The sequence below is a fragment of the Gossypium arboreum genome, chromosome 12 (genome assembly GCF_025698485.1).
Source record: "Gossypium arboreum isolate Shixiya-1 chromosome 12, ASM2569848v2, whole genome shotgun sequence".
Lineage (NCBI taxonomy): Eukaryota > Viridiplantae > Streptophyta > Magnoliopsida > Malvales > Malvaceae > Gossypium > Gossypium arboreum.
This window is the reverse complement of record NC_069081.1, coordinates 85,213,900-85,285,988: the sequence shown is the minus strand read 5'-3', so window position 1 is coordinate 85,285,988 and position 72,089 is coordinate 85,213,900. Positions and strand designations below refer to the sequence as shown.

The 72,089-nt window shown below is 37.8% G+C and overlaps 1 protein-coding gene and 1 non-coding gene across 2 annotated transcripts; both read left to right on the top strand.

The window, feature by feature from the left end:
- Positions 1 to 43,728: 43,728 nt before the first annotated feature.
- Positions 43,729 to 43,834, top strand: LOC128286258 (small nucleolar RNA R71). The gene has a single exon (XR_008276801.1). It is a non-coding gene; the product is annotated as a small nucleolar RNA R71 (small nucleolar RNA).
- Positions 43,835 to 49,491: 5,657 nt separating this feature from the next.
- Positions 49,492 to 49,985, top strand: LOC108477995 (protein M7-like). Its single transcript, XM_053022724.1, has 2 exons — positions 49,492 to 49,798; positions 49,920 to 49,985. The coding sequence occupies exons 1-2, from the start codon at positions 49,492 to 49,494 to the stop codon at positions 49,934 to 49,936; spliced, it is 324 nt and encodes a 107-aa protein (XP_052878684.1). The 3' UTR covers positions 49,937 to 49,985.
- The last annotated feature ends 22,104 nt before the right edge of the window (positions 49,986 to 72,089 follow it).

Sequence of the window (72,089 nt, the reverse complement as noted above, 5' to 3'; positions counted from 1 at the left end):
GCTGTCAGATAGCGAAATAGAGGAGACTTTAAAGAATAAACTGTACTTATTGGCAAAACCAAAAATTATTGAAATTTTATGGTAAAAATATATATGAGTCTAGTTTCAGGTAAAATTTACGGATCTTAATTTAGAGTCCCGTAGCTCCAGATATAAATAAATTAGTAACTACGACTCTAGAAAATAACATAACCAGAAAATCAGCAAAAGTGTATTTATGATTATATTTCCATGAAATCATGTTGATAATTTGCTTATTATTTTCATATGGACTTATCAAGCGTAAAGCTTATTCCCCCCTTTCCATTTCTTTTAGTGTTGTCAGGTCAGTTCGGGGTTGGAGGACGTCGGAGGCAACATCACACTACCAAGCTATCACCTTGGGATATTGATACATAGGTTGAGAAGTTTCAAGTGAGTGGCATGTATAGGAGCTTAGTTATTGATATGTATTCTTATGACTTAGCCAAACGTAATGGCTTATACCGATTTATTGTATATAGCCATGAGATGTGGCTTATAATGATTTGGCTTGTAAGCCTATTTATCCATGGTATGTGTTAATGTCTTGTGATGTGGCTATGTGATTATGCTTGTTCAATATGTATGAGAAGTATATGGCACATGTACATGATGAATGCCCCAGGACCATTCGAAATGGTCGTGGCCATGGAGTGAAAGTGTGGCATGGTAGTAAGATGATAGTGATTGAACATGGACAATTGTAGAATGTGTAGAGATAAAGTGTTGGGCAATAAACACATGTATGACAACATGCAAACTATTTAATTGAATTTCACTAAAGGTTGATTAAACATTAAATGGATGTTATAATTTGAGTCTATGGCGTGTATAAGTATGGTAGAGAATTAAGGGAAACATAAGGCTTGGAAAATAGCCTAAGTGTTGGCTACACAAGCAGAGACACGGCCATGTGTCTCACCCGTGTGGAAGACACGGCCTAGCACACGAGCGTGGCTTGGCCGTGTGGATCAATTTGTTTTGCTGACGTCATAGTCAGAGAGTTACACGGGCGTGTCCAGGGTACACGAGCGTGTCCCAGTTCCCAAACGAGCATGTGACTCTGTTTCTTGGAAAAGTTTTCTATGTTTACCTAAAACTTTCCAAAGTTCCCGGTTTAGTCCTGAACCCTCTCTAAAGTATGTTTTGGGCTTCATAGACCCAAATAAGGGACGATGTGTATGTGTATGATAAGTTTTGGATTAAAAGAAATTTTATGGCCTGGTTTTGCATGTTTGTTTATACTTAAGTCTGGTAATACCTCCTATCTTGTCCCGGCATCGGGCTTAGGTAAGGGGTGTTACATGTATATACTAGCTATCATGCTTTCGTTATACTCAATTTTACTTATCTGAATAACTGAGGAACCCTTCCAAAAGTGTCATAAGTCTATTGTCCCATAACAATCTTAACAAAACATGCTCTCAGAAATCACTTCCAACAATACATGCCTTAACCCATATTCTTATTTCAAACAGTTGTTCACTAAAATTTATCATGAGCGGATACATATATGTTTGGCGAATACTTACGCAAAATATAATACGATCAATTCATACTCAGACAAACCCTGATTCAGTACCACACATATCCATATCGAAAAATCATTACATAGACCACTCTGATGAATTCCATAACGTGATTTATCAGAATGATTCAAGATAATATTAACTCAGATTTAGAATAATTCTAGAAGAATATACAATACCCATCACTTTCCATATTTACAGATCATCAGAGTGAACACCCTTCTTAACATACATATACACATATCTTTTTCATGGAAACCCTTAAGACTTAGTCACTCAAAACTTAGAATGTTTCAATACCTCATCTTAGCTTTTCTTATTATAGAGCTAAAAGAATTTAATCATATATTACAATAATGACAAACATTCATAGTCAACTCTTACTAGACATTCCTGATAGTTCATGCCACATAGACATAACAGAACATGCCATACAAGCAATCATTTAAAGTCTCGTGTCTACTATCCTGACGGACTTTACAACACACATTGAAGATAAACAAATGATATACCTATTATAGAATACACCACAAAGGTGATCCATACAGAGCATGCCACAAAGGCTATATATATACAAAGTATGCCACGAAGGCGAATAGGATATGACATAGGCATCCCAAAACTGCCATGTTTGCGATATGAATTTACCTAAACTCACATTAAGTCAGGTTTGCCCATCATTTCCCTTGGACACGTAGAAAATCCTATTAGATAAAATTCCATTTAATAGATCTTTTTCAGAGTATGTCGTGGCCATGAAATTTTTCCTACAGAGTTTTATATTAGATTTCGCTTTTATAGTCTCGACGAACTTCTTTATTTGCTACTAAGGTGACTCGACTCACATTTCCAACTCTACGAACTAGACACATTCCAAACCTAAGTTTTCATAAGTTGTGACATCCCTAATTTGACCCTAGTCGAGAAGTGGTGTCGGGACCATTAAACCGAGTCTTATAAGTAATTAAAAGTTATATTCTATGTTTATGATGTTAGCAAATGCATGTGTGAAAGTTGCATGCATTAATTTGATCATTTCTATGTGAATTTATTAAGATGGACTTATATGAAACATTGTTGAAAGGTGATAGGCCAATCTTCAATGGTCTAATAGTATATGCATGCAAAAGAATGGTTTTGCATGTCAATTTACCCAAAAAGAAGGAAGTGGGCGCCATGGTGATGAAGATGGGCAAAAGAAAACATGTCTTAAACATGTTTTGCTAGTGGTGGATGTTAGAAATAATAAAATAAGAGCATGGGTAAAGAAATGAAAAAAATGAGTGTGGATGCTTCCCCCCTTGTGCCGTACATGAGAGAAACAAAAACAAAGAAAAAAAAAATTTTTGTTCATCTATTTTCACTCTCCTTTTGGCCGAAAATACTAAGGATAAGGAAGGAGTTTTGCTTCATACTTGGTTTGGAAGAGGATTAGGAAGAGGTTGGCTATACTTGCATCAAGAGTAAGGTATGTTTGAGGTTGTGCCATGAGATTCATGCATGTTTTTGGTTGCTAGATTGATGTTCTTGTTAGCCCATGGTTCAAATCTTTGTTATGTCATGGGAATGAAATTCGCCCAAGTGAATATGGTGATAAAGCCATTGCATGCTAAGTGTGAAGCTTGATGATGATGCATGCAAAGATGGATTGTTTACTCTTGAAATTTCTTTGTAGCCATCTTGAGTAAGACTTTGAGTTTTCTTTTTGTTTAACCATGATTGAAGTTGAAAGGGCATGATTGTGATGTATTCGCCATGATGCATTCATGAGCATGGTTCATGCTTCTTGCATGATAGTTAAAATTTGTGTTTTGGATGGCTATGGGCACCTTGAAATTGACCATGCACATATATGTATATATATGTTTGCACATGATGTTTTGGTTATGAAGTAAGTGATGAATATGTTTGTTTAAAGAAGAAAATGTTGAAGAATGTTTGTGAAATTGCAAGTATAATCGGCCATATGAGTGCTTGATGCTATATTATAAGTATTGAGCCACAATATGTAAAACATTAACTAGTAAAATGCATGCTGTTTTTTTGTGTGGTATTAAGTGGATAATTGGCCTCAAATTGGACATGTATATTCGGCCTTAGGTAGCCTATTGATGGCCTTAGCTTTTCCTTGATGCTTGAATGAATTGTATTGAATTGCTTGATGTAGTATAAAATGTGCATGACCATTGTGTATTCAAGCTAAAGGGTGGCCATATGACCATTTAAACTCCTTGTCATATTCGCCATAAGCTAGCATAATGAGGTTTTAATAAATTAAATTTGTTTGAATTAGCTCAAGAGCTTAGAGGGCCACAATTGGACAAGGGAAGGAAAAAGTGATCGAATAGCCGTAAAAGCCGTTCGACAACATCCGAGGTAAGTCCTCAAGAAGTGACCCTACTTGAATTATGTGAAATGAAATATGGATGTGTAATGATTATCGATTTATGTGTGTATGAGTATTTGAATGATACCCGGGCTAAGTCCCGAAGGCGATTATGCTAGTGATTACCTTTGTGTTTGAGCCTTAGTAACGAAAATGAAACATGAATGTCTAATGATTATTGATGTATGTGTGCATGAGCAATTGAATGATATCCGGGCTAAGTCCCGAAGACATTTATGCTGGAAATTATATCCGGGTTAAGACCCGAAGGCAATTGTGCTAGCGGCTACATCCGGGCTAAGACCCAAAGGCATTCGTGCAAGTCGTTCTATCCGGGCTAAGACCCGAAGGCATTCGTGCACGTGGTTATATCCGGTTGTATTCCGAAGAAGCTTGGGCTGGAGGTGAGTGTTGGTTGCTGTAATAAATTCAATTAGTACGCTCGAAAAGCCCAAAGAATAAGGTATGTTTATATGTGCATTGGAAAAGTCGACATGTTTGAGCAACATTCGCTCAATCGACTAACGAATATCAACTATTGAAGTGGTTGATACCTTGTGAAAGTATATAATGATGAAGTGTGAAGTAAGAATGATTATGTGAATGTGTATTAATGAAATGATGCATTTGGCTATGTGAATGTATTGCTTTAATTAAAGCTGATTTTATTCCTTGAGACTTACTAAGCATAAAAATGCTTACCCCGTTGCTTTGGCTCTCTGTTTTATAGATTTTGCTCGATAGCAATCGGATTCGGGATCATTAAAGTCAAGTCATCTACACTATCAAAGCCTCCATTTTGGTATAATTTTGGTTGAACTTTGAAATGGCATGTATAGGACTACCCTTGTCGGTTCAATTGTGTTGTGATGTATATGTGTACGGCCATGCGAAAATGGCTCGTAGAAGTCAAGTACTGAACTTAGACCATTTGTGATTTGTATATATATATATATATGGTTTCATGATGTAATTATGGATTGGAAATGGGAGTGTTGGTCACATGATCAGCCATTGGAATGGCTAAAATGGTCATAGGTGAACCTATGTATGGCAAGACTAGTTGGATCATGGAGACTACAAATAGATAAGACCTACCTTGAAAACAGATGCTGGCAGCAGCAGTGGAGTGGTTTTGAAAAATCACCAAAATTTGTAGGAATGGTATTAAATAGTGAATAAGTTATGTAAATGAACCTTGATGAGTCTATTTTCATATGGAAGAAACGAAACGGTCATAGGAGTTACATGTTAAGAGATATTAATGCTATTGTGAGGCAGGGCCAGAACGGTTTCTGGGTCCCCTGTCGCAACTTTAAAAATTTACTATAAATTATCCAGAAAGAATCAGGAGTCATGCCTTATATGTACAGATTCCATTTTGAGTCTAGTTTCATTAGAAACAAACGGCACCAGTATTAAAGCCCTGTACAGAGAGATATTCAAGTTGTAACGCGCAAAGGTCAGAGCAGTTGATCTCTGTAACATGGGTGACTTTAACTAATAAACTGTACCAATTGGCCCGACCAAAAATTCTAGAAATAAATCCATGGATGGATATATGAGTCTAAATTCAGGGAAAATTTACAAAAACAGTTTCCGAGTTTTGAAACTCGAGATATGATTTTGAAGGCGACAGTGACGCAGTTTTCCAGCCTGACTGGAAATGTCAAATTGATGGGCGAAACATGTGGATTTGGCTTGTTAACCCCTCGTGTCCGACACCGGTGATGGTCTCGGGTTCGGGGTGTTACAATTTTATTGGTATCAGAGCCACGGTTTAGTCGATTCTAGGACTACCGTGATGTGTTTGGGGTCTAACTATACATGCCATTAAATGATGAATCGATAGTGTGGTGATTTCTGACAATTTGACTTTGTGTTGTTTATAGTAATGGATCCCGATCCCAACCGAGCGATAGCTGATTATGTGGAGAGTGTGGCGCTGCTCCCACGCAAGGGACAGCCGCGGACTCTCAACCTATGGCCAACAATCCGAATGATGAGGCTAGGCAAGCCTTTTATAGTGTGATGAATGAATGGTTTAACCAATACATTCGAACTAACACTACTGTTCCACAACCTCCATTCCCAACAAATGCAACCCCGCAAGACCTACAATACCTCGATGAATCGACCAAATAAGGTCAAGTAAGCCCCAGTCGATAGGATTGAAAACATGGGGCCACTGAATTCAAAGCTATGGATGATGATGATGCCGAAGCGAGCTGAATTTTGGTTGGACAACACTATCCGGTGCTCGATGAGCTATCTTGTACACCGATGAGTGCCTAAAGTGTACCATCTCCTTGCTACGCGATTCCGCCTACTATTGGTGGAGTACTCGACTACGTGGTGCCTAGAGAGCAAGTGACTTGGGAATTCTTTCAAACCGAGTTCAAAAAGTATATCGATCGAGATTCATCGACCAAAAGCGAAGGGAATTTCTTGATCTTAAGCAATTTTCTATGTCGATTCGACTACGAACGAAAATTTGTGAGGCTTAGCCAAGACGCGAGAATGCATTTCATCCGAAGCTATTATGTAAACGCTTCGAGGATGGGCTGAATGATGATATAAGGATGTTCGTTGGCATTCTCGAAATACGAGAGTTCGTAGTACTTGTTGAGCGAGCTTGTAAAGTCAAGAGCTTAGAAAGGAGAAACAAAAAGTGATGTGGGAACTGGAGAATTCGAAAGAGGTCCTCGGAAAGTCTCTTCAACAGCATCAAAGAGATTTCGAGATGATGTGAGCCGGTCTAGAGGCGCCGGGCTTTTCTAGACGAGGACGCGATCGACCCCTGTGACCACACGAGTCACTTCGATCGCCATGGTGGAAATGATCGTAGAGAGAGGGCGGAGTGTCGCATTGTGGCAAATGGCATTCGGGAGCTGTTGGTTCCGTGATCGCTCTCGCTATAAGTGTGGATCGGCCGACCACTTTATGAAGGATTGCCGAGGATGCTTGAACAAAATGTAAGTCAAAGTGGAAACCCGGTGCTACCAACGCCGAGGTAGGCCACCTAGAAATATGGGCAATGTCGGTGGCGGTCGAGAGGATCTAGAGATGCTACCATCAGATCCGAGGCTCGATTACGCTAGGACTTATGCCATACGCCGCACGCCGAGGATCTTGCCTCTCGGATGTCATTACCGATACTTTCACTCTTTTCAATACTAATGTGATTGCTTTGATTGACCCCGGTTCTACTCATTCTTATATATGTGAAACCTTAGCATCCAAAGAAGACTTTGCCTATTGAGTCTCTGAGTTTGTAATTCGGTGTCAAACCCTTGGATCATTACGTGCTTGTCAACAAAGTGTGCAAGAAAAGTCCCCTAGTGTTCCGAGGTTCTTGTTTTCCGCGGACTTGATGCTTTTGCCGTTCGATGAATTCGATGTTATTCTTGGTTTGGATTGGTTGACCATGCACGATGCGGTTGTAAATTGCAAAAGCAAGACTATTGATTTGAGGTGCGAATAATGAGATAATTCGGGTTGAGTCTACGGACTTAAAGGGGTTGCCACCGTAATATCGCAATGTTGGCCCGGAAATATGTAAGAAAAGGTGTGAAGCGTACCTGCGCGACGTGCTTTCGATGACAAGGAATCGAAAAGAAACCGAATCTGTGCGTGGTTTGTGAATACCGGATGTTTTCCACGAAGAATTGCCGGGTTTACCACTGTTCGGGAAATAGATTTTGGCATCGAATTGGTACCTGGTACCACTCCAATTTCGATAGCTCCGTATCGTATGGCACCAACGAAATTAAAGGAGTTGAAAGCTCAGTTGCAAGAATTGGTGGATAGAGGTTTTGCTTGCCCGAGTTGTTCGCCTTGGGGTGCGCCAGTGTTGTTTGTGAAAAAGAAGGATGGAACCATGAGGCTGTGCATCGACTATCTTCAGCTTAATAAAGCGACGATAAAGAACAAATATCCGTTACCACATATCGATGACTTGTTCGATCAACTGAAGGGAGCCTCAGTGTTCTCGAAAATAGATTTGAGATCGTGCTATTATCAATTGCGAATCCGAGATTCGGACGTACCCAAGACCGCCTTCAGAACGAGATATGGTCACTATGAGTTCCTAGTGATGCCGTTTGGGCTTACTAATGCCCCTGCGGTATTTATGGATTTAATGAATCGGATCTTCAGACCATATTTGGATCGATTCGTAGTCGTATTCATTGATGACATCTTGGTCTATTCAAGGAATGAGACCGAACATCTTGAACACCGAGGTTAGTCTGCAAATTTTACGGGATAAGCAATTCTATGCTAAGTTCAGCAAGTGTGAGTTCGGTTAGAGAGGTTAGCTTCTTGGGTCATGTGGTATTCGATCGGGTATTCGAGTGGGCCGAATAAAATTTCAGCCATACTTAATTGGAAGCCTCAGAAATATTCCGAGGTTCGGAGCTTTTTGGGGCTTCTTAGGTTATTACCGACGATTTGTAAAGGTTTCTCAACGATAGCCACGCCGATGACGGCTACTCCAAAAGGATGTTAAGTTCAAATGGACGGAGAAATGTCGGAAAAGTTTCGATCAACGAAAACTTATTTGGTGAAGCCCCAATTCTAGTGCAACCGAATCGGCAAAGAGTTTGTCATCTATAGTGACGCCTCCTACTTGGGTTAGGTTGTGTATTGATGCAAGAAGGTCGAGTTGTGGCCTGCGCGTCGAGGCAATTAAAGCCACATAAGAAAAATTATCCGACCCATGATCTCGAATTGGCCGCCATCGTATTCGCCTTAAAGATTTGGTGACATTACTTATTTGGTGAGAGGTGCCATGTGTACTCGGATCACAAAAGTCTCAAATATTTGATGACCCAAAGAGACTTAAATCTGCGACAAAGACGTTGGCTCGAGTGTTAAAGGATTATGAGCTGGTCATTGACTATCACCGGGAAAGGCGAATGTGGTTGCGGATGCCTTGAGTCGTAAATCATTATTCGCTTCTGAGCGATGAATGTGCACTATGTCATTCGATCCGATAGTGTGTTAGTAGCTGAATTGAAAGCCAAACCATTATTGATACATCAAATTCGAGAAGCTCGGAAAGTCGACGACGAGTTGGGCGCAAAACGGCGAAATTTGAGTGTGTTCGAACAAGGACTCGGAGTTTCAAATCGATGATGACGATTGTTTGAGGTTCAAAAGTCGTCAGTGTGTTCCAAAGAATTGAACTCATTTCGATAATTTCAATGAAGCCCATTGTAGCCGAATGGCAATCCACCCGGGAGTACGAAGATGTACAACGATTTGAAACGTCGGTTTTGGTGGCATGGTATGAAACGAGACATCTCCGACTTTGTTTGAGATGTTTAATATGTCAACAAGTGAAAGCGGAACATCAAGTGCCTTGAGATTACTTCACCAATCATGATACCCGAGTGGAAATGGGATCGAGTCACAATGGACTTTGTATCCGGACCGCCATTGTCGTGAGTAAGAAGGATGCGGTTTGGGTCGTGGTAGATAGATTGACTAAGTCGGCTCACTTTGTCCCCGACGCACGGATTTTTCAATGGACAAATTAGCCGAATTGTACGTTCTCGATTGTGAGATTACACGGGTGCCTATTTCCATCGTGTCGGATAGAGATCCGAGATTTACCTCGCGATTTTGGAAAAAGTTGCAAGAAGCTTTGGGTACCAAGTTGCATTTCAGACCGCCTTTCACCCCAAACCGATGGTCAATCCGAGCGGATAATTCGGATACTTGAGGATATGTTGAGATGTTGCGTCCTCGAGTTTAGTGGTTCATGGGAGCGGTATTTGCCGTTGATTGAATTCGCCACAACAACAACTTTCAATCAAGTATTAAGATGGCACCCTACGAGGCTTTGTACGGTCGTAAATGCCGTACACCATTGTTTTGGACCGAGCTCGGTGAAAGCAAGATTTTCGTGGTGGATTTCATTAGAGATGCTGAATGAAAGTGAAAGTAATCCGTGAAAGTTTGAAGATAGCCTCCGATCGTCGAAGTCGACGCGGATCTCAAGCGTAAGGATATCGAGTATCGTGGGTGATAAAGTGTTTCTCAAGGTATCGCCTTGGAAAAAGATACTCGATTCTACCGTAAGGGCAAGTTGAGCCCGAGGTTCATTAGGCCATATGAGATATCCGAAGCGAGTCGGTCCGGTGGCATATCGTTTGATTTTGCCCTCGAACTCGAAAAGGTTCACGATGTCTTTCATGTTTCGATGCTTCGACGCTATAGATCCGATCCATCGCACGTGATTAGTTCATCAGAAATTGAAATTCAAGCTAATATGAGTTATGAGGAAGAACTGATTCGTATCCTATCACGGAAGTGAAAAGTTGCGAAACAAGCGGGTTCCGCTAGTGAAAGTGTTATGGCTCAAGCACGGGATAGAAGAAGCTACTTGGGAGATCGAGAACTCTATGAAAGAGCGATATCCAAACCTATTTACCGGTAAGATTTTCGGGGACGAAAATTTCTTAAGTGGGGGAGAGTTGTGACATCCCTAATTTGACCCTAGTCGGGAAGTGGTGTCGGGACCATTAAACCGAGTCTTATAAGTAATTAAAAGTTATATTCTATGTTTATGATGTTAGCAAATGCATGTGTGAAAGTTGCATGCATTAATTTGATCATTTCTATGTGAATTTATTAAGATGGACTTATATGAAACATTGTTGAAAGGTGATAGGCCAATCTTCAATGGTCTAATAGTATATGCATGCAAAAGAATGGTTTTGCATGTCAATTTACCCAAAAAGAAGGAAGTGGCCGGCCATGGTGATGAAGATGGGCAAAAGAAAACATGTCTTAAACATGTTTTGCTAGTGGTGGATGTTAGAAATAATAAAATAAGAGCATGGGAAAAGAAATGAAAAAAAAATGAGTGTGGATGCTTTCCCCCCCTTGTGCCGTACATGAGAGAAACAAAAACAAAGAAAAAAAAATTTGTTCATCTATTTTCACTCTCCTTTTGGCCGAAAATACTAAGGATAAGGAAGGAGTTTTGCTTCATACTTGGTTTGGAAGAGGATTAGGAAGAGGTTGGCTATACTTGCATCAAGAGTAAGGTATGTTTGAGGTTGTGCCATGAGATTCATGCATGTTTTTGGTTGCTAGATTGATGTTCTTGTTAGCCCATGGTTCAAATCTTTGTTATGTCATGGGAATGAAATTCGGCCCAAGTGAATATGGTGATAAAGCCATTGCATGTTAAGTGTGAAGCTTGATGATGATGCATGCAAAGATGGATTGTTTACTCTTGAAATTTCTTTGTAGCCATCTTGAGTAAGACTTTGAGTTTTCTTTTTTGTTTAACCATGATTGAAGTTGAAAAGGGCATGATTGTGATGTATTTGGCCATGATGCAGTCATGAGCATGGTTCATGCTTCTTGCATGATAGTTAAAATTTGTGTTTTGGATGGCTATGGGCACCTTGAAATTCGGCCATGCACATATATGTATATATATGTTTGCACATGATGTTTTGGTTATGAAGTAAGTGATGAATATGTTTGTTTAAAGAAGAAAATGTTGAAGAATGTTTGTGAAATTGCAAGTATAATCGGCCATATGAGTGCTTGATGCTATATTATAAGTATTGAGCCACAATATGTAAAACATTAACTAGTAAAATGCATGCTGTTTTTTTTGTGTGGTATTAAGTGGATAATTGGCCTCAAATTGGACATGTATATTCGGCCTTAGGTAGCCTATTGATGGCCTTAGCTTTTCCTTGATGCTTGAATGAATTGTATTGAATTGCTTGATGTAGTATAAAATGTGCATGACCATTGTGTATTCAAGCTAAAGGGTGGCCATATGACCATTTAAACTCCTTGTCATATTCGCCTTAAGCTAGCATAATGAGGTTTTAATAAATTAAATTTGTTTGAATTAGCTCAAGAGCTTAGAGGGCCACAATTGGACAAGGGGAAGGAAAAAGTGATCGAATAGCCGTAAAAGCCGTTCGACAACATCCGAGGTAAGTCCTCAAGAAGTGACCCTACTTGAATTATGTGAAATGAAATATGGATGTGTAATGATTATCGATTTATGTGTGTATGAGTATTTGAATGATACCCGGGCTAAGTCCCGAAGGCGATTATGCTAGTGATTACCTTTGTGTTTGAGCCTTAGTAACGAAAATGAAACATGAATGTCTAATGATTATTGATGTATGTGTGCATGAGCAATTGAATGATATCCGGGCTAAGTCCCGAAGACATTTATGCTGGAAATTATATCCGGGTTAAGACCCGAAGGCAATTGTGCTAGCGGCTACATCCGGGCTAAGACCCGAAGGCATTCGTGCAAGTCGTTCTATCCGGGCTAAGACCCGAAGGCATTCGTGCACGTGGTTATATCCGGTTGTATTCCGAAGAAGCTTGGGCTGGAGGTGAGTGTTGGTTGCTGTAATAAATTCAATTAGTACGCTCGAAAAGCCCAAAGAATAAGGTATGTTTATATGTGCATTGGAAAAGTCGACATGTTTGAGCAACATTCGCTCAATCGACTAACGAATATCAACAATTGAAGTGGTTGATACCTTGTGAAAGTATATAATGATGAAGTGTGAAGTAAGAATGATTATGTGAATGTGTATTAATGAAATGATGCATTTGGCTATGTGAATGTATTGCTTTAATTAAAGCTGATTTTATTCCTTGAGACTTACTAAGCATAAAAATGCTTACCCCGTTGCTTTGGCTCTCTGTTTTATAGATTTTGCTCGATAGCAATCGGATTCGGGATCATTAAAGTCGAAGTCATCTACACTATCAAAGCCTCCATTTTGGTATAATTTTTGGTTGAACTTTGAAATGGCATGTATAGGACTACCCCTTGTCGGTTCAATTGTGTTGTGATGTATATGTGTACGGCCATGCGAAAATGGCTCGTAGAAGTCAAGTACGAACTTAGACCATTTGTGATTTGTATATATATATATATATGGTTTCATGATGTAATTATGGATTGGAAATGGGAGTGTTGGTCACATGATCAGCCATTGGAATGGCTAAAATGGTCATAGGTGAACCTATGTATGGCAAGACTAGTTGGATCATGGAGACTACAAATAGATAAGACCTACCTTGAAAACAGATGCTGGCAGCAGCAGTGGAGTGGTTTTGAAAAATCACCAAAATTTGTAGGAATGGTATTAAATAGTGAATAAGTTATGTAAATGAACCTTGATGAGTCTATTTTCATATGGAAGAAACGAAACGGTCATAGGAGTTACATGTTAAGAGATATTAATGCTATTGTGAGACAGGGCCAGAACGGTTTCTGGGTCCCCTGTCGCAACTTTAAAAATTTACTATAAATTATCCAGAAAGAATCAGGAGTCATTCCTTATATGTACAGATTCCATTTTGAGTCTAGTTTCATTATAAACAAACGGCACCAGTATTAAAGCCCTGTACAGAGAGATATTCAAGTTGTAACGCGCAAAGGTCAGAGCAGTTGATCTCTGTAACATGGGTGACTTTAACTAATAAACTGTACCAATTGGCCCGACCAAAATTCTAGAAATAAATCCATGGATGGATATATGAGTCTAAATTCAGGAAAATTTACGAAAACAGTTTCGAGTTTTGAAACTTGAGATATAATTTTAAGGCGACAGTGACGCAGTTTTCCAGCCTGACTGGAAATGTCAAATTGATGGGCGAAACATGTGGATTTGGCTTGTTAACCCTCGTGTCCGACTAATCGCGATGGTCTCGGGTTCGGGTGTTACAATTTTATTGGTATCGAGCCACGGTTTAGTCGATTCTAGGACTACCGTGATGTGTTTGGGGTCTAGCTATACATGCCATTAAATGATGAATCGATAGTGTGGTGATTTCTGACAATTTTACTTTGTGTTGTTTATAGTAATGGATCCCGATCCCAACCGAGTGATAGCTGATGATGTGGAGAGTGTGGCGCTGCCCCACGCAAGGGACAGCGCCCTGGCGGACTCTCAACCTATGGCCAGCAATCCGAATGATGAGGCTAGGCAAGCCTTTTATAGTGTGATGAATGAATGGTTTAACCAATACATTCGAACTAACACTACTGTTCCACAACCTCCATTCCCGACAAATGCAACCTCAAGACCTACAATACCTCGTGAATCGACCAAATAAGGTCAAGTAAGCCCCCAGTCGATAGGATTCGAAAACATGGGGCCACTGAATTCAAAGCTACGGATGATGATGATGCCGAGCGAGCTGAATTTTGGTTGGACAACACTATCCAGGTGCTCGATGAGCTATCTTGTACACCGATGAGTGCCTAAAGTGTACCATCTCCTTGCTACGCGATTCCGCCTACTATTGGTGGAGTACTCGACTTCTGTGGTGCCTAGAGAGCAAGTGACTTGGGAATTCTTTCAAACCGAGTTCAAAAAAGTATATCATCGAGATTCATCGACCAAAAGCGAAGGGAATTTCTTGATCTTAAGCAATGTTCTATGTCGCCATCGACTCACGAACGAAAATTTGTGAGGCTTAGCGATGCGCGAGAATGCATTTCATCCGAAGCTATTATGTAAACGCTTCGAGGATGGGCTGAATGATGATATAAGGATGTTCGTTGGCATTCTCGAAATACGAGAGTTCGTAGTACTTGTTGAGCGAGCTTGTAAAGTCAAGAGCTTAGAAAGGAGAAACAAAAGTGATGTGGGAACGGAGAATTCGAAGAGGTCCTCGGAAAGTCTCTTCAACAGCATCAAGAGATTTCGAGATGATGTGAGCCGGTCTAGAGGCGCCGGGCTTTCTAGACGAGGACGCGATCGACCCCTGTGACCACACGAGTCACTTCGATCGCCTGATGGTGGAAATGATCGCCGAGAGAGGGCGAGTGTCCGCATTGTGGCAAATGGCTTTCGGGAGCTGTTGGTTCCGTGATCGCCTGCTATAAGTGTGGATCGGCCGACCACTTTATGAAGGATTGCCCGAGGATGCTTGAACAAAATGTAAGTCAAAGTGGAAACCCGGGTGCTACCATCGCCGAGGTAGGCCACCTAGAAATATGGGCAATGTCGGTGGCGGTCGAGAGGATCTAGAGATGCTACCATCGATCCGAGGCTCGTGATTGCTAGGACTTATGCCATACGGCGCACGCGAGGATCTTGCCTCTCCGGATGTCATTACGGTACTTTCACTCTTTTCAATACTAATGTGATTGCTTTGATTGACCTGGTTCTACTCATTCTTATATATGTGAAACCTTAGCATCCAAAGAAGACTTTGCCTATTGAGTCTCGAGTTTGTAATTCGGGTGTCAAACCCCTTGGGTCATTACGTGCTTGTCAACAAAGTGTGCAAGAAAAGTCCCCTAGTGTTCCGAGGTTCTTGTTTTCCGGCGGACTTGATGCTTTTGCCGTTCGATGAATTCGACGTTATTCTTGGTTTGGATTGGTTGACCATGCACGATGCGGTTGTAAATTGCAAAAGCAAGACTATCGATTTGAGGTGCGCGAATAATGAGATAATTCGGGTTGAGTCTACGGACTTAAAGGGGTTGCCAGCTGTAATATCAGCAATGTTGGCCCGGAAATATGTAAGAAAAGGGTGCGAAGCGTACCTTGCGTACGTGCTCGATGACAAGGAATCAGAAAAGAAACCCGAATCTGTGCCCGTGGTTTGTGAATACCCGGATGTTTTCCCTGAAGAATTGCCGGGTTTACCACCTGTTCGGGAAATAGATTTTGGCATCGAATTGGTACCTGGTACCACTCCAATTTCGATAGCTCCGTATCGTATGGCACCAACGAAATTAAAGGAGTTGAAAGCTCAGTTGCAAGAATTGGTGGATAGAGGTTTTGCTCGCCCGAGTTGTTCGCCTTGGGGTGCGCCAGTGTTGTTTGTGAAAAAGAAGGATGGAACCATGAGGCTGTGCATCGACTATCTTCAGCTTAATAAAGCGACGATAAAGAACAAATATCCGTTACCACGTATCGATGACTTGTTCGATCAACTGAAGGGAGCCTCAGTGTTCTCGAAAATAGATTTGAGATCGTGCTATTATCAATTGCGAATCCGAGATTGGACGCACCCAAGACCGCCTTGAAGCGAGATATGGTCACTATGAGTTCCTAGTGATGCCGCTTGGGCTTACTAATGCCCTGCGGTATTTATTGATTTAATGAATCGGATCTTCGACCATATTTGGATCGATTCGTAGTCGTATTCATTGATGACATCTTGGTCTATTCAAGGAATGAGACCGAACATCTTTGAACACCGAGGTTAGTGCTGCAAATTTTACGGGATAAGCAATTATATGCTAAGTTCAGCAAGTGTGAGTTCGGTTAGAGAGGTTAGCTTCTTGGGTCATGTGGTATTCGATCGGTATTCGAGTCGACCGAATAAAATTTCAGCCATACTTAATTGGAAGCCTCAGAAATATTCTTGAGGTTCGAGCTTTTTGGGGCTTAGGTTATTACCGACGATTTGTAAAGGTTTCTCAACGATAGCCACGCCGATGACGAAGCTACTCCAAAAGGATGTTAAGTTCAAATGGACGGAGAAATGTCAGAAAAGTTTCGATCAACTGAAAACTTATTTGACTGAAGCCCCAATTCTAGTGCAACCCGAATCTGGCAAAGAGTTTGTCATCTATAGTGACGCCTCCTACTTGGGTTAGGTTGTGTATTGATGCAAGAAGGTCGAGTTGTGGCCTATGCGCCGAGGCAATTAAAGCCACATAAGAAAAATTATCCGACCCATGATCTCGAATTGGCCGCCATCGATTCGCTTTAAAGATTTGGCGACATTACTTATTTGGTGAGAGGTGCCATGTGTACTCGGATCACAAAAGTCTCAAATATTTGATGACCCAAAGAGACTTAAATCTGCGACAAAGACGTTGGCTCGAGCTGTTAAAGGATTATGAGCTGGTCATTGACTATCACCCGGAAAGGCGAATGTGGTTGCGGATGCCTTGAGTCGTAAATCATTATTCGCTTACGAGCGATGAATGTGCACTTGTCATTCGATCCGATAGTGTGTTAGTAGCTGAATTGAAAGCCAAACCATTATTGATACATCAAATTCGAGAAGCTCGTAAAGTCGACGACGAGTTGGGCGCAAACGGTGAGTGTGTTCGAACAAGGACTCGGAGTTTCAAATCGATGATGACGATTGTTTGAGGTTCAAAAGTCGTCTGTGTGTTCCAAAGAATTGAACTCATTTCGATAATTCTGAATGAAGCCCATTGTAGCCGAATGGCAATCCACCCGGGAGTACGAAGATGTACAACGATTTGAAACGTCGGTTTTGGTGGCATGGTATGAAACGAGACATCTCCGACTTTGTTTGAGATGTTTAATATGTCAACAAGTGAAAGCGGAACATCAAGTGCCTTGAGATTACTTCACCAATCATGATACCCGAGTGGAAATGGGATCGAGTCACAATGGACTTTGTATCCGGACCGCCATTGTCGTGAGTAAAAGGATGCGGTTTGGGTCGTGGTAGATAGATTGACTAAGTCGGCTCACTTTGTCCCCGTGACGCACGGATTTTCAATGGACAAATTAGCCGAATTGTACGCTTCTCGATTGCGAGATTACACGGGTGCCTATTTCCATCGTGTCGGATAGAGATCCGAGATTTACCTCGCGATTTTGGAAAAAGTTGCAAGAAGCTTTGGGTACCAAGTTGCATTTCAGACCGCCTTTCCCCCAAACCGATGGTCAATCCGGCGGATAATTCAGATACTTGTGGATATGTTGAGATGTTGCGTCCTCGAGTTTAGTGGTTCATGGGAACGGTATTTGCCGTTGATTGAATTCGCTTACAACAACAAACTTTCAATCAAGTATTAAGATGGCACCCTACGAGGCTTTGTACGGTCATAAATGCCGTACACCATTGTTTTGGACCGAGCTCGGTGAAAGCAAGATTTTCGAGGTGGATTTCATTAAAGATGCTGAATGTAAAGTGAAAGTAATCCGTGAAAGTCGAAGATAGCCTCCGATCGTCGAAGTCGAAGCGGATCTGAAGCGTAAGGATATCGAGTATCGTGGGTGATAAAGTGTTTCTCAAGGTATCGCCTTGGAAAAAGATACTCGATTCTACCGTAAGGGCAAGTTGAGCCCGAGGTTCATTAGGCCATATGAGATATCCGAAGCGAGTCGGTCCGATGGCATATCGTTTGATTTTGCCCTCGAACTCGAAAAGGTTCACGATGTCTTTCATGTTTCGATGCTTCGACGCTATAGATCCGATCCATCGCACGTGATTAGTTCATCGAAATTGAAATTCAAGCTAATATGAGTTATGAGGAAGAACTGATTCGTATCCTATCACGGAAGTGAAAGAGTTATGAAACAAGCGGGTTCCGCTAGTGAAAGTGTTATGGCTCAAGCACGGGATAGAAGAAGCTACTTGGGAGATCGAGAACTCTATGAAAGAGCGATATCCAAACCTATTTACGGTAAGATTTTGGGGACGAAAATTTCTTAAGTGGGGAGAGTTGTGACATCCCTAATTTGACCCTAGTCGGAAGTGGTGTCGGGACCATTAAACCGAGTCTTATAAGTAATTAAAAGTTATATTCTATGTTTATGATGTTAGCAAATGCATGTGTGAAAGTTGCATGCATTAATTTGATCATTTCTATGTGAATTTATTAAGATGGACTTATATGAAACATTGTTGAAAGGTGATAGGCCAATCTTCAATGGTCTAATAGTATATGCATGCAAAAGAATGGTTTTGCATGTCAATTTACCCAAAAAGAAGGAAGTGGCCGGCCATGGTGATGAAGATGGGCAAAAGAAAACATGTCTTAAACATGTTTTGCTAGTGGTGGATGTTAGAAATAATAAAATAAGAGCATGGGAAAAGAAATGAAAAAAAATGAGTGTGGATGCTTTCCCCCTTGTGCCGTACATGAGAGAAACAAAACAAAGAAAAAAAAATTTGTTCATCTATTTTCACTCTCCTTTTGGCGAAAATACTAAGGATAAGGAAGGAGTTTTGCTTCATACTTGGTTTGGAAGAGGATTAGGAAGAGGTTGGCTATACTTGCATCAAGAGTAAGGTATGTTTGAGGTTGTGCCATGAGATTCATGCATGTTTTTGGTTGCTAGATTGATGTTCTTGTTAGCCCATGGTTCAAATCTTTGTTATGTCATGGGAATGAAATTGGCCCAAGTGAATATGGTGATAAAGCCATTGCATGTTAAGTGTGAAGCTTGATGATGATGCATGCAAAGATGGATTGTTTACTCTTGAAATTTCTTTGTAGCCATCTTGAGTAAGACTTTGAGTTTTCTTTTTGTTTAACCATGATTGAAGTTGAAAAGGGCATGATTGTGATGTATTTGGCCATGATGCATCATGAGCATGGTTCATGCTTCTTGCATGATAGTTAAAATTTGTGTTTTGGATGGCTATGGGCACCTTGAAATTGACCATGCACATATATGTATATATATGTTTGCACATGATGTTTTGGTTATGAAGTAAGTGATGAATATGTTTGTTTAAAGAAGAAAATGTTGAAGAATGTTTGTGAAATTGCAAGTATAATCGGCCATATGAGTGCTTGATGCTATATTATAAGTATTGAGCCACAATATGTAAAACATTAACTAGTAAAATGCATGCTGTTTTTTGTGTGGTATTAGTGGATAATTGGCCTCAAATTGGACATGTATATTCGGCCTTAGGTAGCCTATTGATGGCCTTAGCTTTTCCTTGATGCTTGAATGAATTGTATTGAATTGCTTGATGTAGTATAAAATGTGCATGACCATTGTGTATTCAAGCTAAAGGGTGGCCATATGACCATTTAAACTCCTTGTCATATTCGCCATAAGCTAGCATAATGAGGTTTTAATAAGTTAAATTTGTTTGAATTAGCTCAAGAGCTTAGAGGGCCACAATTGGACAAGGGAAGGAAAAGTGATCGAATAGCCGTAAAAGCCGTTCGACAACATCCGAGGTAAGTCCTCAAGAAGTGACCCTACTTGAATTATGTGAAATGAAATATGGATGTGTAATGATTATCGATTTATGTGTGTATGAGTATTTGAATGATACCGGGCTAAGTCCCAAGGCGATTATGCTAGTGATTACCTTTGTGTTTGAGCCTTAGTAACGAAAATGAAACATGAATGTCTAATGATTATTGATGTATGTGTGCATGAGCAATTGAATGATATCGGGCTAAGTCCCAAGACATTTATGCTGGAAATTATATCCGGTTAAGACCAAGGCAATTGTGCTAGCGGCTACATCTGGCTAAGACCAAGGCATTCGTGCAAGTCGTTCTATCCGGGCTAAGACCAAGGCATTCGTGCACGTGGTTATATCCGGTTGTATTCAAGAAGCTTGGGCTGGAGGTGAGTGTTGGTTGCTGTAATAAATTCAATTAGTATGCGCTCGAAAAGCCCAAAGAATAAGGTATGTTTATATGTGCATTGAAAAGTCGACATGTTTGAGCAACATTCGCTCAATCGACTAACGAATATCAACTATTGAAGTGGTTGATACCTTGTGAAAGTATATAATGATGAAGTGTGAAGTAAGAATGATTATGTGAATGTGTATTAATGAAATGATGCATTTGGCTATGTGAATGTATTGCTTTAATTAAAGCTGATTTTATTCCTTGAGACTTACTAAGCATAAAAATGCTTACCCGTTGCTTTGGCTCTCTGTTTTATAGATTTTGCTCGATAGCAATCGGATTCGGGATCATTAAAGTCGAAGTCATCTACACTATCAAAGCCTCCATTTTGGTATAATTTTGGTTGAACTTTGAAATGGCATGTATAGGACTACCCTTGTCGGTTCAATTGTGTTGTGATGTATATGTATGCGGCCATGCGAAAATGGCTCATAGAAGTCAAGTACGAACTTAGACCATTTGTGATTTGTATATATATATATATGGTTTCATGATGTAATTATGGATTGGAAATGGGAGTGTTGGTCACATGATCAGCCATTGGAATGGCTAAAATGGTCATAGGTGAACCTATGTATGGCAAGACTAGTTGGATCATGGAGACTACAAATAGATAAGACCTACCTTGAAAACAGATGCTGGCAGCAGCAGTGGAGTGGTTTTGAAAAATCACCAAAATTTGTAGGAATGGTATTAAATAGTGAATAAGTTATGTAAATGAACCTTGATGAGTCTATTTTCATATGGAAGAAACGAAACGGTCATAGGAGTTACATGTTAAGAGATATTAATGCTATTGTGAGACAGGGCCAGAACGTTTCTGGGTCCCCTGTCGCAATTTTAAAAATTTACTATAAATTATCCAGAAAGAATCAGGAGTCATGCCTTATATGTACAGATTCCATTTTGAGTCTAGTTTCATTAGAAACAAATGGCACCAGTATTAAAGCCCTGTACAGAGAGATATTCAAGTTGTAACGCGCAAAGCTCAGAGCAGTTGATCTCTGTAACATGGGTGACTTTAACTAATAAACTGTACCAATTGGCCCGACCAAAAATTCTAGAAATAAATCCATGGATGGATATATGAGTCTAAATTCAGGGAAAATTTACGAAAACAGTTTCCGAGTTTTGAAACTCAAGATATGATTTTTAAGGCGACAGTGACGCAGTTTTCCAGCCTGACTGGAAATGTCAAATTGATGGGCGAAACATGTGGATTTGGCTTGTTAACCCCTCGTGTCCGACACGGCGATGGTCTCGGGTTCGGGTGTTACAATTTTATTGGTATCGAGCCACGGTTTAGTCGATTCTAGGACTACCGTGATGTGTTTGGGGTCTAGCTATACATGCCATTAAATGATGAATCGATAGTGTGGTGATTTACGACAATTTGACTTTGTGTTGTTTATAGTAATGGATCCCGATCCCAACCGAGCGATAGCTGATGATGTGGAGAGTGTGGCGCTGCTCCCACGCAAGGGACAAGCGCCATGGACTCTCAACCTATGGCCAGCAATCCGAATGATGAGGCTAGGCAAGCCTTTTATAGTGTGATGAATGAATGGTTTAACCAATACATTCGAACTAACACTACTGTTCCACAACCTCCATTCCCGACAAATGCAACCCCAAGACCTACAATACCTCCCAGAATCGAACAAATAAGGTCAAGTAAGCCCCAATGATAGGATTCAAAACATGGGGCCACTGAATTCAAAGCTACGGATGATGATGATGCCGAAGCGAGCTGAATTTTGGTTGGACAACACTATCCGGTGCTCGATGAGCTATCTTGTACACCGATGAGTGCCTAAAGTGTACCATCTCCTGCTACGCGATTCCGCCTACTATTGGTGGAGTACTCGACTTCGTGGTGCCTAGAGAGCAAGTGACTTGGGAATTCTTTCAAACCGAGTTAGAAAAAAGTATATCATCGAGATTCATCGACCAAAAGCGAAGGGAATTTCTTGATCTTAAGCAATGTTCTATGTCGCCATCGATCACTGAACGAAAATTTGTGAGGCTTAGCCGGTACGCGCGAGAAAGCATTTCATCCGAAGCTATTATGTGTAAATGCTTTGAGGATGGGCTGAATGATGATATAAGGATGTTCGTTGGCATTCTCGAAATACGAGAGTTCGTAGTACTTGTTGAGCGAGCTTGTAAAGTAGAAGAGCTTAGAAAGGAGAAACAAAAAGCGATGTGGGAACCGGAGAATTCGAAGAGGTCCTCGGGAAAGTCTCTTCAACAGGCATCGAAGAGATTTCTAGATGATGTGAGCCGGTCTAGAGGCGCTTCGGGCTTTTCTAGACGAGGACGCGATCGACCCCTGTGACCACACGAGTCACTTCGATCGCCGATCTTTGGAAATGATCGCCGAGAGAGGGTGGAGGTCTCGCATTGTGGCAAATGGCATTCGGGAGCTGTTGGTTCCGTGATCGCTCGCTATAAGTGTGGATCGGCCGACCACTTTATGAAGGATTGCCCGAGGATGCTTGAACAAAATGTAAGTCAAAGTGGAAACCCGGTGCTACCAACGCTCGAGGTAGGCCACCTAGAAATATGGGCAATGTCGATGGCGGTCGAGAGGATCTAGAGATGCTACCATCGATCCGAGGCTCGATTTCGCTAGGACTTATGCCACGCGCACGCCGAGGATGCTTGCCTCTCCGGATGTCATCTACGGTACTTTCACTCTTTTCAATACTAATGTGATTGCTTTGATTGACCCCGGTTCTACTCATTCTTATATATGTGAAACCTTAGCATCCAAAGAAGACTTTGCCTATTGAGTCTCATCGAGTTTGTAATTCGGGTGTCAAACCCCTTGGGTCATTACGTGCTTGTCAACAAAGTGTGCAAGAAAAGTCCCCTAGTGTTCCGAGGTTCTTGTTTTCCGGCGGACTTGATGCTTTTGCCGTTCGATGAATTCGACGTTATTCTTGGTTTGGATTGGTTGACCATGCACGATGCGGTTGTAAATTGCAAAAGCAAGACTATCGATTTGAGGTGCGCGAATAATGAGATAATTCGGGTTGAGTCTACGGACTTAAAGGGGTTGCCAGCTGTAATATCAGCAATGTTGGCCCGGAAATATGTAAGAAAAGGGTGCGAAGCGTACCTTGCGTATGTGCTCGATGACAAGGAATTAGAAAAGAAACCCGAATCTGTGCCCGTGGTTTGTGAATACCCGGATGTTTTCCCTGAAAAATTGTCGGGTTTACCACCTGTTCGGGAAATAGATTTTGGCATCGAATTGGTACCTGGTACCACTCCAATTTCGATAGCTCCGTATCGTATGGCAGCAACGAAATTAAAGGAGTTGAAAGCTCAGTTGCAAGAATTGGTGGATAGAGGTTTTGCTCGCCCGAGTTGTTCGCCTTAGGGTGCGCCAGTGTTATTTGTGAAAAAGAAGGATGGAACCATGAGGCTGTGCATCGACTATCTTCAGCTTAATAAAGCGACGATAAAGAACAAATATCCGTTACCACGTATCGATGACTTGTTCGATCAACTGAAGGGAGCCTCAGTGTTCTCGAAAATAGATTTGAGATCGTGCTATTATCAATTGCGAATCCGAGATTCGGACGTACCCAAGACCGCCTTCAGAACGAGATATGGTCACTATGAGTTCCTAGTGATGCCGTTTGGGCTTACTAATGCCCCTGCGGTATTTATGGATTTAATGAATCGGAACTTGGACCATATTTGGATCGATTAGTAGTCGATTCATTGATGACATCTTGGTCTATTCAAGGAATGAGACCGAACATCTTGAACACCGAGGTTAGTGCTGCAAATTTTACGGGATAAGCAATTATATGCTAAGTTCAGCAAGTGTGAGTTCGGTTAGAGAGGTTAGCTTCTTGGGTCATGTGGTATTCAGACGGTATTCGAGTCGACCGAATAAAATTTCAGCCATACTTAATTGGAAGCCTCCAGAAATATTCTCGAGGTTCGAGCTTTTTGGGGCTTGCTTAGGTTATTACCGACGATTTGTAAAGGTTTCTCAACGATAGCCACGCCGATGATGACGGCTACTCCAAAAGGATGTTAAGTTCAAATGGACGGAGAAATGTCAGAAAAGTTTCGATCAACTGAAAACTTATTTGACTGAAGCCCCAATTCTAGTGCAACCCGAATCTGGCAAAGAGTTTGTCATCTATAGTGATGCCTCCCTACTTGGGTTAGGTTGTGTATTGATGCAAGAAGGTCGAGTTGTGGCCTATGCGTCGAGGCAATTAAAGCCACATAAGAAAAATTATCCGACCCATGATCTCGAATTGGCCGCCATCGATTCGCCTTTAAAGATTTGGCGACATTACTTATTTGGTGAGAGGTGCCATGTGTACTCGGATCACAAAAGTCTCAAATATTTGATGACCCAAAGAGACTTAAATCTGCGACAAAGACTTTGGCTCGAGTGTTAAAGGATTATGAGCTGGTCATTGACTATCACCCGGAAAGGCGAATGTGGTTGCGGATGCCTTGAGTCGTAAATCATTATTCGCTTCTGAGCGATGAATGTGCACTTGTCATTCGATCCGATAGTGTGTTAGTAGCTGAATTGAAAGCCAAACCATTATTGATACATCAAATTCGAGAAGCTCGTAAAGTCGACGACGAGTTGGTCGCAAAACGGTCGAGTGTGTTCAACAAGGACTCGGAGTTTCAAATCGATGATGACGATTGTTTGAGGTTCAAAAGTCGTCTGTGTGTTCCAAAGAATTGAACTCATTTCGATAATTCGAATGAAGCCCATTGTAGCCGAATGGCAATCCACCCGGGAGTACGAAGATGTACAACGATTTGAAACGCGTCGGTTTTGGTGGCATGGTATGAAACGAGACATCTCCGACTTTGTTTGAGATGTTTAATATGTCAACAAGTGAAAGCGGAACATCAAGTGCCTTCGAGATTACTTCACCAATCATGATACCCGAGTGGAAATGGGATCGAGTCACAATGGACTTTGTATCCGGACCGCCATTGTCACGAGTAAGAAGGATGCGGTTTGGGTCGTGGTAGATAGATTGACTAAGTCGGCTCACTTTGTCCCCGTACATACGGATTTTCAATGGACAAATTAGCCGAATTGTATGCTTTCTCGATTGTGAGATTACACGGGTGCCTATTTCCATCGTGTGGGATAGAGATCCGAGATTTACCTCGCGATTTTGGAAAAGTTGCAAGAAGCTTTGGGTACCAAGTTGCATTTCAGACCGCCTTTCCCCCAAACCGATGGTCAATCCGAGCGGATAATTCAGATACTTGAGGATATGTTGAGATGTTGTGTCCTCGAGTTTAGTGGTTCATGGGAACGGTATTTGCCGTTGATTGAATTAAACACAACAACGACTTTCAATCAAGTATTAAGATGGCACCCTACGAGGCTTTGTACGATCGTAAATGCCGTACACCATTGTTTTGGACCGAGCTCGGTGAAAGCAAGATTTTCGTGGTGGATTTCATTAGAGATCTTTGAGCAGAAAGTGAAAGTAATCCGTGAAAGTCGAAGATAGCCTCCAATCGAAGTAAGTCGACGCGGATCTGAAGTGTAAGGATATCGAGTATCGTGGGTGATAAAGTGTTTCTCAAGGTATCGCCTTGGAAAAGATACTCAGATTCGGTACCGTAAGGGAAAGTTGAGCCCGAGGTTCATTGGGCCATATGAGATATCCGGCGAGTCGGTCCGATGGCATATCGTTTGATTTTGCCCCCGAACTCGAAAAGTTTCACGATGTCTTTCATGTTTCGATGCTTCGACGCTATAGATCCGATCCATCGCACGTGATTAGTTCATCAGAAATTGAAATTCAAGCTAATATGAGTTATGAGGAAGAACTGATTCGTATCCTATCACGGGAAGTGAAAGAGTTGCGAAACAAGCGGGTTCCGCTAGTGAAAGTGTTATGGCTCAAGCACGGGATAGAAGAAGCTACTTGGGAGATCGAGAACTCTATGAAAGAGCGATATCCAAACCTATTTACCGGTAAGATTTTCGGGGACGAAAATTTCTTAAGTGGGGGAGAGTTGTGACATCCCTAATTTGACCCTAGTCGGGAAGTGGTGTCGGGACCATTAAACCGAGTCTTATAAGTAATTAAAAGTTATATTCTATGTTTATGATGTTAGCAAATGCATGTGTGAAAGTTGCATGCATTAATTTGATCATTTCTATGTGAATTTATTAAGATGGACTTATATGAAACATTGTTGAAAGGTGATAGGCCAATCTTCAATGGTCTAATAGTATATGCATGCAAAAGAATGGTTTTGCATGTCAATTTACCCAAAAAGAAGGAAGTGGCGGCCATGGTGATGAAGATGGGCAAAAGAAAACATGTCTTAAACATGTTTTGCTAGTGGTGGATGTTAGAAATAATAAAATAAGAGCATGGGTAAAGAAATGAAAAAAAATGAGTGTGGATGCTTTCCCCCCTTGTGCCGTACATGAGAGAAACAAAACAAAGAAAAAAAATTTTTGTTCATCTATTTTCACTCTCCTTTTGGCCGAAAATACTAAGGATAAGGAAGGAGTTTTGCTTCATACTTGGTTTGGAAGAGGATTAGGAAGAGGTTGGCTATACTTGCATCAAGAGTAAGGTATGTTTGAGGTTGTGCCATGAGATTCATGCATGTTTTTGGTTGCTAGATTGATGTTCTTGTTAGCCCATGGTTCAAATCTTTGTTATGTCATGGGAATGAAATTCGGCCCAAGTGAATATGGTGATAAAGCCATTGCATGCTAAGTGTGAAGCTTGATGATGATGCATGCAAAGATGGATTGTTTACTCTTGAAATTTCTTTGTAGCCATCTTGAGTAAGACTTTGAGTTTTCTTTTTTGTTTAACCATGATTGAAGTTGAAAGGGGCATGGTTGTGATGTATTTGGCCATGATGCATTCATGAGCATGGTTCATGCTTCTTGCATGATAGTTAAAATTTGTGTTTTGGATGGCTATGGGCACCTTGAAATCCGGCCATGCACATATATGTATATATATGTTTGCACATGATGTTTTGGTTATGAAGTAAGTGATGAATATGTTTGTTTAAAGAAGAAAATGTTGAAGAATGTTTGTGAAATTGCAAGTATAATCGGCCATATGAGTGCTTGATGCTATATTATAAGTATTGAGCCACAATATGTAAAACATTAACTAGTAAAATGCATGCTGTTTTTTTGTGTGGTATTAAGTGGATAATTGGCCTCAAATTGGACATGTATATTCGGCCTTAGGTAGCCTATTGATGGCCTTAGCTTTTCCTTGATGCTTGAATGAATTGTATTGAATTGCTTGATGTAGTATAAAATGTGCATGACCATTGTGTATTCAAGCTAAAGGGTGGCCATATGACCATTTAAACTCCTTGTCATATTCGCCATAAGCTAGCATAATGAGGTTTTAATAAATTAAATTTGTTTGAATTAGCTCAAGAGCTTAGAGGGCCACAATTGGACAAGGGAAGGAAAAAGTGATCGAATAGCCGTAAAAGCCGTTCGACAACATCCGAGGTAAGTCCTCAAGAAGTGACCCTACTTGAATTATGTGAAATGAAATTTGGATGTGTAATGATTATCGATTTATGTGTGTATGAGTATTTGAATGATACGGGCTAAGTCCCGAAGGCGATTATGCTAGTGATTACCTTTGTGTTTGAGCCTTAGTAACGAAAATGAAACATGAATGTCTAATGATTATTGATGTATGTGTGCATGAGCAATTGAATGATATCCGGCTAAGTCCCAAGACACTTATGTTGAAATTATATCCGGTTAAGACCAAGGCAATTGTGCTAGCGGCTACATCCGGCTAAGACCAAGGCATTCGTGCAAGTCGTTCTATCCGGGCTAAGACCAAGGCATTCGTGCGTGGTTATATCCGGTTGTATTCAAGAAGCTTGGGCTGGAGGTGAGTGTTGGTTGCTGTAATAAATTCAATTAGTACGCTCGAAAAGCCCAAAGAATAAGGTATGTTTATATGTGCATTGGAAAAGTCGACATGTTTGAGCAACATTCGCTCAATCGACTAACGAATATCAACTATTGAAGTGGTTGATACCTTGTGAAAGTATATAATGATGAAGTGTGAAGTAAGAATGATTATGTGAATGTGTATTAATGAAATGATGCATTTGGCTATGTGAATGTATTGCTTTAATTAAAGCTGATTTTATTCCTTGAGACTTACTAAGCATAAAAATGCTTACCCCGTTGCTTTGGCTCTCTGTTTTATAGATTTTGCTCGATAGCAATCGGATTCGGGATCATTAAAGTCGAAGTCATCTACACTATCAAAGCCTCCATTTTGGTATAATTTTTGGTTGAACTTTGAAATGGCATGTATAGTACTACCCTTGTCGGTTCAATTGTGTTGTGATGTATATGTGTACGGCCATGCGAAAATGGCTCGTAGAAGTCAAGTACGAACTTAGACCATTTGTGATTTGTATATATATATATGGTTTCATGATGTAATTATGGATTGGAAATGGGAGTGTTGGTCACATGATCAGCCATTGGAATGGCTAAAATGGTCATAGGTGAACCTATGTATGGCAAGACTAGTTGGATCATGGAGACTACAAATAGATAAGACCTACCTTGAAAACAGATGCTGGCAGCAGCAGTGGAGTGGTTTTGAAAATCACAAAAATTTGTAGGAATGGTATTAAATAGTGAATAAGTTATGTAAATGAACCTTGATGAGTCTACTTTCATATGGAAGAAATGAAACGGTCATAGGAGTTACATGTTAAGAGATATTAATGCTATTGTGAGACAGGGCCAGAAAGGTTTCTGGGTCCCCTGTCGCAACTTTAAAAATTTACTATAAATTATCCAGAAAGAATCAGGAGCCATGCCTTATATTTACAGATTCCATTTTTAGTCTAGTTTCATTAGAAACAAACGGCACCAGTATTAAAGCCCGGTATAGAGAGATATTCAAGTTGTAACGCGCAAAGGTCAGAGCAGTCGATCTCTGTAACATGGGTGACTTTAACTAATAAACTGTACCAATTGGCCCGACCAAAAATTCTAAAAATAAATCCATGGATGGATATATGAGTCTAAATTCAGGGAAAATTTACGAAAACAGTTTCCGAGTTTTGAAACTCGAGATATGATTTTTAAGGCGACAGTGATGCAGTTTTCCAGCCTGACTGGAAATGTCAAATTGATGGGCGAAACATGTGGATTTGGCTTGTTAACCCCTCATGTCCGACACCGGCGATGGTCTCGGGTTCGGGGTGTTACATAAGTTCATGACACTCTTCTTACATCTTATAGAACTTATTCTTGAACAGACTAACTTATATCATTATCTAATCATAACTTTATCCCTATAACTGTATAAGTATCATATTCATACATGGTTACCAGGTTCCAGATTGATCACTCTTAGATAGATACACTTCAGTATGAACAATATACATGCAGGAGTTAGAGTAGAGACCCACTTGATTCTCACTGACAACAGTTCAAAACTCTAGATTTGGATATCCATCTTGAACCAGCAGCAACTATTGCTTTTAGAATATAAGTACATCAATAAAACTCATTTGTTTACAATTTAACATCAATTAGAACAATGATAACTCCCATGCAAAGTCTTATACTTACACTTTACTATTCATGCATCTTTTACAGACTTACTCTTTCAAAATTTAACATGCAAAATAGTAATACTTACCTTGAATGGAATAACCACTGATTATAATCATCCATAGCATCCAGATTATCATAAAAGAGATACATCCAGACTTATCGAAGGTATCAGTAAATACCACTTAAGAAAGAGGAAGAAGAACCCCTTTCAGAAAACACTCTCATATATAAATATGACTCAACTTGCTTAATGGAATTTAACAAGTGTCATAGGTATCAATACTTGTGTGTTTATTGGCCTATAGTTTCCGAGAAAAAGATAAATATGTTTCCTTCATCATACTTATCAGTATAAGCTATGTAGTTGGTTTCTAACTAGATTACTTAAAGTCCAACTAGCACAATATTCCTCACAAACCAGGCGTACTATACTTTTAGTGAATACTCCTCCTATACTTACACTTAATCTCTTCACACAAACTTCTCTTTAATACATGAAAGAATATTAAAAAATCAAATTCTTATTTACTATTGTGGCGATTACTATACATCCACATATATGCGCCAAAAAAATCATTTGGACAGATAACACTTCGCCAGACTATCTATTTATTATAATACGCCAAAACTTTAGATCCGCCAAAACTAGCTTTTACACGATTGGTCCCTCTGCTAGCTCAAGTAAAGCTTGATCGGACTATATTTGAATCAGTAGGTACGACTTTGGAAATAATTTAATTGAGTTTATTATTTGATGTGGAATTAAATTAGGTAGTCGTGAGAATTTTTCAACTACATAATTTAATTAAATAATTTTCTTGAAAAATTAATTTTGAAAAATCTCAGTGTTTTTTGGGAAAATTAATTTTGATCAAGTAAAATTAAATTAATCAAATTAATTAAAATAAATATGATGTTTTGGAAAATAATTTTCAAGTCAGACAATTGGCCCAATGGGTATTGAACTTGAAAATTGGACCTGAGATCAAAAGTTGGAACCGAGAACCAAAAATTGAGACTGAGACTCAAAATTGGTCTAACTTGGCTCGGTATGTGAAACCAGGCTGACGGTCCAACTAGTAGTTGGACTAGCCCGATCGAAAATTGGACTTTAGATCAAAAGTTGGAACCAAGAACCAAGAACCAAAAATCAAGACCAATACCCAAAATTGGTCGAACGGGGCTCAGTATGTGAAACCGAGCTGACGGTCCAACTGGTGGTTGGACTAGCCCAATTGGGCCATCACTGGATCGGTCGGGTTGTCACTAGCTCAAACCAAACCGATAGTAGCCAAACAACTCGGGGTGTTGTGAGGATGTCGCGCCTACGATGACACCACTGAGCATGGCAGTGCTGACAATTGCGACGATGGCATTCCGATGATCGGCAGATGGTCGGCGACGACGCTTCTTTAGTGGTTAAGCAGTGAAAGAATTACACTCCTACTATGATGATGGAAGTTGTGTCATATGTGTATGTATAAGAAAGTCGAGTCAGAGGTCCTACAACCCCTCCCCCTTACCAAAGTGGTACTTATAATGGAATTTCATGAGATTTGTATTGAATAAGTTTCCGGTTGAGAACCCAAAGAGTTCAGTGATAGAATAATTATAAGTATGATTCGAGATTGAAAATGAGCTGATAAGTAAAGTTAGAGCCGAAAGTATCGGATTGATATAAAGATTATTGGAATTATACCATTGTCCGAGTTAGAGAAGGAATTCTCTTTGGTAAATCGAATTACTCAAGTGCAAGGTCGAGAAAAGTGTAAATCGAAATTTATTCAGAACTGACATTCTTTAGTGAATGATTTAATATGAAATTTGTGACGGCAGAACTAGTTGGGGAAATGATATTTCAAATGTGAATTATCCGAGTGTGACATGATTATGACCGGATGATTTAGCGATCTCTTTTGAGATGTTCTATGTGTTCACCCGTTCTCAGAAATATTTCTATGGCTATTGATCTTCTGAAGAAATTCTTGTTATATGGGAATGTCTTCTAATTCTGGTGTTGGATGAAAGCATTGGTAGTCTGACTGGTTTATAATTTATATTGCTCTATTTTATCGGGTATTCTATTTCATTTAAATCGTCTGATAAGAATTGATGAGAGAATTCATATGATATTATGATTCTGTTTCTTCTACTTGATGCTTCATCTGATATATATGTATGGGAAGATATATTGATCTTGTTATATTTGATTTCAGTGGGATTAAATAATGTTTTCTTTTGGACTTTCTTTCTTTGAAGAATTATCAGGGTATTCTGTATTTTCTCTATGAATTTGGTTTTCGATTCTCCGGCATAGTATCGTATCTTGGGTTTCTTTATCCCGGATCTCTTTATTCGGATTTCTTTATTCGGTTTTCTATCTTGGATTTCTTTATTCGGTTTTCTTGTTATCTTTGTTCCATAATTTGTCAATTACGACTCATGTTCAAATCGTTCTTCATTGGTGATAATCATGTCAAATATGACTATACTTCTAATTTGATCTTGGTAATGTGGTGATTTTAGTATTGGGATTTTTCTAATTTCCGTGTAAGGATTTGACATCATAAAGGCATAGGTGATAAAAGCGCGAGTTTGATCGGTATGGTAAATTATTTATTTGAAAGATTTCATGTGACAATTATGTCGGATTATTTTTCCCAAGTTTGATAATAGAATTTCATTTTGTACGGATCAAAGAGTAAGTAGTTTGAACGAGAAGTGTATATTTATTAGAAAGAGTTGAATATTAGTTTAAGTCACTACTGAATGATAAGGTTTCCATCTTGTGAAAGCTAAAAGTTTATTACATGTTGATGAGTTCGGATAGATGAGAATATTGGTAAGCAAGCGTCCGAACTAGACTAGTCTACATTGAGCAAAGACTTCGACTTTCAAGAATGTATTGTTGTATGAATTGTGATGTGTTTCAAGACGGTGAGGTAATGTGATAGTTTAGAGCATCCGATGTTACATAAAATCGGAGTTGTTAAAGGGTTAAAAGCGAGCATTGGGATCTATCAAAATTATCCTTGTCAATGTTGATATTGGGATGGAAATGAGAAGGATTATTCTTGAGGCCATATCGAATTATTTCTATGGCGGAAAGAGGAAAATGTGATGTATCCTATTGTTAAATGTTTGGCGAGATCTATAAATCACATCTGTATTGAATGAATTCTACTCATCGATTCGTGGAATTTCGTGTCTCTTTGATTGTTGGATTTCTTGGAATTCGGTCTCCATTAAATCAAGTTGAGATCCGGTTTTATGTCATGATATCATAGGAAATTGAGAAGGGTTGAAAATTTAAGAACAGTTGAGAGTTGAGATTGTAAGCTTTTAGATCATATGAGAAATTGAAGAGATGTATTGGAGGTGCAGTCTAAGTGCAAGTTCTTGGCACCAAATATGAGATTAAAAGTGAAGACCACTTTTTCGGTAAGATTTTGGGACGAAAATCCACGAAGGGGGGAGAGTTGTAATATCGATTTTGGGCCTAGTCGGAATAGTGGTTTCGTGACCACAAAATCCGATATAGAAATAATTATTTTATGATTATTTTAAGGTCTATGATATGATTGCATGATTGTGTGAAAATTTCGTGAAGAAATTTTATGCATAAAGTGCTTAATTTGAAATTTGGGACTAAATTGAATAAATTGCAAAACTTGTGTTCTAGAAGTATTTTGCATAAAATTGAATTAGATTATTAATTAGAGGTCCTTAAAGAGTAATTTTACCAATTTCTAAGTCTATGGACAAAAATTGGACATGGATGGAATTTTGGAAAGTTTAGTAGTAAGGGCATTTTGGTCATTTAGGGTAAAATGAATTAAAATACAAGATTAAAAGCCAATTTTGCTCATCTTCAACCCCATGGCCGAATATAGCAAGGAGAAACCATGGCTAGGGTTTTCAAGCTTCCAAGCTCGATTGTAAGTTCGTTCTAGCCTCGCTTTTAATGATTTTACGTTTTGGAGTCCCTTAGCTCGATTTAGCTTATGCTAGCAATAATTTAACCTAGGGTTTATATTTGGAAAAATACCCATAGGTGAAATTTGTGTATTTTGGTGTTTTATGATAGAATATGAGGTTTTAAATTATGTTAGACAACTTGTGCTACTCGGTTTTAAGTGAAAACGAGCAAAAGGGCTTAATCGGTAAAAATACCTAATAGTCATAAGTACATGTTAGAGTGAGAATTTGATGTTGCCATAGAAGGAAAAATGATCAGCATGTCATAACACATAAGAAAATAGGCTGAATTTTAATTTACGAGCTTTGGGGCAAAAGTGTAAATATGCAAAAGTTTAGGGGCAAAATTGTAATTTTTCCAAAATATGATTTTGGGTCAATTTGAATAATGTGAGTCCTAATTAGACTATATTTTAAATGATAGAGCAAGGAAAACTGAAATTCGGGCTAAAATGGGGAAAATACCAAGTTGTGGACGAAATGGTAAAATAGCCATTTTCGCATACGAGGTAAGTTCATATGTAAATGTTGGTAACATGGTTATTATTTTAAATGTTTTAATGTTTTTAAATGATATGATAATTATTATGAAATATTATACTTGTGATAATTGTTTGATAATATGTCAAATTATGTGATATACTTGGAAAATATGAAATACTACCGAGTATCGGTATCGGCATTCCGTAGAAGATGGTTGAGACACATGATTGGGAAAAGGTCCGTTGAACCTTAGGAATGGATTAGGATACAAGTGACATGTCTTTGGGATATTTGGGCATCCGAACTCGTTGAGTTGAGTCCGAGTTCACTTATGGATGCGAGCGTCCGAACTCGTTGAGTTGAGTCCGAGTTCGTGAGATGTAACTAGGCATCCGAACTCGTTGAGTTGAGTCCGAGTTCACTTATGGATCGAACGCTTGAGCTCGTTGAGTTGAGTCCGAGTTCACTTATGGGCGGGTTACATGGTAGCTTGGCTACATATGTGGCACTTATGTGCAAACTTTCCATGTATCCAATTATATTCCGATGTGTTCAACGGGTAAAGTTCTACTCAAATGGAGGAATACTCAAGATGAAAGGGACGTATTGGTAAGTGTTGTGAAATGGATAATTTGAACAAGTATGTACTTAACCCTCGGGTTGAAAACTCGATATAACAACAATATGGTAAGATGATAAATGAAAAGGTGATATGAATGTCTTGGTGATGATTATGCAAATGATGTTTTATGTTTGCTTATATGGTTATGTTACTTGCTATTTGCATGTGAGCTTACTAAGCATTTATGCTTACTCCCTCCTTTTCATTCCTTGTAGTGTTGACAAGCCAGCTCGAAATCGGAAGCGGTCGGAGGCACGCTCACACTATCCGTATACCATCTTGGCATAATGGCTTGTATATTTTGAGTATGGCATGTATAGCATTATAATCATTTTGTATATATGGTCTTATGATATGGTTATTGAGTGGTATGGAGATAGAAATGCTTGGTAATGATTAGCCATTGGAATGGCTAATAATGATCATATTTGGTATTATGTATGTCAAATTGCTAGCTAATCCATGGAAACCATGAAATAGGTAAAATTTACCATAAAATAGATTCAGACAGCAGCAGTGACGTGAGTTTGAAAAATCACTAAAAATAGTAGAAATGGAATTAAATAATTAATAAGTTATGGAATCGAAGCTTGATGAGTCTATTTTCATATGGAATAAGCGAAACAGGTATATGAGCTATATTTTATGAGATGTTTAAATTTTTGTGAAACAGGGCCAGAGCGATTTCTGGATCCCCTGTTCTGACTTTGGAAATTCACCATAAATTTTACAAAGATAATTAGAAATCACGCTTTATATGTACAGATTCCTTATTGAGTCTAGTTTTATTAGAGACAAACGGCATAGTCATTGAAGCTCTGTACAGGAGATATCTGATTCGTAATACACAGAGGTCAGAGTAGTTGAACCCTGAAACAGGGAGACTTTAACTAATAAACTGTACTAATTGGCCCAACCAAAATTCTAGAAAAAATTAGTAGATATATATATGAGTCTAGTTTCAGGAAAAATTTACAGAATTGGATTTCGAGTTTCGTAACTCGAGATATGATTTTAAAGCGACTGTGATGCAGTTAGCCAGCTTGTCTGAAATTTTAAAATGAATTGTATGATTGTTTAATTAATGAATTAAGTCCGTTAACACCTCGTGTTCGACTCCGGCAACGGTCTCGGGTACGGGGTGTTACATGCACACTCTAAACCCGAAGCACTACCGTACTAGACTTAAGAATCTCACACACCTATCCAGAACCTCTAACCACTGAACTAGATTAATTCATTTTCATACACAAACACTCGAGCCCCAAACCTCAAACACACACCCAAAACATATAGTCACTGAAGCATATACATATTTATCCCTCACACACACAAACGTTATCCACAGAGCAGTCGAACGAATCATTCTCAGCAATAGCACACAACTTCAAAATAACCTACACCCATACCTGTCTTAATATCGTTGAGGACACTCCCGGATCCTATGATCTATGGACCTGCATCGAAAACATGCTCCTGCCTTTTTCCAATAATTGCTCAAATGAAAATTCTTATAGTGCTCACCAAGCGGAGTGCTCGTACCACTACCAGTACCCTCCACAAAACCACTATTTCCACTCAAATGTATTCTAACACGCTTCGTAGATCGAGGCTCCAACCTCGGAGGGCTACTATCTCTTTCCTTCCTACAATTTATGCACCTAGCTTGAAGCATTTCTCTAGTCCTCTCTAACCTAGCCTCGAAAACTTTCTCTAGTCCTCTCTAACCTAGCCTCAAACACTTTCTCTAGCATTTCCCTCACTACCCTAGTCAAGCTCCAAGTTATCGCTACCAAAAGTTGGCAGAATCGTATTGACCTCTGACTCCTGAATATACATACGTCTCGGAGAAGCAGGCGACTCTTCACGATCTCTCTTACCTTCAGAATCCATATCGATCTTGTACCTACGCTTTAAGAATCTACAATTTCCAAAATCGCACACAAGCATAAATGTCTAAATATTGCAGTTCTAAGTTTATTGAACTAATCTTACAATTCCTTAAGTTTAGCTTAGACTAGCATCGGAGTCTTGTACATCTCATTTTTGTAAAACATTTCCAAAACACAAATCATTTCAAATTACTGTGGTATAGTTTCTCAATTTTTTTTAAAATGAACACACGCTCACACGGTTATGTCAAAACAGAGGCTGAGTTTTTGCAAACTTGGCTCGGATACCACTAAATGTAACATCCCAAAACTGGCCCAAAAGTTTTGGCCAAACTTTGGAGGTCACATTGATAGCCGAAGTGATCGTAAAATAAAATTAGTTTAACAAACTTAAAAATGTTGCCGTATTTAAGTTATGTAAAATTATTAGTTATAAAATCATGATATTTCAAAAGAAAATACAGTCCCAATCGCACTTACATGCATGAAACACAAAATTCCATACCACAATCTCCAAAACTATTTATTAAGAATTCAAATTTACAGAAATTATCTTAATAGTCTGCTTTAAAAAAACGTAACACTTTCGAGACCTCCGTATGCTACGTCTAGCTATAGAAAACGAGTCTACCTAAAAAAAACACTAAGGGGGGTGAGCTACAAGAGCTCAGTGTGAGTCCAAAAGGTGACAACAACAGAATTATAGAATAGAAGTCCAAATAGCAGTTCAATGGCATAGTGTATTTACAGAAATTCACAGAAACATAGGGTAAACTCAAAACCTACGTCTACCTATGTCTCGACCATATGCAACAATCAACACATATTGTACTATACTCAGAATCACAAACACAAATATAAGAAAATCAGAATTGCGCTTACACCTTAATACCCGTAATTAGAGTAGTTACGAACGTTAAGACAAGCAGATAGAATATGAACAAACAAATTTACACCTAGCCACTCAATCAGATGCATATGAATGCAGTCAACTAGTAAAAACCCGCCCATCAGGCCAACAAACCTCTCCATCCCCCGATCACACCCCAAAAGAGCTTTTTAAGCTCACCAACCAAACACACCACAAAGGATCTTAAAAAGCCCATCCAACCCTACACACCATGTATGTGGACTAAGCCACTCAAATAATAAGACACAACAAAGCTGGTGTATATACAGTACAGTGCATTGCAGTTAACCGTTGTATAGACAAGTTGCAATTTAAATTGCCAAATTAGATAATAGTACGCAACAAAACTGACGTACCTATGGTATGGTGTGGTAAACCATTGTATCGATGAGTTGTAGTTAAACTGCCAAATCAGATTAGAACCAGTCTTCCTTATCTTCACAACCAACCCAAAAATTACTTTATGCAAGTGCATGTATGCTTACACCCACTGATGCATGATATTCGTAATAGGTTTTAAAGATTTATAAATGTAACGTTCTTCAAACTAACTTATTATCACGATTAAGGCAAGTGTACCTATCGAAAAGTAGTATAGTTTAGCAAGACCGAATTGTCGAACCCAAAGGAACTACGAGTACTAGTATTTATTTCCTTTTTATTATCTAGCCTAAAATTTAAGAGGTTTGGTTGTCTAAACTAATTACTAACTAAGAATGCACAAAAAACTTGGGAAAATACTTTTGGGAAATTTTGATTGATTGAGACAAAACCTAAGGACAAATCCACCTAGACTTCACTTGTTATTTGACTCTGTATCAGACGATTTATTCATTTGACTTGATCCGTAGAAATCCCTAAGTTATATTATTATATCTCTTGAGACTAATAACGTCTAACCCTAGGTTGAATAATTGAAATCTCTTTCTAATTAACACCTTAGAATTGCATTAACTCGATCTATGGATTCCCTTATTAGGTTTCACCCTAATCCGGTAAAATCTTGTCACCTTATCTCTAGGCACGCAATCAACTCCGCTTAATTATGACAAATTTACTCTTAGATAGGGTATATTCCTCTTCTAAATAAGAGCTTAACTTGAATCAATATCCTGGAATATCAAAACAAGAATTAAGAACACATAATTAAGAACAAGTCAAATATTTATCATACAATTTAGATAATAATAACAAGATCTGTCTTAGGTTTCATTCCCCTTAGGTATTTAAGGGTTTAGTTCATACTTATGAAAGAAAACATCTCAAAAGTATAAAGATAACAAAACATAAGAAAACCCAAAACTCCTGAAGGAACTTGAAGGGAGATCTTCAGTCTTGATGATGAATCCGGCTCTTGAGATAAATCAATCAGCTTTCCTTGAGTAATTCCTTACTTCTTACTCTACATCCCCCTTCCTAAGTGCCTAATCAAGTGTTTAAATAGGCTTTGGAATGCCTAAAAGCCCTCAAAATTGGCCTTTTCTGAATAGGACTAAACTTGGGTTCGGCAGGGACACGCTCATGTGACATGCCCGTGTGTGATTACTGAAGGCCATGGTCAAGGCTGTTAAATGGGCACAAGCGTGTGATCCACCAGTGTAAGTCGTGCTTCGATCCTGCCAAATTGACACGATCGTGTGACACGCCCGTGTGAGGAAGTCCAGGCCGTGTTGTTTTCCCATTTAGGTCAATTTTCTCCATTTTCAGCCCATTTCTCACTCTTTTTACTCTCCTATGCTCTCCTAAGTATACAACATGAAATTAAAAGATTAAGAGCATCAAGTTTACCAAATCTAAGGAGAAATCATCCATAAATGTGTTAGGCATGGGGTAAAAATATGTATAAATTACTGTTTATCAAATACCCCCACACTTAAGCATTTGCTTGTCCTTAAGCAAAACCCTCAACTCACAATCAAAATAAATTATTCTTAACTTATAGTTCCTATTAATAATATCTCAAAATAATCCATAAGTAATCATACATTGAGAATTTGACTGAAAGAACATCAAAGTTCCAAAACATTCCAAGTTGAGTATTTTATCATGAAAGCATAGGTGTCTCCCCTCATCTAAGTAATTACCTTCAACTCAAAATATCACAGAGTTTCACATCCTCACTAAAGATTCACTCAAATCACTCGAGGTGTTTAAGGACAATACATGAAGCACTCAATAGTCAATAATGAAAAGTCATTACCATAGGCTTGCATGAAAATCAAATCTCCATCACTATATATTGAAATGAACATTAATCAAAAAGGTCTTTAAAGGGTTGTAACGTGGCTTTAGTTAGGGGGTGTGGTCACAAGCTGAAAGAAAAGGTTAGAATCGAGATTGCATTGAAAATTTTCCTAACTAGAAAAAGTAATTAAACAACAATTGAGTACAAGTGAGCTTCTTCTCAGAAGATGGAATTTAGATACCGCAGCTTAACACTACTGAGTTACTACTAATATGTAAGTATGAATGTTTTTTTTAGAGCAAGTCAAATACATAGAAGAGTAAAGCATAGCTAAGTAATTAGTTCAAATCAAATCTCGACAAAAATAGGGATCAAATTAGGGGATTTCAACAATAATGGTTTAAGGGTTAATATTGAGGGTAAATCAATTAATGGCTTGTTAGGCTCAAAGGGATTTACTAAGGGTTAATTATGAAGGTAGGCTTTTGTGGAGTGAGTGGGTTCAACCTAAGTGCCTTTATCATTTTGACATGTCAAATCAAATGGTGCGGACTTGACATGCATAATCAAGCAAGTTCTAGAATAACAATTCAATACTGACGCACTCAAAGCAACAATAAAAGTGAACATGAAAGAAATAGTAGATTCTCTAAAGGCTCAAAATCTCACAAAAATTACGGCTTTTTGATGTTTAAACTTGTGAATTTCAACTCAAGATAATACCTAAATTTGGGAGAAACAACCTATAAAATTTTAAATTCAAAAGTCAACTTATCATGCTTGATTCTTTAATATCTTAAAGTTTAAACAATCAATGCATGAATGCCTAAGTTTTAATTCAAGACATATCAATAAAAATCATAAATTAATCAAAATTTATTCTAATCATGGCATGAGAAGGTCACATGAGTATAAGACACAATTCAGAGATTTCTAATGACGATATGAAAGACCCCCCACACTTAAGATGTACATTGCCCTCAATGTACAAAGATGGATATATTGAAAAAGATAGATTTATAATCATAAGATAGGGAGAGAAGTGAGACTTCCTGAATTGTGAATGAACTCCTTGAATTGGGGTTATGGAGAATAATCGGCCAAAGTAATGATAAGGGTGAAGTAGGATACTCCAGTGGTGGTAGAGGTTGGGTTCCACAAATGCTGCGCCAAAAGAATATTATATCTCAAGTTGGCTATGGTCGTGGTCGAGCAGGGCATGGCAGTCATGGAGAACCTTTCCCAGTTGAGTTTTAAGTTCCTGAGTAATAGTGAGCTTTGGAGCTCTTTATAACTGTGATAGAATCAGGAACTCTTTTAGGAAATATATAAGGAAGAATAAGTACTCGTAATGAATTAGCTGAAATTAAAAATTGTCAAATAATAATTATAAAACCTAATAAAAATAAGGTGAAAGAAAAATAAAAAGTAGTTTTAAATGAAAATAAAAGGAACAACATAAAATAATAAATAAAATTTTTTAAACATCTTTATCGCCAGATGGTTCGCGAGGTGAAGGTGGCAATGAGATGTGGAACTGCTGAAAAATCTACTGTAGAGTAGCGTCAATGTTATTGAAGTGCTGAAAACACTACTGCAATCGAGTAAGGTGCTTAGAGATGTCAGTGTATGAAGCTGCCGCATGAACTGGACGATGAGGAGGTAGTGGCTGAAACGGTCAGTCCTTATGACGTGGAGGGACATCATCAGTAATATCCTTGGGGTCTTCCTCCTCGGTGGACTGGGCGAGGTGGTACTGAGGAGGGTGGGTTCCTCAACACTTCTCGATCATCCTTATATGTAACATGCTCGAGATGACCTGTGGAGACATCTGGTCTATGAGAGTGGGGGAGGATGATTAGGCCACTGTGTTGAGGAGCCCCAAGTGTCGAGCCAATCGAGTTACGTAGGGGCCAATGGAGATGACCCCCCTCCGATGCCACTCCGTCTGGTGGTGAATGGCAAGGGCAATGAAGTAGGCAAGGTCAAAGATGTGCCCATTCGCCATACTTAATAGAAAGTAGGTGTCGTGAGTGTTGACGATGCTGGTGCTCTCTCGTCAGCCTGTCAAAGTGTGTGCCAAGATGGCGTGTAGGTACCTCAAGGAGGGAGAGAGAGCCGATGCCTTGGAGCGGTTGGGATCGTAGGAAGTCAAGCTGAGGACCAAAGCATCCCAACACTTCGAAGGGGAGTAATGGATGTGGGGATGGAGGGTGTTGATCTCGTTGTCTTCCATGAACTTCCCCGTATAAAGGCCCAAAGAGATACCAAACTCGGGCACACTTAACTAGCAGACTAAACCGCTAGACGAAACTGGACCATTCCAGGGTCATCGAAGTTGGTCATGACATTTGAACATGGAAGGTCGAGCAAATTTCAAGTGTAAACTCAAGGTATGTCGGCTCAATAATCGCAAAGAAGAGTTCCCATGGATCGGTTGTCAAGAGGGCTCGGACATCGTCAGCCAACTGAACTTGTTCAAGCACGGTCCAGTCAATGTAGTAGCCCACACCTAAAGTCGGGCCCGAAGTATCTGAAAAAGTTCCTCTTGATTTCCTGGTGGAAACTGGAGGAAGGGGTGTCGGTTTTTCGATATAGGTCCCGAGGATGACGCTGCTCCTTTCTGCTTCTTCGAGGTGGGAACAACAGTCTTCTTACCACATGATGATGACATTGTACCTACGTTGAAAAATTGAAACTCAACCAATACGTCCCAAAAATAGCACAGAAGCACAAAACTAAATATGAAAATTTCATGAGACTTACGTAGTGGATGAAGTAAACAAAACTACTAAATGTATCAAGTTATAGTACTATTGGAATAATGTACTAGGAATATGAATAAATGTATATAGGAAGCATAAATTTCATGAAACTAGGAAAAATGAAAAAGTAGAGCATAATGGAGTAACTAAAATTACAAAATTCTTATAAACAAGCAAAATTATTCTATTGTTCTAACTATGAGAATTCATTTAAAATAGGCAAATAGAGCAGAGAAATCATGAAATAAACAAAATATTCAAAGGAGATAGAGAGAAAAGAGTAAACAAACGCAAAAAGAAGGAACTTGAGGCATCGAAATCAGTGTTGTAGGCGGCACACAGGCGTGGGGGTAAGGCGTGTGGAGTTGCAGCGGCTAGGGTTAGGGATTTTTGGGGAGGGAGATGATGAATAGTGAGGGGTTTTTTTAGATTTTGGGGCACACAGTCGTGGGACACGCTCGTGTGTCCTAATTTTTGCCTGTGTGTTTCGCGAATTTTGAATTTGGACGCGTCTAACATTCAACCCACTCCCGTGTTGCTTGGGCATGTTAGTGCACACGGCCGTGCCTCACTTCGTTTGCTTCTCCCACACCTGTGTACATAGGTCCACTCCTGTTTTAACTTGACAGGCTCACCCACGGACACGCCCATGCTAGTTTTACAGGTTCGCCTACCGTTTCGAGGCATGGGCATGTCGAATGCCAGTGTTGTTTTGGTAGGTTCACCCACGGCCATGTCGCACAGCCGTGGAAACTTTTTGTTGGCTTTGTCCTCATGACTTGCCACTGATAGTTATTCAGTGACATCTCCTCTATAAATTCATAGGCATCTTCAGGTGTCTTATTATTGATGGTTCCGCTAGCAGCTGCGTCAACCATTTGTCGAGTCGAAGGATTCAGGCCATTATGAAAGGTTTGAACCTGTAGCCAAAGCGGTAACCCGTGGTGAGGGCATCTTCTTAAGAGGCCCTTGTATCTCTCGCATGCATCGTAGAGTGTTTCTAAATCCATCTGCACAAAGGAAGAAATATCATTGCGTAATTTTATCCGTTTTAGCCGGCGAAAAATATTTTTAAAAAAACTTTTCGATCATTTGTTCCTAAGTAGTGATTAACCCCCGTGGCAAAGAGTTCAACCACTGTTTAGCTTTGTTTCTCAATGAAAAAGGGAATAACCGAAGACAAATGGCGTCATTAGAAATGCCATTAATTTTAAATGTATCACATAGTTCCAAAAAGTTTGTCAAGTAAGCGTTGGGATCCTCGTCCTGCAAACCATCAAACTGAACAAACTGTTGTATCATTTGAATTATGTTAGGTTTCAGTTCAAAAGTATTTGCGGCTACAGCAGGTCTAACTATGCTCGATTCAGTTCCTGTTAAAGAAGGTTTAGCATAATCATACATGGTGTGCGGAGCAGGATTCTGATTAACAGCAATTGCAGGAGGTAGCGAATTTTCTTGGTTTTCAGCTATCTCCTTGGATGTGGTTGAAGTATCGTCCTCTTGCTTGTCCTCTGTGTATCTTAGGCTTCGCCTTATTTCTCTCTAGTTTCTGCAAACTGTGTGCTCGATCTCACTGTCAAAAAGTATTGGTCCTGACGGGTTTCTTCTGGTTATAAACTAGAAAAACCTGTCAGAAGGAAATAAGAGAAAAATTAGAAAGGAAAATAAAAATTTAAATTGCAATAAAAGTAAAGTGGCTCAAGTAATAAAAATTGAGTTTTCCTAATATCCTAGTTCCCCGGCAACAGTGCCAAAAACTTGATGTGTGATATTTGTAACTGGTTTTAAAGATTTATAAATGAAATGTTCTTGAGACTAACTTATTATCACGATTAAGGCAAGTGTACCTATCGAACAGTAGTATAGTTCAGCAAGACCGGATTGTCGAACCCAAAGGAGCTACGAGTACTAGTATTTACTTCCTTTTTATTATCTAGCCTAAAATTTAAGAGGTTTGGTTGTCTAAACTAATTACTAACTAAGAATGCACAGAAAGAAAAACTTAGGAAAATACTTTTGGGAAAATTCGATTGATTGAGACAATACCTAAGGACGAATCCACCTAGACTTCACTTGTTATTTGACTCTAAATCAGACGATTTATTCATTTGACTTGATCCGTAGAAATCCCTAAGTTATATTATTATCTCTCTTGAGACTAATAACATCTAACCCTAGGTTGAATAATTGAAATCTCTTTCTAATTATCATCCTAGAATTGCATTAACTCGATCTATGGATTCCCTTATTAGGTTTCACCCTAATCCGGTAAAATCTTGTCACCCTCTCTCTAGGCGCGCCAATCAACTCCACTTAATTATGACAAATTTACTCTTAGACAGGGTCTATTCCTCCTCTGAATAAGACCTTAACTTGAATCAATATCCTGGAATATCAAAACAAGAATTAAGAACACATAATTAAGAACAAGTCAAATATTTATCATATAATTCAGATAATAATAACAAGATTTTTCTGAGGTTTCATTCCCCTTAGGTATTTAGGGGTTTAGTTCATACTTATGAAAGAAAACATCTCAAAAGCATAAAGATAACAAAACATAAGAAAACTCAAAACTCTTGAAGGAACTTGAAAGGAAATCTTCAGTCTTGATGATGAATCCGGCTCTTGAGATGGATCAATTGGCTTTCCTTGAGTAATTCCTTACTTTCTACTCTACATCCCCCTTCCTAAGTGCCTCCTCAAGTGTTTAAATAGGTTTTGGAATGCCTAAGAGCCCTCAAAATTGGCCTTTTCCGAATTGGACTAAACTTGGGTTCGGCAGGGACATGCCCGTGTGACACGCCTATGTGCGATTACTGAAGGCCGTAATCAAGGCTGTTAAATGGGCACGGGCGTGTGATCCACCCGTGTAAGTCGTGCTTCGATCCTGCCAAATTGGCACGGCTGTGTGACACTACCATGTAAGGAAGTCCAAGTCGTGTTGTTTCCCATGTAGGTCAATTTTCTCCGTTTTCGGCCCGTTTCTTGCTCTTTTTACTCTCCTATGCTCTCCTAAGTATAAAACATGAAATTAAAGGATTAGGAGCATCGAATTCACCAAATCTAAGGAGAAACCATCCATAAATGCAATGGGGTAAAAATATGTATAAATTACTGTTTATCACCTACACAGAAACAATGAACACATCGATAGATAGCCAGACAGAAACAGACTGTACACACCCAGCTAACCAAGTTCAAAATCAGATATCTTGTATAATAGTCACAAATAACACATAAGCCGAACCCAGATCAGAGTCTTAACTATCATCACTAAAGCCTAGCCAATTGTTGAAACACCCAGACATATTTTTAGATAAAAAAGATACACAGAACTAAAATTAGTGACTTAGGGCCACAAGACTATGTGTTCTAGCCGTGTGGGGGTCAACACGCCAATGTGGGAGGATGTACATGGCCGTGTGGCTAAGGCACATGCCCATGTGAGCTAGGGACATGGTTCTTTGAACAGGCCATGTAACTTTTTGTACAATTGCACTAAATTATGGTTCACGACAGACATGACCATATGAGGGTCTCCCATGCCATTGTGTCCACCAGACACGACCATGTGTCCAAAACACACGCCCGTCTGGTACCAAATTATTAAAACCCTAATTTCCAAACGCACACACTCATGTGCCCAAGCGACATAACCTTGTAAGAATCGACTAATTTCCTAAAATCATCCACACGGCCGTGTGGTACTCAAATTAGCATGAAAACCCTAAATCCCAATTGCACTCGGCCGTGTGAATCACCCGTGTGGGAACACATCACCGTATGGCCAGCTGTGTGGACACAAAACCATACAAAAATTGACTGAAAGTCTCATTTTTTTATCACTAAAATGGCCCCTAATCAAAGTGTTTCAGAAACAAACCACAACATAGTAAATTATAGGTAATTAAAATGACAAAACCCCCAATTGCTCAATTATCGAAGCATGGAAAAAGACTGTCGAATTCCACAACAAAGTGGTACCAAATTACACAGTTCAGAACACACACCTAAACACATGATTTAAGAATGCCCAAATACAACCGGTGCCTCAAGTCCACCAATTCCGAATACCAATTCAAAAACCTCAACAAACGTGATTGCGCACAAACAATAGTAGTTAAAGATTCAGTACCAAATTTATGAAGTGACGATGTTGAAACCATACAAAGAACAAACTCCCAATAACAAAGAACCCCTTAAAAAGATTTTAGATTTAAAATCTCAAATTTTGACAAAATAGAAATTGGACGAGGAAGCCAGGGAAAACGTGACTGAAAAACTAAGGAAAAGAACATGCCAAAAAACTTTCTTTCTTTCTCTCTCTTTTTTTTTAAAATAAAAATAAAAATAACTAAAAATAAAATAAAAAATAATTAAAAAAATGAAAATAAATATTTAAACTTTTAAAACAACACAAAGCTAAATAAAAAATAATCCCTTAAAACACACCTAAGGACTCAAACCTGAGACCCCTAGTTAAACTCTTACACAACCAACCACTAGACTAACAGACCCATTCTGACATTAAAACACAACAAAAAACCCAATTGTCTGATCTAGCCACTAGCCCTACCTATAAATCTCAAAATTTCTAACCTCAAAATCCGAGGTGTTATAGTCATTATTTTACACAAACTTGAATTCAAGAGAAAGTTGTAGAGAGACAATTCTTTTGAGAAATTTGTTTCAGAATATTTCTAGAGATATTTTTCTTATTTACAACTTGACCTAGAAGTTTAGAGAAATTGTAAAATTCACCACTAGTAATTATGTGGAAAATTTTCTGATTCGAAGTGAACCCACATTTAGCAGACGTGAGCTTGAGGATCGTGGAGAAGACTACTCGATCGAAGTGTTCATCCTAAATGAATCGAAAATGTACAATTTTGATTGAATGTATATTACTTTAGATACTATAACCAATTTCTTATTTTTAGAAAAAAAATTAAAACTCTAGTTTTTCCCAAACTTATTTTCCGTTGTGTTTTTCAAATCTATTTTTCCAACAACTTTATCATCTTGCATCAGTACAGAACCCAAATCATTCAATGAGGCATCACTGAAAACAAAAAAATTATTTCCCTAACTCAGGCAAAGTCAGGATTGATGCTTCTGTCAACATAGCTTCCAACTTCTCAAACTGTCTTGACACTGACTATCCCACACAAATGACACATTCTTATGCAAGAGCTTTGTCATAAACAAAGCTATTCTGGAAAACTCATTCATGAATCTCCTGTAATAACCGACCAAGTCAAGGAAGTTTTGAATATCCGATATATTTTTCGATGCTTTCCACTAAAGAATAATTTCAATCTTTTCAGGTCAAACCAAATTCCCTTGGCTGAGATAACGCGCCCTAGAAATACCACTTCAAGTAATCAGAACTCACACTTACTGAGCTTCCCAAAAAGTTCTTTTTCACCCAACACTTATAATACTATACTCAAATGATTATCATGCTCAGCCTCTGATCTCGAATATATCAAGATATCATCAATAAATAAATCATGAATTCATCTAGATAGGGCTGGAAAATGCTATTAATGAGATCCATGAATGTCGCAGGTGTATTCGCCAGCTCGAATGGCATCACAAGAAATTCATGGTGACCATATCGCGTACACATTGTTTTTGGTACGTCACTATCCTTCACTTCTAAATTATAATATTCCGATCTCAAATTAATTTTGGAGAAGACTGATGCAGATTTCAACTGATCAAATAAATCACCGATACGTAGCAATGAATGCGAACTAGTAGTCCCTGGTCTTTTCCCGAAGGTTCGGGAGGGCTTGGTCTTTTTATCTAGGCCCATGACCTTTTCAACCATTTTTGCACATTCAATCAGATCGACAAATTCTTTTAGCTTGTGTGATACTAACTAAACTTTAATTTCATTATGCAAACCCAGAGGAATTGTTTACAACTCTCCTCAGACGGAATCAATTCCAAATATAAATAAGAATAATTAAAAAAAAATAAGTATTTGGGCTACGATCTTTCTTATGTACAGATGTATCAGCTGTACAATTGACATCGATGATAAAAGTAAAACAGCCTCGATACAAGTTTGGCTTTAATGTTTTTCATTTATGGTTGTGAGGTTATGGTAAGGGACGATCAACATCTAACTCTTAAGGCTCTAATTCTAATTATGAAACACTATGATTAGCTTGTGAAATTGTCTAACATCCAGCAAATTGTTGATAAATAAAACAGGTAGTTTCTAAAGTTTTAGAAACTTGAGGAAAGCCACGTCCTGCTTTAGCACGGATTTCTGATGCCGCAAAATTGATCATGACAGGTACGGTGGTATGCCTAAGACTAAGATGATAATAGTTTATTAATATAATCCATCTCTTTTGATACGCTTTAGTTCTCAGTTACCAATATCAGTGAATGCTAAATACTAAATACTCAATGTACAAGTTAATAAGGTCATGAAAGTTTGGTTTACTAACTGTTACTTTTACTGAGGAAATTTAAGTTGGTTTCTCCATGGAAATCGGATCAAAAAGCAGAAGCAGCATAGAGATGACGGCATGAAATGCGTGATCTATGGTTAGGATAGATGTGCCTAATGGCATGACATGAGTGTCATTCACACACACACACGCACACATAAATGTCTGCTGTGCTACAGTACAATTTCCTTGCAAGAGGAAGGGAGAGCATTTGAGGTCAAATATGAAGTTTTTTGGTCCCAAGGCTCTGCCAGTTTTTCTTTTTGGGTTGGTCCTAACAGGTTTTGTGGATAAAGGCGAGGGCAATGCTTGTAGCAGCACATTCTTCACAGCACTCGTGCAGTTAATACCCTGCAGAGCAGCAGTTGCTCCCTTTAGCCCCATTCCACCAAGTGAGACCTGCTGCAATGCCATCAAAGCTCTGGGGCAACCCTGCCTGTGCGTTATTGTAAATGGCGCTCCTATATCTGGTGTCGATCGGAACATGGCCCTGCAGCTGCCTGAGAAATGCACTGCAAACTTTGAACCATGTATTTTCTCTTCCCCTGTATACTACTAATACATATGTACACACTTGAAGGAAATTATTGTTCGTATTTATTTTTTCCTTATTTCAACAAATTCTCCTTGGACATTTTTTTTTTGATGCAGGTGATATAATGAAGTAGTTGCATGCGAGATTTTAAGAATAAGTGTGTGGAAAGCTCATGAGAACCTTTCCCAATTAGTTCTACTGGTAGATTACCCAAAATAAAAGGATATATGAACGTTACTTTTAGAAAGTATATTTATATTATAAGCATGTCAGCATGGTCTGTGGAACTTTGTTCTTTGTTTTTGTTTCCTTTCTAAATAGATTGTTTAGTTGGTTGATTATTAAAGCTTAGTAGGAGTTAATTATTTTAATTTTTCAAAATAAAGTAAAAAGAATAAAAAGTTTAATTGATGACGAATTTGTTCGTAAGAAGCGGTACTTTATATCGATTTAAAATTAAATTGGAGAATATACGAATTTTTCAATAAAAATAACTTTTTTAATATTTTATAGTCAGTAAAATAAGCTCTTGAATCTTTTTTTAAAAAAAATCAATTAATTCTCTTTGAATTTTTTGTTACTAATTAAGTCCTTAAATTCACAGGTTGGACCAATGAGACTATTTGAGAAGCGTTTACTGCTAGAAACTAATGACAACACTGACATGACTGTTAGCAGACGTCCTGTCAGCCAATAATAACTATCATAACGTTTCAAGTTAGCATTAATTATTGACGTGGTCAGAAAAAATTAAAAATTCTCTTAAAAATAAGTACACCAATGAACCTTGACAAACGGTTGTTCAAATTCATTTGAATTTAGATAAATATTATTTTAAATTATTTTAAAAATAAGTATATCAATGAACTTGAAGAAATGATTGTTGAAGTTCATTTGAATTTGGATACCATTTATTTAGATTCATTCTAAAAATATAAAAGAACATAAAATAATTAGAAAAAAATATTTGAATTATTAAAATTTATAAAATTTAATTAAAAACATAAAATTTTATAAATTTACAAAAATAATTCATTAAAATCATAAAAATTATAAAAATATTTATAAATTTATTATAAATTAATTAAAATAATAAAAATTAGAAAAAAAACATATTTTTCAAATTTTGATTGAATTATTTGACTAATATAACTTGCACAAAAGGAAAAAGTATAACAAAAATTGTTAATCTTAACTTAATGATATAAGTTGTTAATGTTATTTTTTATTTAAAATATAAAAATACTAAATTATTTTTATAAATTTTATTAGTTTACTGATTTTAATTAATTTATAATAATTTTAATGATTTTTTATAATTTTTATAATTCTAGAATGAATCTGGACAAATGAGTGTCCATATTCAAATGACATCGATAACCATTTGTCCATATCTATTGTGTACTTATTTTAAAAATACTTTTTATTTTTTTTGAAATTTTTATTTTTTGCTAACATTGCACTACCCCGTCTGCAATCGTTGTTGTAACAACCTTATTTTCAGTGGTGTCAATAAGATAGTTTTAGAACCCCATTTTCGTAAACTAGATTCGTAAATATTAAATTAAATATTTATTAAGTTGGTGTAATAGTTTATTAAAGTTTGATCCTTTAATTTTTCCTATTAATTTTTAATTTAAGTATAGACACTAAATTGTAAAAATTTTGTCTGTATAAAATTTTAATTAGCTAAGGGTTCAAAACGGCAAATAAACCATTTTTTTACATAACTAGTGGAAGATGATGTCATTTTCCAGTCATTTTTTTTATTAAGGGTGATTAAGGCTTAAATTAATTAAGATTAAATTAATTAACAAGGTTAATTAATTATAATTAAAGTATAAAAGGTTGCCATCCTTATTTCATCTTCTCCTCCGATTCTTCATAAGAAAAACAAAAGGAAGTTAAGGTTTGAGGCTTCAAACTTTCGATTGATAATTTGTTTGTTCAATTAAGTCTTTTTATTGTAATTTTTATGTTTTTGAAGTTGTGGGAGCTTGATTTAGCTAGCCCAAGTACCAATTTGCAAAATTGTTAAAGTTTTTAAAGTTTTCATTGTTGATTTCTTGAAGAAATTGATGTTAAATTGATAAATTTTAAGCTTAGATGTGAAAAAGGACTAGATTATAATGTTAATTGTTAGTTTTGTACAAAATGACTTAAGTGAATAAAATATAAAATTGGTATAAATTTTCTATAATAATAGGTAGTAGAGGGTCCCTAAGGGATGTGATTGAGATCGATTTTGAAACCAAAGCTCAAAATTGAAAGATATTGTTATTTTGATTTCAGGGACTAAATTGAATAAAATGTAATAATTAAGGGGCATTCAAAATAATGGAATTACATAGGTTTATGAATATCATGGAATTATGTAAAAATATTTGGTAATGATGAATTGTCTAAAATAATTGTTTAGATCGAGAATTAGATCAAATTGATAATAATCAGGGAAAAGTTAAAATTATCGAATAGTCCTTGAAGATTCAACTTATTTGTTGTTTTTTCTGTTGGGACCGTCGGTACACCCCGTGGCGCAACAGAAAAATTATTCCGGTGATCCACAACAATGGATCCATATACGAGGAACGGAACGAGTTGGAATAAGGTTGAAGATGTATCTTCTTAAGCGTCCCATCCTCTACGTAGTCCACCCAGTCAACCACATACAGAAAAACTCTTTGACCAATTTCAGAGAGAATTCAAAGATGGCAGCTAGACCTTATTGTTTTTCTTGGCAGCCCTAACACAGTAAGGGGTATCTTCCTTTTATTTTTTTTTTTTGATATCATATATAAAAGGCATAATTGCAATAAAAATCCTCAACGTTTGAGGGCTTTTGGTTTTGTGCCCTTGACTTTTTTATTTTTTGATTGACACCCTCAATGTTACGATTTTTTAAGAAATTAGCCCAGTTTTAATGGTCAACGTGAGTTGACCGTTAATCAAATAGTAGGTCAACATAATAGGCCATGTGGCATGCCACATAAGCGCATGATGTCACAGATGACGTCATCTATTTAGCAAAAAATTTTCTCTCATTTTCTCTCTTGCTAAACACATTGTTGCTACCATTTTTTTCTCTCATTTTCTCTCTTGCCAAACACATGGTAATAAGTAACAATTTGTAAAACCCTCTTTTTTCTTCTCGCCAAGATTTGAGAAAGCATCCACCGGCAAGCATGGATATGCGAAGAAGCACACCTTGCTCACGATGTAGGTTATGGCAAAATCAGTGACCAAAGGTGCAAATGTTGAATGCCCTTCATGCAAACCTAACTATCTTCCCATTCTAGCTGATGAACAATATTCTTTGAGCTAGCAGCAACACTATGGGCTGCGTGGCTGAGTGAGAAGTTGTTATAGCCAAATCAGAGGAAAATGCATCAAAGTACGGTAACTCCTTCCTTAAATCCCGACTCCTTGGCTTTCAACTTGATGAAGAGATCAAGCAAGTGAGCAATGCTTCGCGAAATCACTTACAACAACTAGAAGTAGTATAGGCTTAAAGGAACCATTAACGACGTTAGAAACATGAAAGATTTGTTGATTAATAATTTCGTTACCCTGGACATTTCATTCGGGTTCTCACCGGTATGTTCTTCAGTTATATTTGTTTAATGTTTTACTATTTTCATTGTGATGATTAATAGAAAAAGAAAAACTGCAGAAAAGGAGGCGGACCCACGGTTTATATCGACGAGGAAAAACATCGAGGATTCATTGAAATGGTTGGTGAGTGACAGCCGACAAAGAGATTCGTTGATGTTTTTCTACACCGGTCATGGGTTACGGCAATCGAATTTTAACAACAATGAGGATGATGGGTTCGATGAAACTATATGTCCGGTTGATTTCCAAGAAGCAGGGATGATAGTGGATAATGATCTTAATACCTTTATCGTTCGGCCAACCATGTGTTTGGCAAGAGAGAAAATGAGAGAAAAAAATGGCAGCAACCATGTGTTTGGCAAGAAAGAAAATGAGAGAAATTTTTTTGCTAAATAGATGACATCATCTATGACATCATGCGCTTATGTGGCATGCCACATGGGCTATTATGTTGACCTACTTTTGATTAACGGTCAACTCACGTTGACCGTTAAAACTGGGCTTGTTGAAACCATTTTTTTTTTGTAAAAGGGGTCCACTTTTTATTTTGAAAACGAAAATGAAAAATGAGAATCGCCACCAATACTTTTTATTTGGGTGTGATTTGATCACCTCGTAATTCAACCATTTTAATGAAAATTTAGATTTATTAAAATGATGATTTTTGGTCTACAAAGTCCAGAAAACGGGATCGGGAGTCGGTTACACACGAGGAAGGATTAGCACCCTTGATATGCCCAAAATTATTACCTAGTTGATTAATTAATGTCTTAGTGTCGAGAATTGAGAATTTGAAAAGATTTTAAAAATACGATCCTTTGTTAAAATATTATTTAATTGAATTTTTTTGAGAAAATGGCATATTTTATGTTAATCGAGAAAAAAATTACGTCCCGTAAGTTAGGACATAATGTCTTAAATTCCCGATACGTGAATAAACGCCGAAAAACTTATTTATTTTAGAAGATATTCGATTATATCGGTTTTAAAAAGAAATCGTATTCCGTAAGTTAGAACATGATCTTTTTGTAATTCTCGAGATGATTATTATTATTTAAAATTTTAAAACGTTCATTTGTTTGGATTTGTTAAGAAAATCGAAACCCCGTAAGTTAAGATACGATTTTTCGAAATAAAAAATGTGGAATATTGCTTATTTTAAAGAGCACGATTGTATGTGTCAAGATTAATGTAACACCAATTGTAAATAAATCACAATGATAACATGCGTAATAAAATAAATGCGTAAAAAATAATAAAAAGACAAGCATAAAATAAAAGAATTAACACAACAAACGAGATGATTATGAGATAAAAAGAGAAAAAAGTAAAAAGTAAAAATAGTAAATAATTATGTAAATAAATGATATATAAACAACTTGAGAAATAATAATATTAATAAGTATAAAAATAATAAAGTTTGAAATTAAAAAAATCATATAAGCAATAAGTATAATATTAGTAACAATAGTAAATAATCTAAATGTGAAATTATAAGAGTGTATAAGTAAAAATAATAAAATGATAAAATAATATATTTATAGAAAAATTAGGTAAACGAAAAAAGAAATAAAATAATTAGTAATAATAATAGTAATGATAATAATAATAATACAAATAAATATTATGTAAAACAAAATAATGAAACAAAATAAAAAAGATTTCAAAGTTTGAAATTATATAAAGGTATAAATAAATAAATAATAAAATGACAAAATAAAATCAATGTATTTAAATAATAATAATAATAATAATAATAATAATAATAATAATAATAATAATAAGAATAATAAGTAAATAAATACAAGAAAGAACTATATAATAATAGTAATAATAATATTAAATTAATTAATTTGATAATAAAATAGCAAAAATAACAAAAAAAGACTAAATTGAACTTAAAAGCAGAAATTTAGCGCAAATCATAATTAAAATAAAAAGGGAAGGACCAATCCAAATGCGCTAATAACAAGGAGAGACTATATGGGATATTTTCCCTTCTCCTCCAAAACACACAGCATAAGGGAGGACCAAATTGAAATCGAAATAAATCATGGGGTAAAAAATTAAAAATAAGAAAAAACTTGATCGCAGAACCATAAAAAAGCGGAAGGATCAAAAGGGTAAATAAGCCCTTTATGAAAAACGCGTGTATCCTAGGCCAAAGCGGGTCGGGTCGCGCTGGTTAAGCCAAAACGACGTTGTTTTGGGCGTTTAAGGCCAGTCCCAAAATGATGTTGTTTTGGGGGCCTATATAAGTCAAAAAAATTTAAAAATTCATTTTCTCTCCTTTCTCAAAAAAAAAAAAAAACAAAATCCCCTTACCTTTTGTTCTTTCTGAAAGTCTGAGGGGGCCCGCCAGACTCTGATGAACCGCCACCGTATCATTTGCCGATCGCGCCAATATATGGGCCAGTATCTATGACTAGAAGGTAAATTTTTCTTTTTTATTTTTTACTCTTTTATATATATAAATAGTTTTGAAAAAAAAAAGAAAATAAAGAAATATATGTATGTACATAAACAGATTCGAAAAGAAGGAAAATAAAGAGAAAAAAAAAACCTTAGCACGCTTTGAACTTTGCTTTTTTCTTTTTTCTCTTCAACTACTTCATTATTTGCTATTTGTATGATTAAATCTTTTTTTGATTGTATTCAATGTGTCCAAAAAAATACATTTGATTTATAATGGCTTTTACAGCCATTCACAATGTTTTTCAATCTATTTTTTTATGACTGTTGTCACTATTGTTTGTGTGCAGGTAAATGGCGGTGGCGATAGTGGAGGTAGTGGGCAAGTGCGCCACTTGCACTGATGATGTGACGATGGTGGCGCTAGGGGTTGACCTGGGCAGCAGAGCTAGGTGCGGCACACCTAGGGTTTTTCCTTTTTTTGTTTTTTCTGATTGTGGTGTGGGCTAGGGTTAGGTTTTGGGCCTGTTTGGTTTAGCTTTTGGATTGGGCTTCGGGTTTGGGTTTTGAATTTTGTATAACTAGACTGTTAATTAGTTGTTTATTGGGCCCGGGAAAAATTTGGGCTTTACAGCTGGCCTTATTTGCTCATTTTCGTGTAACGGGAATGGAGCAAAGACTTTTAAGAAAGACCAATTTTGCTCGGTCTCACCGAGTCTTGACTTCTTTAGTGCCTCTCTTCTTCAAGTAGCCTCATTCCAGTCCACTGCATCTTATTGCTTCGATCCACTCTACCGCGACTTCAGAGAAATAAGACTTGTAGTTTTAATCTACTCCGTTGCAACTTTAGGGAGATAAGGTTTATGACTTTGACCTATTCTACTGCTACTTCAAAGAGATAAGATCCGTAACTTGTAGCTTCAATCTGCTCCACTGCAACTTCAAGAAAATAAGATTCTCTATCTTTAGTTTGCTCCTATTGCAACTTTAGGGAGAAAGACTCGCAACTTTTAGCTTCAATCTGCTCCACTGCAACTTCAAGGAAATAAGATTTGTCATCTTCAGTCTACTCCACTACAACTTCAAGGAGATAAGATCTACAACTTCAATTTGCTCCACTGCTACTTCAGGGAGATGAGATTTGTGGATTCACCGATCTTGTTACACTGTCCTCTGGGGGACATTACCTGTAGAATCGATTTCATAGGCCTATACTTATGCCAAATGATTAGGATGTCATGATCAGAATGAATCAACTGCTCCTAACTAGATGTGTATGAATGATATTTGCATGAATGTAGAATGTCATAAGAATGATCCGTTCTTAATGTTTGGGTTGTTATTGCTTATTGTTCATCAAGGTTCTATCACTAGTGCAATATCCTGTCTTCTTGTTCAGCTGATATTTTTGACAGAAAACCCGAAGAAATAGTGACAATTTAGACTCTTTTTTCTCAAATATTTCCAACCCTTAGGTTTGATAAGTTCTAAATAATAGTCCTGTTTCAAGTTCTTATACTATTTAGAAGCTTCCAGAGTAATATGTAGAACTCCTTTTATGAAAGTATTATTAGTCCATTAATCATTATTTCAATGCAAAATGCTTGAAAAAGATCATAATGATGGGCAAAACTAGAATTTATCAGGAACAAAACCTGAAAAGAATGAATTAATCAAAGAAAGCAAATATTGTTGGAATTCAAAATGGGTAAAAGGAAAATAGGTGCCCCAGATATTGCAACCTGAGCTTCTCTGTACGAACTTCTTGAGGAATATTTTGAGCTCAACATGTGTTTAGGAGATCAAGAGTACTTTGTCAATGCCCCAAGATGTAGCATACCTCCTCCTTGTTAATTCAGGCATTGCAAGACTACCACATGCCCCAACTTCGATCAAAATTTGAATTGCCCTTTCACGGGTTTTCAATTTAAAATCCCATTAGTCTCAAGGCGCCCTTTGTTGGTTTTCTCCTTGGCTTCTCCTTTCTCTCTCTTTTTTTTAAGTGAAGTATTTCTTGACTGAGTTTGAATTCACTGGATTAGGCAAAGTCTTGCCATCCATCTCGGTCAATATTAATGCTCCTTTAGAAAAAGCCTTCTTTACCACATAAGGTCCTTCCCAGTTTGGCATCCATTTTCCTCTGAAGTTCTTTTGTATGGGAAGGATCTTCTTCAATACCAAGTCTCCTTTGCAGAATTCTCTAGGATGAACAATTTTGTTATAAGCTCGCATCATTCGCTTTTGGTACATCTGACCATGACAAATGGCTTTCAACCTTTTCTCTTCGATCAAATTTAGCTGATCATATTGGGATTGGATCCATCCTGCTTCATCCAACTTCAATTCTGACAAAATCCAGAGAGAAGGAATCTCAGCTTCAATGGGAAAAACCGCCTCCATTCCATAAACCAATGAAAAAGGCGTTGCCCTGGTGGAGGTCCTGACAGACGTTTGATAAGTATAAAAGAAAAATGGTAACTTCTCATGCCAATCTTTATAAGTCTCAGTCATTTTTCACACAATCTTCTTAATATTCTTATTAGCCACCTCAACCGCACCATTCATTTTTGGGCGATATGGTGTGTAACACCCCGTACCCGAGACCGTTTCCGGAGTCGAACACGAGGTGCTAACAGACTTAATTCATTTATTTTCACAGTTCATTTTAAAAATTTCCAGACAAGCTGGCTAACTGCGTCACTGTCACCTTAAAAATCATATATTGAGTTCCAAAACTCAAAAACCAGTTTTGTAAATTTTACCTGAAACTAGACTCATATATCCATCTGAAAATTTTTTTCTAGAATTTTTTCTCAAGCCAATTAGTACAGTTTATTAGTTAAAGTCTCCCCTATTTCAGGGTTCGACTACTCTGACCTTCATGCATTACGACTTAGATATCTCCTTGTAAAAGGCTTCAATACTTATACCGTTTGTTTCTAAAGGAAATAGGCTTAAAAACAAATCTGTACATATAGGGAATGACTTCTAATTATCTCTGGTTAATTTATAGTGAATTTCCAAAGTCAGAATAGGGGATCCAGAAATCGCTCTGGCCCTGTTTCAGGAAAACTTAAGCATCTCATAAAATACGGCTTATATGATCGTTTCGTTACTTTTATATGAAAATAAATTCATCAAGGTTCGATTACATAATTTATTCACTATTTAATTCCATTCCTACTATTTTTAGTGATTTTTCAAATCCACACCACTGCTGCTGTTAGCATGTGTTTTTAAGGTAAACTTTACCTATTTCATGGTTTTCCATGAATCAACTAGAATTTGTCATACAAAGCACCAAAATGATCATGATTAACCATTCCAATGGCTAATCGTTACCAAACATTTCCATACCTCTCAATGAACAACATACAAAACGATTATAATGCTATGCTCAAAGTATATATAAGCCATTTTCGCATGGCTATCCAAATTTATACAAAACCAAAGGGTACATGACCAACAACAAAAAGGGTAGTCCTATACATGCCATTTTCGAGTTCAACCAAAAGTGTACCAAAAGGGCTTTGATAGTGTGGACGACTTCGACTTGACAATCCCGAGTCCAATAGTGACGAACCAAAATCTATAAAAGAGATTCAAAGAACGGAGTAAGCATTTAATGCTTAGTAAGTTTTGAGCAATGAAATTAGGCACAATCAAGTATAGCATTCATATAACTAAGCGGATAATTTCATATACACATATTCTCAAAAATCAGTCCTACTTCACATTTCCAACCCTTATATTCACACATAAGGGATCAACAACCAAAGGCCTAAGCTCATTAATTGTGCGAGCGAATAATATTTAAAAGGAATCAACTACTCCAATGCATATCTGAAATGTACCTCATCGTTGGGATTTTACGAGCGTATTAATTGAAATTATTACAGCAAGATCGCTCATTCCCAAACCAAGTACCTTGAATTTAGCGGATATAGCTACTTGCTCAAATGCCTTGGGACTTAGCCGGTTATAGTAATTCGCACAAATGCCTTCGGGACTTAGCAGGATATAGTAACTTCGCACAAATGCCTTGGGCTTAGCCCGAATTAGTCACTAGCACAAATGCCTTGGGACTTAGCCGGTTATAGTAACTTCGCACAAATTCCTTCGGCTTAGCCCGAATTAGTCACTAGCACAAATGCCTTGGGACTTAGCCGGTTATAGTAACTCGCACAAATGCCTTGAGCTTAGCCCGAATTAGTCACTAGCACAAATGCCTTTGGGACTTAGCCGGTTATCATCCGAATATCCATGCACATATCAATAAATCATGACACATCTATATTTCATTTTCATAACTAGAATTCAAACACAAGTCACTTATCAAGCATTATCATTTTCGGCTCAATGATTTACATACAAAGAGCATGATTTTGATTTACTTAAAACATGATCTAATCGAATCATAATCTAAGATCCATTACTCAAAAACTTACCTCGGATGTTGTCGAACGACTTCAGCGGCTATTCGATCACTTTTTCCTTTCCCTTATCCAACTTTGGTCCTCTAAGCTCTTGAGCTAATTCAAACAAATTTAACTTATTAAAGTCTCATTATGCTAGCTTATGGCCGAATATGACAAGGAGTTTGATAGGTCATATGGCCACCTTTAGCTCAAATACAAAATGGTCATACGCATTTTTAATCACATTGAGCAATTTAACACAATTAATCTAACATTTCCTCATGTGCACCTTTATGACCGAATACACACATCATTAACCTAATATCAATTAACTAAGCACTTTAACAAATTCTCCTTGAGCCGATTATCTAAGTCAAGATAGATTCATCATTATGCTCGCCTATAAACGAATACATGCAACACCAATCTATCTCATGTGGCCAAATATGCATGTCTATGTTGAGGCTAATTATATGCTTAATACTTCCTACAAATATGGTTACTTGTATTGACTACATACCATTTTGTTTCAAGTTCAAAACTCGGCTAATACACATATATACACTAGTAATCAAATACTAACATTTGCACTTCACCTTACTACCATTTTTCATCCAAATAACATGAATCAACAACCATATTTCTCTTCTACTTCCTACCATGGCTGAATGCATCAAGACACCATACCATTTCAATTTTGGTCATGGGTTAAACAAAGAACTTAATGTCTAACTCAAAATGCTAAAAAGAAAATCCAAGAGTCATCAATCCACTATCACATGTATCATTACAAAGCTTCACATTTAGCATGCAAATGACATCAACACAAATCCACCTTAGCCGAAACTTAACTCATCTTCATGCCTCATCACCACAACATCAAACACCAACCAAGAAGACAACACCCATGGCCGAATATCATCTCCATCACATAGCAAAGATTTAAACCATGGGCTAGGTAGAACTCAAGCTAACAACTAAAAACATGCATGAATCTCATGGAACAACATCAAACATACCTCCTCCTAAACACCAACCAACCGAACATGAAGCAAGAAATCCTCTTCTTCTTCCTTCCTCAAGTCACGGCAATGGAGGAGTAGCCTAGCTCATTTTTTTTTTCTTTTTCTCTTTCTCCTCCCACTAACCACTATTATTTTATTACCCATGCTCCTTATTTTATCATTCCTCCCATAAAACACTAACATAACATGTTTATGACATGTTTTACCCATCACATTTTGTCCACCCTCATTGTCATGGCCGGCCACTACCAATTAAGTGGGGAAATCCCTTTTTAATTGCATGCACTAATAGATCCTTATAGATTAACCTATCATATTTCACAAGTGTCACACATAAGTCCTATTAACTAAATTCACATGCAATTAACTAAATCGAAGCTTAAAACTTTCACACATTCATATTCACATATTTTAGACAATAATTATCATATTCAAATAATTTGGTGACTCGGTTTAGCGGTCCCGAAACCGCTTTCCGACTAGGGTCACTTTAGGGCTGTCACATGGTGACGAATTGTGGTGTTTGATCTTGAATTGACTACAGACTTCTGACATTGTGCTGTTGTTCAAATTCAATGCATTGTCAGATATGATCCTTTTTGGCATTCTATATCGACAAATGATTTCCTTCTTCAGGAATTTGCTAATTGCCGACTTTGTAACATTGACATATTAAGCGGCTTCTACCCACTTGGTGAAATAGTTGATGACCACAAAGATGAATCGATGCCCATTTGAAGCTTTTGGCAAAATTGGCCCAATGACATCCATGCCCCAAATAGAGAAAGGCCATGGAGAAGTCATAACATGTAGAGGCGAAGGAGGTACATGAATTTTATCTCCATAAATTTCTTGGCATAATTGAAGCAATCTCCTTCCATGGTGGACCAGTAATACCCGAATCTCATGATTTGCCTGGCCATTGTGAAACCATTAGCATGTATTCCGCAAACACCCTCATAGACTTCTTCCAAGATTTTCTTGGCCTCGACAGCATCTACACACCTTAGTAGCACCTGATCCTTTCTCCTTTTATATAGGATCTCCCCATCTAAGACATAGTCACTAGCCAGCCTTCTTAGTGTCCTTTTGTCATTCTCAGTCGCCTGGTCAGGGTATTCACAATTCTTCATGTATTGCAATATGTCATAGTACCAAGGGTGTTCATCCTTTTCTTTTTCTTCTTTGATGTTGTAACAATGAGCCGGAGCCTCATAAATACTCATCTGGATCGATTTCACATCCTCTTGTTTGTTTACCTTGACCATGGAAGCTAAAGTTGCTAAGGCGTCAACCATCTGATTTTCTTCTCAAGGGAGGTAGCAGAAGGTGATATAATCAAACTCTTTAATTAATTTAAGGACCAATCTTTGATAATCAACCAACTTAAGATCTCTTGTCTTCCATTCTCCTTTGAGCTGATACATCACTAGTACAGAATCTCCATAGACCTCCAATACTTTGATCTTGCATTCTATGGCTGCATGAATTCCCATGATACATGCTTCGTATTCTACCATATTATTTGTGTAATCAAAATCCAATTTGCAAATAAATGGATAATGATCTCCATTTGGGGATATCAAGACTGCCCCAATTCTGTTACCCACAACGTTTGAGGCTCCGTCGAAATTTAACTTCCAATGATAACCTTCTTGAGAGTCTTCTTCAATGGTTCCCACGTACATTAAATCTTCATTTGAGAAATCAAAGTTGAGAGGCTTGTAGTCTTCTAGAGCTCTACTGGCCAGAAAATCTGCTATTGTACTTCCTTTTATTACTTTCTGGTTCACATAGACTATGTCAAATTCGAAAAGTAGAATTTGTCATCGGGTCATTCTTCCATTCAAAGTAGTCGACTCCATCATGTACTTTAGAGGATCAAGTTTTGAGATGAGCCAAGTTGTATGGTACAACATATACTGTCTCAATATTCGGGTTGTCCATATTATGGCGCAACATAACTTCTCAATTGGCGAGTATCTCGTCTCACACTTAGTGAACTCCTTACTAATGTAGTATATCATCTTTTCTTTCCTTCCTGACTCATCGTTTTTGGCCAAGCACACATCCCATAGAATTCTTAAATACTTCCAAATACAGTATTAATGGCTTATTTAGACTAGGTTGTGTCAGTACTGGGGCATTGGACAGATATTGTTTGACCTTGTCGAAAGTCTTCTGGCACTCATCATTCCAAACACCTGGATTGTGTTCCTTAAGGAGACGAAATATAGGGTCGCATTTCTCAGTTGTGAAATGATCTGGGCAATGTAATTTAGTCTTCCTAGGAATCCTTGAACTTCTTTTTGAGTGCGCAATGGAGGCAACTCTTGTATAGCCTTGACTTTGTCTGGGTCGATCTCAATCCCCTTTTCACTAACTATAAATCCCAGCAGTTTCCTTGATCTGGCCCCAAAGGTACATTTTGCTGGATTGAGCTTTAGTTGAAACTTTCTTAACCTCAAGAACAATTTTCTTAAGACTTGCACATGCTCTTTCTCTGTTTGGGATTTTGCAATCATATCGTCGACGTAAACCTCGATTTCCTTGTGCATCATACCATGAAACAAGGTTACCATGGCTCTTTGATACGTTGCTCCCGCATTTTTAGTCCAAATGGCATCACCTTATAGTAGAATGTTCCCCACATGGTTACGAATGTGGTCTTATCCATATCTTCAGGATGCATCTTTATCTTATGTATCCAGAGAAACCATCTATGAAAAAGAAGAGTGAGTAACTTGCCATGTTTTCTACTAGGATGTCGATGTGAGGCAATGGGAAATTGTCTTTCGGGCTAGCCTTGTTTAGGTCCTTGTAGTCTACACACATTCGTACTTTCCCATCTTTCTTAGGGATGGGGACGATATTTACTACCCACTCCGAGTATTTAACCACTTGTAAGAAACCAACATCGAATTGATTTTTAACCTCTTCTCTTATTTTTAGCAAAACATCGAGCCTTATCCTTCAGAGCTTCTTTTGAACTGGCTTGCACTCTTCTTTTATGGGGACGCGATGCACCACGATATCAGTGCTTAGCCCGGGCATATCTTGATATGACCATACGAAGACATCTTTGAATTGAAGTAACTCAATTAGGTCTCACTTTCTCTCTGCAGCAATGCAAGCTCTAACTTTAACTTCTTTTCCTTCTTCCAAGATCACAATCTCTACTGTCTTTTCACTTTTCTACTACCCACTTTTACATCTTTTGCAACTTGGTCCTTTTTAGGTGTTTTCATGGAAAACCACTTGACAAAAGATGTTTATCATACATCAAACTTTCATATTCCTTCATTAAACACCAAAATACAAACATGTCACACATGGGTAAGTTTTTGAACATGAACCCTAACTTAAAATAAGGGTAGAAATGGCTAGAACATGCTTCAAGGATCTCCAAAAATATAAAGAACATAAAAAATGGGGCTAGGGAGCACTTACAATCAAGCTTGAAATGTTGAAAACCCTAGTTATGGAGCCCCTTGAATTTTCGGCACACCATGAAGATGATGTATAACATTTTTACTTGATTTTTCCCTTTTTATTCTTTAATTAACCAAATAACCAAAATGCCCTTAAAGTTTTTCTTTAAAATTTTACCCATGCATGCCTGTTTTTGTCCAAATTTTTAGAACTTGGTCAATTTACTATTTGAAGACCTTTAATTTATAATCCAACTCAATTTCATGCTAAAAGCTTCTAGAAATAAAGTTTTACATATCTTGCAATTTGGTCCCTAATGTTAAATTGAGCATCTTAGGCATAGAATTTCTCCATGAAAGTTTTGCTTAAGCATACATTCCCATCCTAAACTTTATAATAATAATAAAATAATTATTTCTATTTTGGATATGTGGTCTCGAAACCACTATTCTGACTAGGCCCTAAATTTAGATGTTACAACTTTCCTCCCCTTTAGAGATTTTCTTCCCCGAAAATCTTACCAGTAAAAAGGTTCGGGTATTGGTGTCTCATAGTCTCTTCAAGCTCCCATGTAGCCTCTTCAACACCATGCCTTTGCCACGGTACTTTTACGAGAGCAATATTCTTATTTCTCAGTTGTTTGACCTCTCGAGCTAGTATCTTAATTGGTTCCTCTCCCTAAGTCATATCTAAGCAAATCTGAACCTCTGTTGGTGAAATTACATGTGAGGGATCAAATCGATAACGGTGCAACATAGACACATGGAACACATTGTAAATTCTTTCCAACTCTGATGGCAAGGCCAACCGATATGCTACCTGTCCAATCCTTTTAGTTATCTTATACGGCCCTATAAATTGAGGACTTAACTTGCCTTTATTTCCAAATCTTAGGACCTTTTTCCATGGAGACACTTTTAAAAATACCTTATCACCAACTTGATACTCGATTTCCTTTCGTTTCAAATCACCGTAAGATTTTTTCCTGTCAGAAACAGCTTTCAAACTATCATGAATAATCTTTATCTTTTCCTCGATCTCCTTAATTAAGTCGACCTCATGAATCTTGTTTTCTTTAAGTTCAGTCCAATATACACATATAAAGCCTCATAGGGTGCCATTTTCAAACTTGATTGATAACTGTTGTTGTAGGCAAATTCTATCAACGGTAAGTACTTTTCCCAACTACCTTGGAATTCAAGAACACAACACCTGAGCATATTTTCGAAAATCTGAATTACTCTTTCGGAATGGCTGTTAGTTTGTGGATGGAAAGCGGTACTAAAATTTAGCTTCATACCCAAGGCTTCTTGTAACTTCTTCCAAAACTGAAAAGTGAATCTTGGATCTCTATCTGAAATAATCGACAATGGTACATCGTGAAGTCTCACAATTTTAGTACTGTACAGCTCAGCTAACTTATCAAGCGAAAAAATGATTTGTACAGGTATAAAATGAGCCGATTTAGTCAACCTGTCAACTATGACCCAGATGGCATCTTTCTTCTTTGGAGTCAAAAGCAGTCCTATCATAAAGTCTATAGTAATACGGTCCCATTTCCATTTGGGAATCATGATAGTTTGAAGTAACCTTGAAGGAACTTGATGTTCGGTCTTTACTTGTTGGCAAATCAGACATTTCGATACAAACTCAGAGATACCCTTTTCATAGCATTCCACCAATACAATTTCTTCAAATCATTATACATCTTTGTACTACCCGGGTGGACTGATAAACTACCACCATGCCCCTCATGTAAAATATTCTGAATCAACTCCGCATCGTTCAACACACAGATCCTATCACGGAATCTCAAGCAATCATCAGAGTCGATCTGAAAATTTGGTTCGGTGCTAAACTCACATTAAGCTCTTTTAGCTTGTAACTCTCTATCTACTTTTTGGCCATCACAAATCTATTGAAGAAAGATCGGTCTAACTCTCAACTCTACTAGGATCGAGCCATAGCCCTTAAGGCAAGTAATGATTTTCTACTCAAAGCGTCGATGACTACATTCGCCTTACCTGAATGGTAATCAATTATAAGCTTGTAATCTTTGAGTAATTCGAGCCATCTACGTTTTCTTAGGTTCAAATCCTTTTGAGTCATCATGTATTTTAATCTTTTATGATCGGTTAACACCCGACACTTCTCACCACACAGATAGTGTCTCCAAATCTTTAACGCAAAAACAATGACAGCCACTTCCAAGTCATGTGTCGGGTAATTCTTCTCGTAAGGCTTCAATTGCCTTGAAGTGTAGGCTACCACCTTACCCTCTTGCATAAGTACACCTCCCAAACCATGCAAGGATGCATCACTATAAATCACGAATTCTTTACTTGACTCAGGTTGTACCAAAATTGGTGCTTCAGTCAGTAACGCCTTTAGTTTCTCAAAACATTGCTGACACTTTTCTGACCACTCAAACTTGACATCTTTTTGAAGCAACCTGGTCATCAGAGTGACAATCATAGAAAATCCTTTAATCGTCTGTAGTAGCTAGCTAAGCCTAAAAAGCTTTTAACTTCTGTCACGTTCCTCGATGGTTTCCATTTGACGACAGGGGTCAACTCTAATGTCACCACCCAAAATAATATGTCCCAAAAACCCAACTTCTTTAAGATAAAATTCACTTTTTCTGAATTTAGCATATAGTTGTTTATCTCTTAAAGTTTGCAAAACTGTCCTCAAGCGTTCAGTATGCTCGGATTCATCATGAGAGTAAATCAGTATGTCAACAATAAACACTACAACAAACTTATCCAAGTATGGTCGGAAAATTCGATTCATCAAGTCCATAAATACTGTGGGAGCATTCTTTAGCCCAAACTGCATAACAGGAAATTCATAGTGACCATACCTTGTTCGGAAAGGAGTTTTAGACATCTTCGATTCTTTCACTCACAGTTGGTAATAGCCAGACCTCAAGTCTATCTTTGAAAATATCATTTCTCCCTTCAGTTGATCAAATAGATCATCAATCCTCGGTAACGGGTATTTGTTCTTGATTGTCACCTTATTGAGTTGACGATAATCGATGCATAGTCTTATAGAACCATCTTTCTTTTTCACAAATAGTACTGGTTGATTGCGTGATATTCGTAACAGGTTTTAAATATTTATAAATGAATAGTTCTTGAGACTAACTTATTGTCACTATTAAGGAAAGTGTACCTATCGAACAACAGTATAGCTCAGTAAGACCGAATTGTCAAACCCAAAGAAACTACGAGTACTAGTATTTACTTCTTTTTTATTATCTAGGCTAAAAGTTAAGAGGTTTGATTATGTAAACTAATTACTAACTAAGAATGCTCAAAAAGAAAACTCGGGAAAATACTTTTGGGAAAATTCTATTGATTGAGACAATACCTAAGGAAAAATCCACCTAGACTTTACTTGTTATTTGACTCTGAAATAGACGATTTATTCATTTGACTTGATCCGTAGAAATCCCTAAGTTATATTATTATCTCTCTCGAGACTAATAACGTCTAACCATAGGTTGAATAATTGAAATCTCTTTCTAATTAACACCCTAGAATTACATTAACTCGATCTATGGATTCCCTTATTAGGTTTCACCCTAATCCAGCAAAACCTTGTCACCCTATCTCTAGGCCCGCAATCAACTCCGCTTAATTATGAAAATTTTACTCTTAAACAGGGTCTATTCCTCCTCTGAATAAGAGCGTTAACTGGAATCAATATCCGGGAATATTAAAATAAGAATTAAGAACACATAATTAAGAATAAGTCAAATATTTATCATACAATTCAGATAATAATAACAAGATCTGTCTTAAGTTTCATTCCCCTTAGGTATTTAGGGGGTTTAATTCATATTTATGAAAGAAAACATCTCAAAAGCATAAAGATAACAAAACATAAGAAAACCCAAAACTCCTGAAGGAACTTGAAGGGAGATCTCCAGTCTTGATGATGAATCCGGCTCTTGAGATGGATCAATCGGCTTTTCTTGAGTAATTCCTTGCTTCCTATTCTGCGTCCCCCTTCTAAGTGCCTCATCAAGTGTTTAAATAGGCTTTTGAATGCCTAAGAGCCCTAAAAATTTGTGACATCCCAAAATTGACCCTAGTCGGGATGTGGTTTCGGGACCACAAAACTGAGGCATAAAAATAATTTATAATTTATTTTGATGCCTATAATATGTGTTAATTCATGTGTGACATTTTTGATGTTTCGATTTAGAGTTATAAATGTGAATTTCACTAGAAAGGGCCTAGTAGTAAACATTGAAAGTATGATGGGGAAATGTGGGATGACTAGTTTATAATGCATGCAAAATAAGGGATTTGCATGTCAAATTTCCCCCTAACATGAAGTGGCCGGCCATGACAAGGAATCATGGGCTAAACATGTCATGAAACATGTTTTGTTGGTGCACTAGGAGAAACAATAAACAAATGAGTATGGGTAATAAAGAAAGAAAAAAAAATGTGTGTGTGTGAGTGAAACCCCCCCTTGCCGTGCATTGTGGAAGAGAAAAGAAAATTTTGTTCATCCATTTTCTCTTCTTTGGCCGAAAATACTAAGGAAAAGGGAGGATTTTTGCTTCATGCTTGGTTTAGAAGAGAACTAGAAGGAGATTTGGCTATACTTGCATCAAGATTAAGGTATGTTTGAGGTTGTGTCATGAGATTCATGCTTGTTTTGGTTGCTAACTTGATGTGCATGTTAGCCATGGTTCAAATCCTTGTTATGCCATGGAAATGGTATTTGGCCAAGGTGGATTTTGTGTTAATGCCATTGCATGTTAAATATGAAGCTTGTTAATGGTGTATGTGTTGGGGATTGATGGCTCTTGGACTTTCTTTTTAGTATTTTTGAGTGAGACATTAAGTTCTTTGCTTAATCATGACCAAAATGATGGTGTTGTGATGTATTCGGTCATGGTATATCCACAAGTATGATTCATGCATGTTGCATGGTAGGTAAGATTTGAGCTTTGAATATGTGTTTGCACATGATGAATTGGTATGACATATATACTATTTCAAGGTATATATTTGCTTGGGATGATGTTTTCGGTTATGTAGTACATGAGAGATGTGTATTGAGCTACAATATGTAATCGTTAGTTAGTAAAATGCATGCTGTTTTTGTGTGGTATTAAGTGCATAATCGGCCTCAACATGGGCATGCATATTCGCCACATGAGGGGAAATTGGTGTGCATGCATTCGGTTAGAGGCAAGCATATTGATGCCTATTCTTGGCTTAGAAAATTCGCTAAGAGGAATACTAACTAAGGTGTTGAGTTCGATTCATGATTTTGTACATATGCGACTTTGATGCCTAATGAGTAGATATTTATATATTGGCTAGGCATCTTGAATTCCTCTTCCGATGCTCAAATGATAAAACCAATTTATTTGTTAAATTTAGCCCAAGAAGCTAGAGGTGGAGAATCAAGCAAAGGCAAAGGAAAGATAATCGAGTAGTCGATTGGAAATCGTTTCATCCAATATAAGGTAAGTCATAAAGCATATATTTGGCGTTGATTTAAATGATCATAATATATATATATGCAATTGTGTTTAATGAATTGATGTGTAAGTGGAAATGTATGTGTATGGAATGATGCCATTGTTGAATGTATAAAGGTAGTAAAATGCATAACGTATTGGTCTTGGCACTAAGTGTGCGGGTATAAATGGACACGGTGACAAGATTGGCACTAAGTGTGCGGATTTAAAATTTGTACAGCACTAAGTGTGCGAATTTGATTATATAGCACTATGTGTGCGAGCTGATTATATAGCACTAAGTGTGCGGACTTATTATATGCTTTTGCATCACTATTGGCACTGAGTGTGCGATGTTATCGAGTTGATCACGGACAGCGGATCGGGTAAGTACCTCGAGCTCATGATGAATAGAAAATACGTCCATGCTTGGGGTTGAATTGGTAAGCCTTAAATCTATGTGATGATTGGAATCGTATGGTTGTGCTGGAAAATGAGTTAATGTGTAAAATGCTTGATTATCTTGTTGTGTAGAATATGAAATGTGGATGTATGACTTGTATGCGAGATTGGACCGAAAGGTCCGAGGTATTATGGTATAGATTCGATATGGATGAGTACCTAGCCTCGTTTCTTTGTACATGTTGTAGTGACTTTATTAGTGGATTGATAAATGCTTATGACTTACTGAGTTGTAAACTCACTCAGTGTTTTCTTGTCACCCATTTTAGGTCACTGGGACTCGTGATTGTTGTGTGCTCGGAACCGTCGTTGAAGTCATCACACCGGCTGAAATCTTGTGGTATTACTTTTTTGTTGTTGAAGAACATTTGGCATGTATAGGCTATTATATTTTGTCGAATTGTGGGTTGTAAACTTTAAGCCATGTGAAAATGGCCTATGTGGTCGTCGAGTGGGATGCTAGAACCTATAGCCACGAGTCTTAGAAACTCAAATTTTGTTAAGGTGACCATAATTTGTGTCATGTATGATGGATGATTAAGGCCAAGGAAAAATTCATGAAATTGGCATAGTCTACTGCAGTAACTGTTGCGGACAGCAGCAGTGAGATGAGATTGAAAATCACTAAAAATAGTATAAGTAGAATTAAATAGTGAGTAAATTATGGAACTGATCCTTGATGAATCTATTTTATATGGACAAAACGAAACGACCATATGAGCAGTATACTGGGAGATATTAAAGTTCTCGTGAGACAGGGCCAGAACGATTTCTGGGTCCCCTGTCGTGACTTTGAAAATTTACCATAAATTATCCAGAAAGAATTAGGAGTCATGCCTTATATGTACAGATTCCATTTTGAGTCTAGTTTCATTAGAAACAAACGGCACCAGTATTAAAGCCCTGTACAGAAAGATATTCAAGTTGTAACGCGCGGAGGTCAGAGCAGTCGATCCCTGTAACATGGGTGACTTTAACTAATAAACTGTACCAATTGGCCCAACCAAAATTCTAAAAATAAATCCATGGATGGATATATGAGTCTAAATTCAGGAAAATTTACGAAACCAGTTTCCGAGTTTTGGAACTCGAGATATGATTTTAAGGCGACGGTGACGCAGTTTTCCAGCCTGTCCAGAAATGCCAAATTGGTCGGTACTTTAAGAGGATTTGTCTCGTTAACCCCTCGTGTCCGACACGGCGCCGGTCACGAGTTAGGGTGTTACAATTTTATTGGTATCAGAGCTATGGTTTAGTCGGTTCTAGGACTACCATAGCGCGTGTGAGTCTAGCTATACATGCCAAATTGATAGTGCTTAATAATGTGATGACTTCGACGGTTGAAATTTTTGTTTTGATTAGCGATGGAACCCGGGTAGAGAGACCCTTGGCGGATGACGTTGAAAGTGTAGCGGCTGCTCTGCGCAAGGGACA

Coding starts and splice junctions, on each gene's coding strand:
- LOC108477995 (XM_053022724.1), top strand. CDS start 49,492: ATGAAGTTTTTTGGTCCCAAGGCTCTGCCAGTTTTTCTTTTTGGGTTG.